Here is a 72089-nt window from a genome sequence, read left to right on the forward strand (position 1 = left end):
AGAGAAGAGATAAAAGCTAGCTACAAAGTTATATCTAGATTTTTAGAAGCTTAACTGTGCTGTTCAAAGAAGATCAAGTTATCCAAAGCCAAATCTTCTAGTTGGAGAACGAAGATCATTTTATCTTCAACCTTTGTAACTCTACTCGGTAGAAGTAGAAAGAGACGGAGTAAACTCTTGAAGTTGAAAAACCTACACACTCAAGTCCAGTTTTATGTTCAAGGATTGAGTGGTCTCTTTGTACTGAAGGATTAGTGCACAATTATTGTGTGCATGCCACTGCAGGATTTGCAGCATATATATATATATATATATATATATATATATATATATATATATATATATATATATATCCTATCTTCGAATTAGAGTTAATTTAGGATTTAATTGTTGACTGTAATAATAGTATTTTATTGAATAAACTTTGTGTAAAAATGTTGAAGCCTCTAATATGCTTAACCTAGCTAAAATGTAATACTTTATTAGATCTATAAAAAATTATTATTCCATATATTTTAGTTAAAAAGTATTATATATTTTCACATCTCACGTAAGATAGTCTCACAAAAGCTTTATTCTATTTTATTTAGTCATCAACAAATTAGTATCTAATCCACAACAAAATCGTTAAAATTAATATTTGTTAATCACTAATTTTTTTCTGACATTTAAATTCATGCACTACGTTTAAAACCCAAATCATTATCTTATTGTCTAAATGCGTTGAAAAGAATTTCAATGCAGTTTTTGTTTAAATCATTATCTTATTGTCTAAATGCGTTGAAAAGAATTTCAATGCAGTTTTTGTTAGTTAATTGTGTTGGTATGACCACGTTATGATATTTATAATCATTTATTTTCTTTTTCTTAGTATCCCAAAAAAAAAAAAAAAAATTCCTTATATATGCTAGACGCAAATAAATGTATCGATGTTATTATAAATTATTCTTCAATCATCATGACTAGAATATTTTTATTAAAATACTTGTCATCAAACTATGATTAACGTGTCTCAGGGGATGCAATAGGAATTACATTTGGTGCCATAGATGCCAATAAATAAATGGATGAGATGAGGCAATCAAGAAGGATGGTGACTCAAAACTATAGGATGAAGTTTTTTTTTTTTTTTTTTTTTTGGGTCCTCTATTATTAGCAATGGATAGGCATATAGGCTCTTAGTGTCGATTTCAAAGACTGAGTGCAAAAGGGAATCGAAAACCCAAAGAATTTTGTTGGAGAGTGGAAGCAAATAGCAACTATAATGGGTACAAATTTAAAAAAAGGCAGTGTTTTAGTGGACACGCCCATATATGCTCTTCTTCCATAATCTCTGGTCTCGTTTTTTCACTACAATTTTTTATGGGATATAAGGCCAAGATTGAGTGTAGCCTACGCAACAGTCACTTTCTGCAATTGTTATAAACATTGATACAAAAATTCTGTACCTTCAATTAATACATTCTGTATTTACCGTTAACAGTTTCTGTACATGTAAATAAATAACTTAGATAATTGCTGACACATAATATGATAGCTACAGATATAGAAACTATCAACTGCATGTACAGAATGTGTCAACTATAGATACAAAATCTGGCTTGATAATTGATGACACATAATATGATAGCGACAGCCTACAGGTACAGAAATTATCAACTGCAAATACAGAATGTGTTAATTATAAATACAGAATTTGAAAATTATTTTTGGACCAAGATCTACAATACAAAATAGACTCTGGTTGATGATATAATTTGTCACTTTCCTCCACCCGGTCAAAACTCCCAACCATCATTCAATAACCCTATTGCTAGAATATTCCATTCCAATACCAAGTCTCTCTCTCTCTCTCTCTCTCTCTCTATATATATATATATATATATATATATATATATATATATAACTTCAATCGATTTATTTAGGTAACCTCTGATTTTTAGTAACTATATTTTTCAATCGATTTTTAGTAAAGTCTTAAATCAATTAAACCGGTTGCAACTCAAAAAATATGAAGAGACAAAAATGTAATTACTAAAAATAGAAAAAGTCATAAGAATAACTAAAAGTGTCCAAAAAATAATAGTTTGAAATGTAAAATGACAAAAATGATAATTTGAGACTAAATTTATAATTAACACAAAAAACAAGGAACCTCTGGTGAAATTAACTCTAAACTATTCTATTGTGTAATGGAAACATTCATAACTAGCTTTTGCATTTAGGTGCGAATTGACAGCTAGTGGTTTGTTAGTTAGTGTCAAGTGAATGGGAAATAAATGATAGTCTTAATATTTGTGGGAGTTAATTCCTTTTTTTTTTCTAGATTTATATGTGTCAGTCTATTTTAATAATAATAATAATAATAATAATAATAATAATAATAATAATAATAATAATAATAATAATAACAATAATGAGGATTAAGCTAGGTTTAAATTGGTCACTGAATGAAACGTGAAAGTGTAATTTGGTCACTGAATGAAGAAAAAAAAAGTGCAATTAGGTCACTCAACATTCCTAATGTATGCAATTTCACCTGATAGCAGGTTAACACCCCATCTAGCATGTTGCATGTTGACATAGACGATGACTTGGCATTTTTCTTTAAAAAAATTCCTTTTCAATTAAAAATTCATTTAATGAATAATTCAAATCTCAAATTTTAAATTCAAAATAAAAAACATAACAATTATGAACATTTGTATTAAATATCTAAATAAAAAATTTTATATTAATAATTTTTCATATTTAAAATTTTATCAAATAAAAATAATAATTTATTCACATTTGTAATATAATAAGTATTTATTTTTATTATTTATTTTCATAAAAATAATTTAATTTGTAATACATTTTTTTAATAATTTTATTAAAATTTTATTTAAAAAGTTAATAAAAAATTTTAAATTGAAATACACTAAATACATATGTAACTTGACCTTTGACGAAATCTATTACATGAGGTAGCTATTAGGTTTGGTAGGTTTTATTTTTATTTATTTATTTTTTTAAGTGACATTGACTCACCTTTATAATTAAGAAATTAATTTTGATTATCTTAAGAACTAAAGTGTAATTAACCCGGAAAAAAAAATCAATTTTAAATTATTATTATTTTTTTCAGCAGACGTACATCCTCTTTTCTTGAAAAAAAAAAAAAACAAAAAGTAAGGAATATTTGCTTTCCAGCAAATTTTAAATTTTTTTAATTAATTGATTAATCAATTAATTATTCTTGATCCCGATAATTTTAATATAGAAAATTCATTAATCTACGTATAATAATGCGTTGACTTAAGCAGACAAAAGGGACAATCTCTTTAGTAGGAGAGACAATAGCTAGGCACAACCTTTATTAGGGTTTAATTTCTAATTAATTATTAATTAAGATAAATATTCTTTGGAGCTCCACCGCCCATTAAAAATGTATTCAAGTATATATATAAATCCAATTATTATTATTATTAAATTCAAAACGGAATTTTTTGAAGCCATGGAAAATACTATTTTAAATGGTAATTTATAGCTAGATCAAATGCGTCATATATAAGTAAAGGCAGAAAGACCAGACAAGGGCCTCATTAATTAATAGACTGCAACCTTCATTTTTAGAAATATAACTCCTATATTTATACGGAATCTTGATTTCAATTTCTCTATTATTATTATTATTATTATTATTATTATTATTATTATTATTATTATTATTATTTTATTATTATTATTATTATTATTATTATTATTATTATTATTATTATTATTATTATTATTATTATTATTATTATTATTATTATTTATTATTATTATTATTATTATTATTATTATTATTATTATTATTATTATTATTATTATTATTATTATTATTATTTATTATTATTATTATTATTATTATTATTATTATTATTATTATTATTATTTTTTTTTTTTATTATTATTATTATTATTATTATTATTATTATTATTTATTATTATTATTATTATTTTATTATTATTATTATTATTATTATTATTATTATTATTATTATTATTATTATTATTATTATTATTATTATTATTATTATTATTATTATTATTATTATTATTATTATTATTATTATTATTATTATTATATTATTATTATTATTATTATTATTATTATTATTATTATTATTATTATTATTATTATTATTATTATTATTATTATTTATTATTATTATTATTATTATTATTATTATTATTATTATTATTATTATTATTATTATTATTATTATTATTATTATTATTATTATTATTATTATTATTATTATTATTATTATTATTATTATTATTATTATTATTATTATTATTATTATTATTATTATTATTATTATTATTATTATTATTATTATTATTATTATTATTATTATATTATTATTATTATTATTATTATTATTATTATTATTATTATTATTATTATTATTATTATTATTATTATTATTATTATTATTATTATTATTATTATTATTATTATTATTATTATTATTATTATTATTATTATTATTATTATTATTATTATTATTATTATTATTTATTATTATTATTATTATTATTATTATTATTATTATTATTATTATTATTATTATTATTATTATTATTATTATTATTATTATTATTATTATTATTATTATTATTATTATTATTATTATTATTATTATTATTATTATTATTATTATTATTATTATTATTTATTATTATTATTATTATTATTATTATTATTATTATTATTATTATTATTATTATTATTATTATTATTATTATTATTATATTATTATTATTATTATTATTATTATTATTATTATTATTATTATTATTATTATTATTATTATTATTATTATTATTATTATTATTATTATTATTATTATTATTATTATTATTATTATTATTATTATTATTATTATTATTATTATTATTATTATTATTATTATTATTATTATTATTATTATTATTATTATTATTATTATTATTATTATTATTATTATTATTATTATTATTATTATTATTATTATTATTATTATTATTATTATTATTATTATTATTATTATTATTATTATTATTATTATTATTATTATTATTATTATTATTATTATTATTATTATTATTATTATTATTATTATTATTATTATTATTATTATTATTATTATTATTATTATTATTATTATTATTATTATTATTATTATTATTATTATTATTTATTATTATTATTATTATTATTATTATTATTAATTTTTTTTTTCAGTCTGGTCATATATATTTTATCAATTAAAGTAAATTAGGACTCTATACACTAATATTTTTAATGAATTTGAAAGACTTATCTCATCTATACTTTCATGAGTCGATTTCTCAATTGTTAATGGTAAGTAGTATTGACTTTTTAATTTTCAGAAATAGGTAAGTTAGGTCCCTTAGCCTATAAATGAAAACAATTAAAATTTGTTACATTTACATTGCATGGAGTCTATTAGTCATTATATGATAATATGAACAAAATTGTAATCTGTATTTTAAATTATTGAAATATCTGTTTACAATTCAAGAAATCAAAATCATCAAATCGTCATCTAGTGGGGAATTAGAAGGTCAATAATACTCACGTTAATATAGATTGTCTAAAATTCTTATTTAATATAAATATAAGGACACAAATATAATATAATATGTATTAAATTTCTATTCAAAAGATTAGTATCTGGTGTATCTTAACAATAATAATATTTAGAAAAAAAAAAAAAAGAAAAAAATGACCCAAATGATAGAAAAACGCTAAGCCTAATTAATACTCCGTATGAAATAGTAAACACAAAGTTACAAGTTTAACTCTCAATGAGAGCTGTCTATTGACTTTCTTTGTTTGAGCCGTTTAGCTATGGACAACCTAAGTTGGTTTACTTCCTTGTGGAGTTGTGGTCCATTGTTGGCTAGGGTCACAAGGCGATGTTCACCCAGTGCACACTCCGAAATAGGGGCAACAAACCCCAGCCAAGTTAGTTAAACTGTTGACTTGAACCACAAGGTTATAAGTTCGAGTCTTGGTAGGAGCAGTTTATTGACATTCTTGGTTTGAACCGAGACAACTTAGGCTGGTTTACCTTTTTGTGGTCATAATACAAAATTTAGGCTGATTTACCTTTTTGTGGTCATAATACAAAATTTACTCTATACACACTTCCAGACAGTGAATGCAGATTTTTCTCCTCACACCGGCATTATTGAAGATTGATCTCCATGGGAGATTATATATGAATGAAGCTGCTCTTGAAGTATTATGTGGCAACCCCATGGAAATAAAGATGACGGGTATAATTATAAATTTATAATTAAAAGTATTATTACATTTTACATAAAAGAAAAACTCAATTAATTTACATTTCTTTTTTAATAAGGTGTTGGTAATTCACCACCGATATATTACACTTATAGACTGATAGTGCTTTAACTATTTTTCTCAGTATATAATATAGTTATACAAAGAATGTTATAATAATGTAAAATTTTTAAATTTTTAAGATAATAACTTATTTATTGAGTGAGTGGTATTGCTTCATATAGGCATATAGGCAGACAATTCAAGGTGCACCCGTGGTTCCTTTTGCCACTGCGTTTGTGGCTATATATAAACGATACCCTTCAAGTGGCTTTGGCTCGTTCTTTGAACCCATGGATTTATTTACAGTAATTAAACTCAAGGGGCTTAGGAGATAAACCTAATTAATTTAAATTGTTCATAATTAATCGGTTCAAACTAAAAAGGTAAATAAATTATTCTTTTAAGACCAGTTAACATTATGTAGCAGGTGATATTTATTTGTGTTTAATTCAAAATAATTTACATGGAGGCAAAAGCTATTTTAACCAAAATTTACAAAATTCTCAAATTAAGTGAGGAAATCCCTAACCTAGTCTTCATCCTCAAATTAATTTCCTAAAACCAAGCTTCTTGATGATTGCTCGACATTAACGATTATTATAACTCGAAGTTTTAAATTTAATTTGACTAAGCTTAGCTTGTACATTTCATATTACTTAATAAAATATTTAATACAAATTTTAAATTTAAATAATTGTTTTCGTATAATATATTATGGTAATGGAGTGGTCTTTTGCCGCCCAAACCATAGTAGTGGTAGTCGACAGTTGATTCCTATGCTTCCTTCTTAAGCCATTTTTTAATCGAATCATCACTCGAGAGTCGATAATATCCATCTCTTTCTAGCTTTTACCAAATTTGTGATAATTCGTTTTCAGGACAAATATTATATTCATAGAAATTTTCTATTGGCTCTTTAATTTAGAAAACAAAAAATTATAATATAATAGAAAAATAGACAGAGTAATGCTGCATATCCTTTCTATATCTCATATGCAATTTTGACGTGCATTACCTTTTGGATTTTTAAATATTTTTTTAGAATTAATTCTATTTTTTTTCTTAAATTTATATGTGACATTTCAGAACATCCTCTATTGGTTCTAGCGTTTTTTTGTCCTCCATCAATAAATCTATTTAAAACATGTGGACATTTCAGACTATTCAATTCTAAGTGTTAATTTTTTTTTTGGTCATAGGTTTATATGTGTCATTCTACTACTGCGGGGACTCAGATTGTGGAGGCTTTGCTGCGGAGGTGTGGGTTACAATTGAAGAAGACATGGGACTCTAGTTGTGAATTAAGAATTTTTTCAAAATAAAAATAAAATTATATATATATATATATATATATATATATATATATATATATAGAGAGAGAGAGAGAGAGAGAGAGAGAGCAAGTCAACCCATTTTGTATATAAAACAGACAGAAATTTCTTCGTATTTAAAGTTATTTAAACATGATTGAATAGATGATCAAAAATGATCATGTCATAATAATACTAGGACCAATAGGAAATTAAAAAAAAAAAACTAAAATAAAATGGCACTTATAAATCTAAAAACCAAAATAGAAATTAATTTTGTTTAACATCTTTTTGAGTTGGCCTGACGCTTCCTCTTTGAATTTTTTTAATATTTGATTATTAACTAGTTTATTTTTTATTTTATTTTTTATTTTATTATGTGCACGGTTGGTCAATTCATGAGTACCTGATGAATGGGAGTCACGTTAATTCAAATAATATAATATGTTTAATTTGCTTTTTTCTTAAAAGAGAAAATATTTTAATTTTAAGAAAATATGAAAACAAATGAAAAATACCGGTAAATACTTTGTTTTACTGTTCTCAAATCTTTCTCTCTCTCTTTTCACAGAATCACTTTTTTCTTATCATCTTTTTCTTTTACTGCTTCCTTCTAACTTCTCCTTGTTCATGAAAAATTTTGGAAAATAGAAAACATAAAATGTTACTAAACAAGTTCTTTCCCAACCAATTCAAGATAAGTATAAATATTTATTATATAAGGATAGTTTCAAACTTCATTTTCAAAGGAATACTTTTGGTTGGAATAATGTTACTTTTAGGGGTGTTTGGTAAATAGTTGTTAGCTGATTGCGTTAGTAGGTTTGACTAGTTGATAGTATTATTTGATTGTAGAAAAATGTTTGGTAAATTAGTTGATAGCTGATTACATGTAAAATGACTTTATCAAAAAACTTATCGAAAATGTTACTTTGAGCAGCTTTTTGAATTTTAACATTTTAAGCAATAAATCGTTACCCAAAATAATAATAATAATAATAATAATTATTCAAACACTCATTGATTATTTGACCAAGTCAAACAGTTGGTCAAATAAGTTAAAATTATCTGATAAACTAACTATATTACAAAATATGATCTTTTCTCTTATGATTTTATGTTCACAACTTTTCACATCTTAACACAATAATAAAATTCTTTTTATTCATTAGCTAGCGTGATTTGACCAGCTCACCTAAAAAACAAGTTGTGTTCTTAATGAATTTGATTAATATTTATAAAATTATAAACTAATTCAAATAAAATGATTCAGATTACACCAATATTTCAAATTTCAGTATTACGTTATCAAACTTTAAAAAAATAATCATAATTATTACAACTTATTAAAAAAAAAAAAATCACCAATGAAGCAATTGTATTGTGAAAGATTGAAACCCAATTAAGGCAAGCACTTAACGAGTAAGAATTATGTATAACCATCGCTTTTTCCCATAACCTCTCACTTTCACGAATAATATGTCCATAGTGATAAGGGAATTGTTGCTATCTGTACTCCATACTTATTTGGTGCTTCACATGTTTTTTTTTTTTTGTTTTTTGTTTTTTTTTTTTTTTTTGGGTTAATCCATTGGTTGCCCATTAATTACGAATTCTAAATACTAAAATGAATCAATAAGGCAATAGAGTAATATTACATTCTCTTACAAAAATCTTTTCTTCGTATTCAATCCATCTATATAGTGATTAATTATTATATTACATGGCTGGTAATGGAGTCGACTCATTTACAGATAATCAATGAAAATAAATAGATATTTTTTTTAGAAAAAAAAAAAAAAGATAACTCCATGTCAAATAGTAATTTAAATAATACATAGCAATTATAGTATGGAAAAAATAGTAATGTAAACTTAAGAGGGGAATATGTTGTATGCATGTATGGATTGGTTACTTACAGATTAAAATAATATTTAGAATCTTTCAAAAGGCTAATGTAATTAAAATATCGATAGACCTATTTAACAATTACTATAGTTTACATATTTAGAATCTTTTTATAATATTATGGACATTTAGGGTCTGTATGTTTATAAATCTGAAAAATCTTTTTTTTTTTTTGAAAAATAATTTTTTTTAAAAATTACATATTTTTCAAAAAATATTTTAAATATTTGGTGTTTGACTCAAGATAAAAAAAAAAAAATATCTTTTTCCTATTTAGTTGAAAGTTAAGAGTTTACTTCTTCTTCTTCTTTTTTTTGTCTTTTTTTTTTTTTCCTGTTTAGTTTATTTTCTTGAAAATAAACATAAATATATTATAAAATTATTTGTTATGAAATATTTATTATTTTAGTAGTGATAGTAATAAAATAGAATCATCAATCAACAACATAGAATAGAATCCAAATAAATCAAAATCCATCACACCACATTCTTTGCATACATAAATTTATATACATATGCATGTACACTAAGTAACAATGAAATGAACATTCGACCCCAAATAAGTAAAATTGATCATGCTTTAGACTTATCACCAATATCCACTTTAACCCAAAATTTTACAAGAATATTGAAAGAAAGAATACTTCTTTTGATGTTATACAATGAAATTTATGAAAACTATTCAAAACTAATGTATCTGATCTAATGAACCAGATAGAGTTTTTCTTGTTTATAAGATTGAAACAATAAAAAATAGAGTTGGAGTAAACTCGATTATAAATTGAGCTAATTTCCTAAACCAAATTTTAATTTCGTAAATCAAATTTTGATTTCCAAAATCAAAATATTGGTTCCAGAAACAAAAACTTTTGGTTTCAGAAACTAATAATATGAGATAAACATGAGAGTGAAGTGAGACGGAAAAATAAAGAATTTGTAAAATGTCTTTCAACTAATAAGTAATAATATAGAAAGGCATTTTCCACAAAATTATGCTTTCTTCCATTGATCATAATGTGTATTTTCCTTTGATTTGATTTTCGTTACATACTCAAACACGAGAAAATCTGAAAAATAATTATTGAACATATAGTTTTGTGATTTATGAATACAAAGTTCAACAATTGAATATATGAACATAAAAAATTATGAACATATAGCTCTATAATTATGAACATATATTTATAAAATTAAGAACATATAGCTCTTTCACATGTTCACAAACCTAATACTGTAGATTCATAATTTATTATTGTAGATTCATAATTTCTATATTGTAGATTCATAATTTAAATACAGTATATTCATAATTTCTAAACTGTGTGATTGCAAAGAGAGATAATTATGAATCTATATGTTCATAATTTGATTGCAAAGAGAGAAAAACAAACTATATGTTCATAATTTGATAACTATACAGTTTAGAAATTATGAATCTACAGTACATTAATTATGAATCTACAATATAGATTTCATGAATCTACAGTATAGAAATTATGAATTTACAGCATAGAAATTATGAATCTACAATATAGAAATTATGAATCTACAACCGTTCCCACCTTGCAAGGTAGACACGTTTCTACAACATAATTTGCCTAACTAAGCAATCATTATACTATGGACCATGATCTACATTATAAGGTAATCCATTAACATACATGGCAATTTATATTGTGCACCACGACATACATAGCAATGTGCGCCCAAGCACAAAACGCGCGCGTTTCAATTGCTGACGTCACTCCATCTGTCCAAACAGCCAAAACCCCATTATGTGTAGGGTGGGTGGGGCGCACGATATAAGGATTGAACATACATATTCATTTTTAGTGTTTTTTTTTTTTACTTAGACTAATCCCCGTTCACACCGGGCCCGTCCAACTAAGGGGCAAAGTGCTGGCCAGATTGGTTTTTCCATACCAAAGGGGTTCGAACTCCCGACCTCTCTTAAGGGACAAGAGTGCACGCCAACCAAACTGGTTATTCATTTTTAGTGTACTAAATGTTCTTTTTTGCAAGTTCATTTTTAGTGTATTATCTAAAAATGAATATTTAATATAGTAAAAATGAACCTCGAGTATATTAAAAACAAACATACATTAGTGGTTTACCTTACAATGTTGATCATGGTCCACTTTATAATTTGCAGTAGTCAAGTTGGAGGAGCATGATTTTTGTACAAGATGATTAAGAGTTTGATTCTTATCAATATATTTTTTGGTCAAACTAATTTCACATGATCTTCCTAGTGAAATTTACCTCTGATCTCATGTTTTTATATAGCTAGTACCCACAAATTCCTATCCTCACAAAATAAAAAATAAATAAATAAATAAAACAAAAAAAAAATCAATAATTACGTTGCATGTATTAATGTTACTAATATTAATCTTGTCAGATGAAAAGCCATGTTTGGTCTGAGAGAGTGAGAGATGGAATTGCATGTTCTTAGGTCTATCCTTAATTGCAAGCTAGTGCCAGTGCATCAATATTCTCCCATCCCCATTGTTTAAATACATAAAAGAAGAATTTCTGCCTTACAACTAACTTTCATTTTGCTCCATAAAACAACTTCCTAATTCCTACATATCTTCTCAGAATCCTGCCATATTTGCGCCAAATTAAAACTATTATATATTCAGAGGAAATAATTGTTTCATCTCAATTAAAATTTTTATATACATACATAATAACCAAAAATATTGTTTCAAGTGAGAAGAGTATGGTTGTATGAATTATATTATTATTTTTTATTTTACTTTAGAGTGTTTATTTATTTTTTTTTTCTTTTGATTTCCTTTCCATTTTATTAAGTAGAAAATATTCAATAAAAGGTTTTTCATCTTTACTTTGCTTCTTATTCAAGCAAGGAAAAATGGAAAATTGAAGCTTTTTGCTCTGATCTATTTTCTTTTCTCTCATTTTTCATTCTTCACACGAACTATAGTGTTGTTTGACTTAACTAAAATTTATTAAAGGAAAAATTATGAGAAGTCAACTTTGAAAGTGCTTTTCACTCTTATTTAACTTTATAATAATAATTAAAAGGATTTTCCAAATGTGATTTCCAAGCTCCACATCTCAATCTCGAATAGGTTAGTGATGTCAAAATGGCAAATTATACCATGGACTGGATTCACCTTGTTTTGTGGACCTTGGTCTAAAATGACATTCAGATAATGTATCTACACTTAATATATTATATGTCTTTAGTTAACAAATTATATGCGTATAAATAAATTAAAGGCACATAAATTCTAACTACATGCACATAATAAATTAACTGCAGATTATCTATCTACGATTAAACATATTATGTGTCTTTAATTTATTTACATGCACATAATTTATTAACTGAAGACATATAATATGTTAATACATAACAATTTTTATATCAGAATTCAGAATATAAAGTATACCCTGGTCCGAGGTATATCAATTGTGCAGTGTCAAAATATGCACGGCATCATTATATCTAGCTAACAAACTAGCATACCATACTATCTAATCCGGTCAATAACCTCCCACGATGTTAGTTTGTTGTAGCAAGTTGTAAGGTTTGACTAACGACCTTTCTTTTACTATAAATAAATAAAAAGTCTCAAAACATTATAAATGGAGTTAATATCCAATATAGTCTTCAACTATAGTGGTTTTACTCAATTTAGTTTTAAATGACTTTTTGTGTTAAATTTAGTCTTCAACTTTGATGATTTTACACAATTTAGTCATTTGTTAAAAATTTTATTAGTTAACTGTTATAAATAGGGTCCTAATAGTAATTTATCATTCTTCATCCCATTTGGTATGATTCCTTCTTCTTCCCCTTATTAAGATCTACGCAAAAATGCAAATCTTCTACCCAAATCAACTTCAACCCTAAATAAATAAATATAGAGTAAATAAATATTTGGGTATGAAGATTTATATATTTGCGTGAATCTTAATAAGGGGAAGAAAAAGAATCATCTCAAATGGGATAAAGGATGAGAAATTACCATTAGGGTCCTATTTTTAAACGTCTACTAACAGAATTTTTAACAAAGGTTTAAATTGTGTAAAATCATCAAAGTCGATGACTAAATTAAGCACAAAAAGTCATTTAGGACTAAATTGAATAAAATTACAATAGTCGATGACTATATTAGGTATTAACTCTTATAAATGACTTTCACTCGTATAAGATATATATATAGGTAAATTAGTGTGAATCAACGACCATCTTTCAATCTTCACTCCTTAGTCTCTTCAACCATTTGTACATTTATTAAGACATCAATAATAATGTAATTACAACTTCACTTAATTAATTAAAAACAAAAAAGATTATTATATATCTCGTCATCATGTTGGTACATGATGGCTCTAGTCAATTTTACACCAACAACATTAATTGATATAGTTAAGAGATAAGAAATAGCATGCAGCTTTGGGAAAGAAACACACGTAAACTTGGTAACTTGCCAAAAAAAACAACGACAAAGAAATTTCTTAGAAAGCATATATTATATATAGCACTACAAATGTCATACTGCAAATTAAACCATCATTGAAAGAGAAAGTTCAGACACACAAAGCGGCAGGTGAAAACAAGTGTTGCATGCCCTCTTATCTATGTAACGCTTGTAATCTTCTACCCCATACCCCATTCCCTTTTCTTTTTGTAACATTACTCCAAAACAAGTGTTGCAGTAAATATAATGCTGGTTTTCGCCAGATACCAGACCTATGGTTTTCGCGGGAAACCAATATCAAAACAATATTTTTACCAAATTTTGATCTGTTGACTTGATTTTCCAGTCACATCTAATTGGTATGAACCATTTTACTATGCTTAAAAGAAGTAATACATTTGATTCTCATTGGAAGCATCTTCTCAATTGAAATTTTGTGTACCAAAAAAAAGGGCAAAAAATAAAACAATGAGAAATGAAAAAGGGGAAGAAAAAAAAAAAATGTCTTTTCATAGTGGCGTTTGAGGGGGTCCCTTGAGAAAGGTTCCATTGCAACAAGCATTCTTTGCTCCTACAAATACCCCAACACACACCCCCCGAACCTTCATACTTGCCATCAACCCATAGAGGCATTCCATTCCATACCATAAGCCTCCAACCAAACCAACATTTATTTCGTTTACCAGTAACCTCGACTCAATCTTAAATTCGTTTCGATCTCTCTTGGATGCTTTTCTTGGCTTGAGGTAACAATTTTTTTTTTTATTATTATTCTTATAAGTATAGATTTGAAGCATCACATCCATCCACTGTCACCTTTGTCACTACTTGCATGATCATCTTTGCAAGTGTTAGCATTTTGGCATCGTAACTTGAAACTTTGTTAGCTGTGTATGCAATCGGTCAGATCTATATATATATATATATATATATATATATATATATATATATATATATATATAATCTTTTTTCTCATTATTATCGATTAAACTTTTTGCAGAGGAACATTAAGATACAATACAGTTAGCAAATATTGTTTGGAATTTTGAAGAAGCTAAGATGTCTGGTGTGATCAAGAACTTCAACTTAGATGGGGCGGAGGGAGTGGCGGCGGCGGCGGCGCTGCCGCCGCCGCCGCCGCCGGCGAAGAAGGCTAAACAAGGCATAGGGTCGATTCTGGGGTCAGAAGCATCTGCGGCAGCCTCCATAAGAAGAACTCTCTCAGCTGATATGTCGTCGAAGAAATGGCTGTCGCAGAATGGGTTCTCGGGGTTCCCGGCGGCGGGCGTGAAGAAGGTGGGTTCCTCCGGCGAGTTCGCCGCCGACGGGCATGAAGAGGATGAGCTGAGCAGGCCCGGGCAAGATGAGGTTTGGAGAGCAATCCAAGCCGCTCAGAAGCAGCTTCCGATTCCTCTAAAGCCGGCATTAAGGTCATGCGAATCTTGGAGCTCGATTCTGGTGTCACAAAAAACTGATGAAGATTCTTCCAATCTTCCTCCCCCTTATGTTCATCCGCTCGTGAAGAGAAGAACGGCTAGCTCTTTGAGCGAGAAAAGCCTGGAGATTTGCACTGAAAGCCTCGGCTCTGAGACCGGCTCCGACGGCTTCTCCTCCTCCAACTCTCCGCCGGAATCCGGCGATGAAGAAGAAGAGGAGAAAGAAGACCAAGAAATAACCTCTCATCACTCTTTTGAAGCTGAATTAACTGTGAAGCATAGCTATAGCAAGCGATCGCCGCCCAGATCTTTCCCTCCTCCTCTGCCTTCTCTGGCTAAGAATAAGGCGTCCCTTCAAGTGCTCTCTCGCCGGCAGAATGGTCGCCTGATTCTTGAAGCCGTTTCTGTCCCCCCGCAAGACTATCTCCACGCCCAACGACACGACGGCCGCCTTCTCCTCACCCTTGTCAACGCCGGCTCCGCCTCAGAAGAGACAGGGGACAGAGATGAACCCACACAAGTGTTTGACAGTTTCGGAGAAACCGATGATTCTGTTCTTACTGACGATGATGATGAAGAAGAAGATGATGATGAGCAAGAATTGACTAAAGAAATGGGATTAAATTCAAATTTGCCAATTATGTCAGCTCCACCATTTATGAAGGAATTCAAGAAAAACACATTCTGGGTTAACAACAAGACAGTGGATTTGATGGAGGAGGAGAAGGAGGATCTCATCATTACTCCACTTCCACCACCGCCGCCGGCGGGAGTTGCAGGGCTAATCCCGGCCGCCGGCTTCGTCAACACCTACGACTACTTCTGGAGGAAGAAACCCACAGTTGCAAGCGTGATAATCGACACTGAACAATGCAAAGGCGGCGGCGGCGGTGGCGCAACAAACAACCTCAAGAACATCATCAACAGCAACAACAACGTTGTTGAAAGTCCAAAAGTTGCAGGATATGAGCAGAAACACAGAGGGGTGCTCTTGAGAGGAAGCATGGCGGCGAATAACATTTTGAGAGGATGCAAAGAATCCAGGAGGTCATTGCTACCATGGGAGCCTTACTGCATTGCCACAACTTGATGGATCATCATTTCTCCATTAATTAATAGCTTATTTAACATATATATATGTATTTTAATTTCCTCCAAAATTAAGGTCATTAGTTTTTTTCTCTCTTGGTCCACCAAGGGAGTTGTGTTTGCTTGTGTACCCAAAATAAACATAAGCTATACTATGATTCAGATCAGAGCACCATAAAATTCTATGGTCATATATCTCATATGATCCTCAAATGACCATTTTTTTTTTCTCTCATATTTGAAGTTATTAATAGTCAATGAGTTATTTGACTTTTGCTCTTTATATTACACATTTACACTTTAAACTATCATAGTTTTGACTCCAAGTACACAAGTAAATTCCTTATTAGATCTATTTCCTTATTCTCCATTTTTCACATGGCCATTCAACTCCTTTGGGCCAAATCTCCCCACCCTAGGCCAAGCCAACAATTCTGACAAATTATATTGTGCTCCGGTCATCAAATATGCAGTGCAGTTTCATTTCAACACAACTACAGTATCATTTTGATATAACTACAGTTTCGCTCAACAATATACACTCAAATATGTGAAATTGTTATTCAGTTTCATTTCAACACAACTACAGTTTCATTTCAATTCAATTGCAGTTTCATTTGATAATATAAAATAAAAATAATACGTGAGACAGTATCAGTTTAGATACACTATAGTGTCTGCCATTTTGGACCATAGTCCACAAAGCTTTGTGGACCGCGGTCCATAGTATAATTGTTGCACAATTCTTCGTAACCAATTGTTATATCATGTATCAAAGTTCACCTTGCATTGTAGACCCTTGATCAAAACGGCATTCAAATTATGTATTTGCTATTATGTACTTCCATTTAATAAACTATGTGTCTATTACAATTAACATATTATGTACCTGCAGTTACTATATTATGTGCATATAATTAATAAATTATGTACCTATAGTTAACATATTATATATCCTTAATTTATTTATAGATACATACTCCATAATTTGTTAACTGCAGACACATAATCTAAATGTCATTTTGAACTATAGTCCGTAATGCATAGTGAACCCTGGTGTATGGTATAATTTGCCCTTCGTACCACCACAACTTCATTAATCCACTCATCATGTCTTGGGCTGGTTTGTACTTTGCAGTCCTAAAATTAGTACATGATATTCAGAGGAATAGGTGGTGGTCTAGGGAATTATTTGTAGTAAATGGTGGTCAGCTAGACAAATTTTGAGGAGTCATCTTTGAGTTGATGGGGTTATCTCTTCCTGTCTTCAGCATTATAACATGAATGATAAATTGAAGCATGTATTCTATCTCAATTAAAAATCTAAGCTTATAGTTAAATTACACATTTATATTTTTATATTACATGCTCAACATTATATTCTACCTTTTTTTCTTTTTCTTTTTTCTTCGGCTTTTCTCATTCCAACCTATGGCGGGTTGGATGTTGTACTCGTGTCTGGTCCATTTGATGTTATTTATGGGAACACTATATCCCTGTTTGATACGCTGATGATTTCATATCCTGGTTCCATTTCCCAACTTTTTCTCTAAAGAACCCTTGGGACTGGAAAGAAAAACTCAAAAGCTAAGTAAAATCTCATTGTTCAATGACCCATATTCTCCTGTTACTAGGCTAGAGAATAATCGTTAAGGTTCAAATTATCGGTAACCTATGCTTCTGTTAGTAAAATATAAGTTTTATGGAAAATTTTACAATGCAGAATTACAAATGTCATATACTTCTAAAAAGGTGTTTGGTTCACGAAATCTTGGATTAATTGAATCACCACAAAAAAGGTAATGGCCATGTTTAGTAAAATGACTGTTAGCTGATAACTGTTTGATGTTAGCTGATTGTGTTAATTAGAAAGTATAAATAGTTGATAACATTGGCTGATTGTAAGTTGATAACATTGGCTGATTGTAGAAAAGTGATTGGTAAATTAGCTGTTAGCTGATAGCTGTTTGGTATAATTTCTTTTCTCAAAAAACTAATTAAAAAAGTTGTTTGGAGTAACTTTTTGAATTTTAGCCTTTTGAAGTGTTACAAAAAGCTAATTAACCAAACATTTATATTGATATTTTAACTAAATCAAACAATTAATAATGATCAAAAAGCCAAAATTGGCCTATAGGCCAATTTTTTACCAAACACGACCAATGTAAAATTTTGAGAATATATAAAATTATCATGTGTTTGGTTTGAGGTTTGAATTGTGAAATATAATATTACCTTATTTGATTAATAGTCATATTTCAGATTATATGGATATTATATCTTTGATAAGCGGATGACGACGACAGCGCCGGCATCGCGGCGGAGGGTGTCGGTGGTGCATAACGAAGGTGATGACGATGAAGAAGCTGGGGGCGGTCACGGTGGTTGCATGCATTCGCTGCATTTCCTTCAAGCCGGAACTACCCTCTACCCCCATGCCATTCACTTAACTCGACGGCGATCACCACGCCGGAATTCCAGTCAGAGAGCGTTTAGGGAGGGGTCCGAAACTGAGGTCACGAATTATGATGATGATGATGTCGAGATCGCATCTGATACAGAGGCTGAACTAGGTGTTTACATTGGATGCAATTACAGATGATAAAACCTATATACATCTACTACAAAATAAAAGAAATAACAAATTGCCCGCTGGACGTTTATCAACGGCGGAAAAGCCTGTAAGAAAGGCGATGATGCAGCTGAATGAAGATGACAACTCAGGCTGCATGTTGAGAGGAATCTGGAAGCCAAAAGACAAATATGAGTTCTACTAAATCTCAGACATGGCAAAAACAGAGTGAGTGATGGAGTGGTTGGGGCTCTTGTCTGGTAATCCGAGCGTCTGGGTTCGAACCCCACTCCATTTCCAAAATTTGTAGTAATTTGTAGTAATTTCTTGCAAATTCCAGATATTCCAGATTTTCTCCCAATTCCCAGAATTTTTTGTAGCTCTTGCTCTTTGCTTGTTGGTAAAAACGTAACTCTTTTTTTGTAGCTCTTGCTCTTTGCTTGTTGGTAAAAACGTAACTCTTTGTCACGGTCCCCACAGACGGCGCCAAAATGATACTGTTAATACCCGTGTACGTAGGATGTATGTATGTAAGTAATGTGTATGAACAAGGGAGATATAGCTCAAAGTGGTATTTTATTCATATGTGTTCTTCTTGCATGTTTAGAGAGAAGGGAGAGCCTTAGCTAGAGAGAGAGTGTGTAGTGGAAGTGAAAGGGAGGACCCCCCCCCCCCCCCCCCCCCCCCCCCCATAAATGAAGGGTTAAAAGCCCTTATATAGGTCAACCCAAGTCGGGTTTGACCTTGACCCGAACCACCTTGACCCGAACCGTTTGACCCGACCCAAATAGGAGTACGGAGCGTACGGGGAGCCTGAACCCGGGGTATATTCCCCATCATGAAGCCCCCCCAGTCCGTGCCCTGACGATGAGTTAGCGAGGAAGGATTCGGGCTGGAAAACTGATCACACGGTCCGTGACTTGCGCCGGTTGCCTCGTTAAAAACCTTAGGCTAATAAAAAACCCAATGGGAAAAACTTTAGCTAAGGAAAAAAGAGCACAACGCTAAACACAGTCTGGTGGACTAAAAAAGGGAGTTGCCCGACCTAGGGGTCGGTTTTGCAACATGATTCGAGAGGTCGAACCTTTACGGGACGAACGACCGGGAAGCTAGCTAAGATCTGGAGATCGGGTTAGCTGCGATCTAGAGGTCTACTTTACCGGTCTGCCGACCGGGAGGTCGGATTTATTTACGATTTGGGGATCAAACTTTCTATGACTTAACACTAGGAGACCGGGAAGGTCGATCTACGCGGGAGAGCGACGAGCTACTACCGATGTAGCCCTTCACTCCCTTAGTTGCGAGAATCGTCAACATAAGATAGTAGATATGATAGATTTCCGAGTTTGCTTTACAACTTTAATCGCAATCTGTAAATGAATCGACTGAACTCACGATGCCGATGCATCAAACTATACTTCGGCCGACTGGGCGTAGAGCGCCGGCGGTGGCTATGCCAACCTAACCGGGCGTAGAGCGCCGGCGGTGGCAATGACGCCGAACGGGCGTAGAGCGCCGGTGGTGGCTATGCCAACCAAACCGAGCATAGAGCGCCGGTGGTGGCTATGCCAACCTAACCAGGCGTAGAGCGCCGGTGGTGGCAATGATGCTGACCGGACCGCACTTAAAGCACCGGTGGCAGCTATGCCGACCTAACCGGGCGTAGAACGCTGGCGGTGGCAATGATACCAACCGGGCGTAGAGCGCCAGCTAACCGGGCGTAGAGCGCCGGTGGTGGCTATGCCTAGAGCGCCGATGGTGGCTATGCCAGCCTAACCGAGCGTAGAGCGCCGGCGGTGGCAATGATGCCGACCAGACGTAGAGCGACGGTGGTGGCTATACCTAGCCCCCCGAGTCCGAGCGGCTATGACGGTCGGTCAATTGCCGGTCGGACTAAAAGAGGAAAGGGGAACGCGAAAGAACGCGTATAACCCCCCGAGTCCGAGCGGCTATGACGGTCGGTCAATTGCCGGTCGGACTAAAAGAGAAAAGGGGAAACGCGAAAGGAACGCGTGTATAGCCCCCCGAGTCCGAGCGACTATGACGGTCGGTCGGACTACAAGAAGAAGGGGGGAACGCGAAAAGACGCGTGTAGCCCCCCGAGTCCGAGCGGCTATGACGGTCGTTCGATTGCCGGTCGGACTAAAAGAGAAGAGGGGAACGCGAAAGAACGCGTGTAGCCCCCCGAGTCCGAGCGGCTATGACGGTCGGTCAATTGCCGGTCGGACTAAAAGAGGAAAGGGGAACGCGAAAGAACGCGTATAACCCCCCGAGTCCGAGCGGCTATGACGGTCGGACTAAAAGAGGAAAGGGGAACGCGAAAGAACGCGTATAACCCCCCGAGTCCGAGCGGCTATGACGGTCGGTCAATTGCCGGTCGGACTAAAAGAGAAGAGGGGAAACGCGAAAGGAACGCCTGTAGCCCCCCGGGTCCGAGCGGCTATGACGGTCGGTCAATTGCCAGTCGGACTAAAAGAGGAAAGGGGAACGCGAAAGAATGCGTATAACCCCCCGAGTCCGAGCGGCTATGACGGTCGGTCAATTGCCGGTCGGACTAAAAGAGAAGAAGACGACATTGTGGTTGTTCGGGCAACAAGGCCGGAAGTTTAAACGACTTTGCGGTCGGTACAAGTTTAAGCGACTTTGCGGTCGGTAGACCAGAATTGCCTACTTAGTAGGACTTGAGGCCGGGACAATTTTCCTGACTTTACTATGCCGACGGTAGCGGGGCCGACCTGACCGGGCTCTAAGTGCCGGTGGTGGGAATACCGACCTAACCGGACTTATTACAATTATATTCTAATTATTACAAATTTCTAAATATAAAGCTATGGCCCTTACCACTTATAGTCTAATACAATTTTCTAAGGTTGGGCCTATAACTTGCACGAACTAAAACTTAGCCTATATAAATTCTGTAATTTGAAAATTACATTATAAAATTAGAGTACAAATTTATAAAATTCAACTCTTGCAGTCTTGCCTTTATTTCACCGATCCAAATTAGAATTGGGATGCGAATGGAACGGAGTCTCAGCCACAATCAGGATTTTGCTTACTATCTGCTCGGGGCACGGATTTCTCGACGATAGACGCGAACGGTGGCGGTCGGGAGAGATCGTGACGCCCGGATGTCGATCAATCTGCTCCGGGGTCGCTCAAGACACGGCGGTCGGGAGAAATTATGGTGCTCGAATGGCGATCGGTTCGGCGGTAGACGCGAGCGGGGCGATCGGGAAAGACCTTGACACGCGGGTGTCGATCAGCATGCTCCATGATCTCACTAATATTTCCCCTGCTGACCTGTAAACGACCGGAAGGGATTTGCGCTCGACAATGTTTCTTGGTGGTGCTCGGGAAATCTACGCTAGGATCAAGGACTTTCACGCTAATCGGGAACTCTACGGTAATCACTGCTTCTTGCAATCTGCAAAACCCACCCATCATCAACACTAGCAGATAAAACTAGGTACATGGCTACAGCTTGCGGAGGCCGGTCGGGATCAATGTCCGGCATATGGTGTGTTCGGGAAAGTCGACCGTATGACGGTTCGCCACTACGCTTGGTTGATAAGCCGTCCGGAGCTTGGTTTCGACCGCTGGCTCGGGAGGGACTGCAACACCAGAGCCCACGACGACCGGTCCATGAGAGCGATCAGTGCAAGTAATGAGAACCACAGCTTCCTACGGCACGAGCGCTCGAAGATCAAGCCCGAGCAAACTTGGGAACGACTACGGTGCACGACCGGGCATCAACGACCAGGCGCGGTCGGGAGGTACTATTTGTCTGATTTGAACGTCGTTAGGAAACGCCTCTAAGCTTCATCATGGCCTGAAATGTCTTTTTATTTCCGACTTGCTTAACCCAACAAGCTGATTAGCACGCTCGGGCGATCGGTAAGGAATCAGTAACCGGGGATGCGCACGGCACACTGGGAGACTCATTTAATAATTTGCATGCATTTTTCTTTCTCCTTTATATTTCTTCTCTCTCCTGCCACTATCTTGAACTTTGCATTTCACCGTCATCAACTACCAACGGGATTACATGCAAAATGCTCAACTTCAGCTTTTTCCAAATTCAAGACCACCATCTTGCCCCCTCTACCCCACCTTCTCCTTGTGTTTTCTGTATGAACAACAAGAAGAAAACACAGGAAAAAGCATAGGATTATTATGAATGGAGTTCTTCTGGATCATCGACATGCAGCCTGCGCTATTATAGCTTTATTGCAACGAGTTTCCTGGGCAGCAACGAACGGCGACAATGACAAGCTCTGCTGATCTCGGCTTCATCTCTGACTCTTGATTTGAGTTGATTCTTGTCATTTCGGGACGCGACTTCAACTTTTGCCTTTCCCTGCACGCTGATAAGCGGATGACGACGACAGCGCCGGCATCGCGGCGGAGGGTGTCGGTGGTGCATAATGAAGGTGATGACGATGAAGAAGCTGGGGGCGGTCACGGTGGTTGCATGCATTCGCTGCATTTCCTTCAAGCCGGAACTACCCTCTACCCCATGCCATTCACTTAACTCGACGGCGATCACCACGCCGGAATTCCAGTCAGAGAGCGTTTAGGGAGGGGTCCGAAACTGAGGTCACGAATTATGATGATGATGATGTCGAGTTCGCATCTGATACAGAGGCTGAACTAGGTGTTTACATTGGATGCAATTACAGATGATAAAACCTATATACATCTACTACAAAATAAAAGAAATAACAAATTGCCCGCTGGACGTTTATCAACGGCGGAAAAGCCTGTAAGAAAGGCGATGATGCAGCTGAATGAAGATGACAACTCAGGCTGCATGTTGAGAGGAATCTGGAAGCCAAAAGACAAATATGAGTTCTACTAAATCTCAGACATGGTAAAAACAGAGTGAGTGATGGAGTGGTTGGGGCTCCTGTCTGGTAATTCGAGCACCTGGGTTCGAACCCCACTCCATTTCCAAAATTTGTAGTAATTTCTAGTAATTTCTTGCAAATTCTAGATATTCCAGATTTTCTCCCAATTCCCAGAATTTTGGAGTAATTTCTTGCAAATTCCAGATATTCCAGATTTTCTCCCAATTCCCAGAATTTTTTGTAGCTCTTGCTCTTTGCTTGTTGGTAAAAACGTAACTCTTTGTCACGGTCCCCACAGACGGCGCCAAAATGATACTGTTAATACCCGTGTACGTAGGATGTATGTATGTAAGTAATGTGTATGAACAAGGGAGATATAGCTCAAAGTGGTATTTTATTCATATGTGTTCTTCTTGCATGTTTAGAGAGAAGGGAGAGCCTTAGCTAGAGAGAGAGTGTGTAGTGGAAGTGAAAGGGAGGACCCCCCCCCCCCCCCCCCCCCCCATAAATGAAGGGTTAAAAGCCCTTATATAGGTCAACCCAAGTCGGGTTTGACCTTGACCCGAACCACCTTGACCCAAACCGTTTGACCCGACCCAAATAGGAGTACGGAGCGTACGGGGAGCCTGAACCCGGGGTATATTCCCCATCAACAGTAGATGAACATTCAACCCTAATAGAGATTAATTCTTCTCAACAGTCTACCGGCTACCCATCTCAGGTAAAAGTAAAGCTACAACCAAAATAAGTTTACCGAAAGTAAAGGGATTCTACAAGACCCAACATAAGTTAACCTTACAATCTTCTCAAAATTAAAAGTCTAAAAGAAAAGAAAGTTAAAGTATTTAAAGGGTTCATCAACAACCCAACAAAACACCTAACTACAAGCATAACAAGTCAAATCTACACCGAGGAAAGTATGAAACCTATCACAACTACGGCGCGCTCTCAAAAGCAATCAAAATTCTGGACCTGAAAAAAAGGTAAGTTCAAAACATATAGAAAACAGAAAATTAGCATAGAAAACATATAGAAAACAAACATTCACATAGGTAATAAAACACTAACTCACACACATAAGCATTAGCATAAGCTAAAGAAGAAGAAGACTTAGTAAGGTTATACATATACATATCCTCATGAGAGTAAGGAACTCACATTGTAAAGGACTATACATATCTTTGTCCATATAGATATCTATATATACAATCATTAACAACTAAAATCTTTTCATAATGGTATTCATACATATACATAACGAAGTATAAGATATTACCCACAATATTGTTTAAAACGTAAATATAGTTATAGATATGGAGGATCTTATAAACAATTCTCATCACAATTCCAAGTATCACAATCACAATCATAGAAGAACTCAATATTACAATAGTGGGGCAGGGACATCATCTCAATGAATCCTTAGTGAATAGTAATCCTCCACTGAACACACACCAAAACCCCCATTTTTCCAAATGGAAACAGGACTCGCTACCTTAAGTGTGCCCACCCCCAATTTGGGATTCCAAGCCCAAACGAGTAGTAAACTAGTGCTAGCAACCCAGGATGTTTTCAACCAGGTTACCCATCAAATAAGTATCCGGGATATTTTCTACCGGATACACCTCCAAAATAGGGTCAGAGCCCAAACTAGGACCGGAGTCCATAATCCACATATCCTCCAAAAATACGTATATTTGTATAATTTATCCTTTCAAATAGTATACAAATATAATACTCAATATTGTTTGCCTTTAGACTATCCAAAATGAATTTCAAAAAATCATAGGGTACATATCCCATTATCATACATACTCTCAAAATATGATTCACAACTCCATAGTTATAACATAGGCTGTATATATAATCTAAAAGTGTAAGTGTACATATACACAATTCAATCTCAAGTAGAACATTCCTTAACCAAATATAATATAAACCTCATAACACACCTTATGTAAGTTTTAATATAGAAGAAAAACATTTACATATATATATATATATATATATATATATATATATATATATATATATATATATATATATATATATATATATATATATGTATGTATATATATATATGTATGTATATATATATATGTATGTATAGGAAAAAGTTCCCGTGCGGCGGTGTTACAGAATACACCAACAGTGTTATCAACATGCACCAACAGTGTAAGGGAGACGCATCACAATGAAATGCAAAATATCACAGAATACACAACAGACCCAAAAAATACACCACATAACTCACCATACTCCAATGGTGTATTTTCGAACACTTTTATTGTGTTTTTACTCACGCCTAATGGTGTGTTTTTGGTGATGCGTACTTCACTTGTGTGCATTTTTATGGTGTATCTTCCTAACGTTGATGGTGTATATTTGTTGAACTATTGGTGACGCCGCACCGTCGCACCTAAGGACACCACCGCACCTGAACCTAACTTTATATATATATATATATATATATATATATATATATATATATATATATATACTATTTAAAAAAAAAAAAAAAAAAAAAAAAAAAAAAAAGGTCACGGGTCCCCGAATTCTGCCAAAACCAAAAACAGTGAGCATTTGGGCACACATTTCCCTTGCGCCACAACAATTCACATACTCCAAAGCCACAAACCCAACTTAAAAAACAACAATTCCTCCAACATTTTAAGCATAGATAGAGACTCATTTTAAAAGCTAAATAGCACAATATTTGATATCAACCCATAAATTTTTAGTAATAAAACAGTATATTTATCACAATAAACACAATAATCAAAACTATGGCAAAATAGATTTAGACATCTATGAAACTTTACCTCCAAGGATATTATCCTCAAGCAAGAATCCCCTCCTAACACTTAGGCTTGGCCTCTAGTATCTCCTCCACCTTACACCCAAATAGAACCACATACACAATATATTAACACAGACACAAACAACATATGTAAACAAAAATGGAGAAGAAGTTAAGAAATTTGGGGATGAAGAGTAAAGAATGAAAGGAGAGAGAAGACAGTAAAGAATGAAAGGAAAGAGAAGACTTACAATTTTGAAGGTTGAAGCTAAAGAGATTTTGGTCTTCCACCTCTCTAAGAGGGAAGTGTGGGGAGAAGACAACAAGAGGGGATTGAGACAAAAGGTTGTGAATAGGGGATATGAATACTTAGGGGGCATTTGGTTCAGGTTATATAAGATAACCAAGGTTATATTTACTTGGTAATATAAGATTCTTGTGTTTGGTTCGGGTTATATAACTTTCCCAATGAATGTCAGATAACCTCGGCATTAAGTTTTTAGCTATTGGAAGGGAATGTGAGATACCCTCCAATTTCTTAGGTAATCTCACATTCCCTTGTCTTATTACTAATGTTGGGCTTTGTATTTTTTAATCAATTTATCTTATTATCGTTGTCTTATTTACATATCTTAGTTTTAAACCAAACACATGAATCTAACATTCCCAGTAATCTAACATTCCCAGCAATCTGACATTCCCTAAGGTAATCTAACATTCCGTGAACCAAACGCCCCCTTAGGGTTTAGATCTCTAGGTTAAAATGAATGATAGAGATTAACTCTAGGTTAAAATGAATGATAGGGATTTAATCTCTAGATTGTAGGGAATATTCTAGATGAATAGGAAGAACATAGGTTAGAAAGGTTGGGTTGAAAACATTGGATTAAATATTGAATCTTATGTTGAACCAATATAAGGCTTATGATTTAAAAATGATATGGGTTTGAGTTTAAATAATAACAAAAATAGTATTATCATTAATAAATTGTTGGGCACAAATCCTCCTATACTTATATTTGTGAGTTTGCCAATTATCCCTCAAAAATGACACCCCTATCAGCCATTGATCTGAAATCATGTGGCTTAGATTTTTTGATATAACATTTTGATTAATTTTTTTTTTTTCAATTGCCATCAATTTGTAATCAAATTACAAGTTTGCTATATAATATTATATTTGTCCACTTTTAGTGGTAGAGCACGTTTTCCCAAACTAAGTTTTTGACTTTTTTAGAACAATTTCGTCAACTCATCTCTCTCTTTCTTCTCTACACTCTCTGCCTGGTTTTCCATCATCTTCATTCCATACGCATTTTCTTGGAACACAAAGCCATTGAAGAGCACGGGAGGAAAAAGCGTGATGTACAGGTTGGTTCTCTTGCTCTCCCCTGTTTTCTTGATTTCCCATCCCGTGTCAGATGTGTGCGTGTGGGCATTTGGTTCTCTTTGACAAAAGTTGTTGAATTGGAGGAGTGTAAGACTGGGTAATTCTCTGTTGAAGTCATACTGTGAAGGAAAAGTATAAGGGTGAGGACTTTGAAGGTTGAAAAAAGACTAGGATGGTGAGTGCCATTGATTGTTCGGAGTGCCCGGATCTATGTGGATTCTTAGTTGTTGAAGCTTATCCAAAGGGGTACTCTTCCAAGATCCCCTCTGATTTTGTCCTTTTCCTGGGGCTTGACTTCATAGATTGGTAATATATCCTGTGTTGCTCTTATACCTATATCTATATTTATTATTTTAGATATACACCCAAAAAGTATTTAGAGATCTAGATATATTTGTTTTTATTGGACTTCAATAGAAAGGGACCATGGACCCATACTCACACAAGTATGGGAGTAGCCTACTGGACCCAATCTTTCACAACAAAGGGGATCGAAAATTCATTTGCTTAATATGTTTCGTTATAAGAGCCCTTTCCGGTTTAGCTCCCCCATTTCCTTTCAGCCATCTTTTTGGTCTTCTCGCGATTCCTCTCAAGGTAAAGTTTTCTTTTGCCATCTATCGGTGAAGAGCATGAACCCGTTAGGCAGGAGTAAAGGAGACGGCCTTGAGTATTATTATAATATGATATGGTCTACTCGTGTTACGGATTGAGATCCTTTTGAGTGAATTTTAGCTGTTTCTAAAGATTAATTAATGCTATGTTATATTTATTTGAGTTATGCTATATTTATTTGAGTTATTTTTATATGTTAGTTTCAATTTCGGTATATTGTATTTAATGGATGTTTGGATATTCAATGAAGTATTGCTGACATATACTTAATTTTTGAACTTGTGACTTCTCATTTGGGAGTGTCACACCGTTTAACAAGGTAGCTGGTCCAGTGAACTTAATTTGTGTTAATTAATCAACTAATAAATAGAATATCAGTCCAGATGTTAATCTAAAATAATTTTTAATTATTTTTTGTAGGTATGGTCGTTGGTGAAGAGGTTTGATTAATCACAAATGTATAAATCTCATATCATTATATTTATTAGTAATGAAATTGCAAGTGTTAGAAAAGTTAATGTTAGGTTAGGACTTCCAACAATCACAAGTAAGCAATGAGTAAAAATTTTGATTTGGACTTTTGATATTCAAACAGACTAAGACAACAAAATAAAAGTCATTAGAAATTGCTTCTTTATAGGATGTCATTTGAGAACTTGGGACGGTAGAATCACTTTATTTCATTACTTTGACGTGTATAACGCCGCATAGCTATAATATGAACCTAACATGGCTCATAGGAGTTTCTTTGAAGTGGTGGCAGGCTCGATCGGTGTACTAGAGAACAATGAAATGATAAAATCTAAACTTATAACTTGTATCATGTTGCTTACTAAATAATAATGTAGTTATGTATGTTTTAGTTTTTCATATAACAATTATTAAATTTATATATTTATCATTTAAAAATTAGAACATATTAATTGATCGTTGGGCATGGCGTTTCGCGCAAAGCGCATGTCCATGACTAGTAATAATATAAAGTAGAGTTAGTAAAATCCTAAAAATAGTTTTGGTTTGGATTTTGGTGGTAGAATAATTCATTTTGAAATCATAAATATTTGGATATTAGGTGTCAAAAAATTTTTCATTTGTATGGATATTTTTATGAAGGTAATACTAGTAGAAATTTCAGTGTATTACATGTATCGTTAATATTTGGAGAACTAGTGTCAAATATTGTACAATTAATTTTTGGACACAATTCATTATTGCTTAGCAAAATATATTTCCAGTGCACTGAAAATCAAAATTAAAATGATGTCAAAGCACATTAATTTCATAGAAATATAAAACTAAGGAAAATACTGAATATTGTAAGAATAACTCAAGTTAGAGATAATTGTGAGGCAAATAATAATTGCGGCAATGAGTTAATTCTATTTTTTTTGTCTTAGATTTATCGGTGGCAATCTACTCTAAGTCTTTTTTTTTTTATTATAACATCTACTTTTGGTCATAGTATTATTGTGGCATGAGCATTTTTGGTCCTTTATCAACAAAACAGTTTAAATATTGTTAAATACAAGGACACTTTGGTATTCAATTATAGATTTAAAAAAAAAAAAGAAAACAAGCATAAAAAATATAATGGTTCAACTTACTTTGTATATATATAAAAAAAAAAAAAAAGATTAACATGTCTTTGTATTTAATGACATTTCAACGATTTTTTTGAAGGACGACTAAAAATAGTCATGCCACAATAATACTATGACTAAATGAGGATGTTCTAATAAAAAAGAATTAAAAGTGGACTGTCACATATAAATATAGGACCAAAAATAGAATTAACTCTTGCGGCAAAAAAAAATGCAAAGTAGAGAACAAGTCATAAAGAAATCAAATAAAAAATTAAGACAAATACAATGAGAGTATGAGCTGAACGGCGAAGCATGCAGCAAATGACTTGGAGTTACTTTTTTTATTATTATTATTATTATTATTATTATTATTATTAAAAAACAAACGATATTTCGTTCAATTTTTTACCAAATTGTTCGATATACAATAATCTATTACCGTTCAGTTGTTTGATATATTACCGAACCGTATAGTTCAGTTCGATTCGATAAAATCAAACTGAATTGTCCACCCATACTCTAGATGTTTTTTAAATTAATATTCAATATTTTAGTATTAACTATTAAAATATTAAGTAGTTTATAATTATCAAGTCTTAAAAAATAAAAAAATTCCAAACAAATTAAAAAAAAATACACGGGGGCCTAGGCGCCGATTAATCGACACCTAGGCGGCCCCAGCGCGCCCAAGTAACGCTTAGCGATTTTTTCAACCATGCTTATAATTAAAAAAAAAAAAAAGTAATACTTTTAAATCAAAATGCATGTAAAAGTATTACAATTTCCTTATAAGTAACAAACACTTTATTCTTGATTAGTATTACATTTTCTAATATAAGTATTACATTATCATTTTGACCTGACCCATCAACTATCTAATCCTTCTAAATCTAGCTCCTCTTGCATCTGCCTGGATGGTTTAGCTCATCCCTTCAAGATGTATTTCAAAATCTTAGTCCCCCAAGTAGCCGTTTACCCAAGAATGACTAAATAATTAGCACACTTGTTCCCTTCTCTCAACACATGAGTGAATACCGTACCTCACGGTCAAAGTTTTTGCCTATTAAAAAATATATCTCTTAAGTATAATAAGTATAGAGTTAATACTCAAAATAGTCCCTCGACTATGTCGTAATTACCAATTTAGTCCTCGACTATCATTCTTACCCAATTAAGTCCTCAACTATACAATTTTTACCCAATTTAGTCCTTTGTCAATTTGACTGTTTGTTGACTGTCAAAAGTGGAAATAAAGTTGTAATTTTACAAGTTTTCTCCTTCCTCCTCATTTAGCAGCGCCAAACCATGCAGCAATAAGCTCCGGTTGGGTTCTAAACCTGTCAGTATCGAAGTAGTGGTTATGCATCGGATAGCCCATGAATTTGATTTCCAACGATTTTTTGACGATCGAAATCTGATCGGAGTGTATTGCTGTATGGTTTGGCGCTGCTAAATGGAGAGGAAGGAGAAATCTTGTAAAATTATAATTTTATCCCGACGTTTGACAGTCAACAAACAGTCAAATTAATACAGAGGACTAAATTGGGTAAGAATTGTATAGTTGAGGACTAAATTGGGTAATAATTGTATAGTTGAGGACTAAATTGGGTAAGAATTGTATAGTTGAAGACTTAATTGAGTAAAAGTTACATAGTTGAGGACTTAATTGAGTAAGAATGGTAGTTGAGGACCAAATTAGTAATTATGGCATAGTTGAGGGACCATTTTGGGTATTAACTCATAAGTATATTACAATAAGGTTAATTAGAAATATTTGAGTTTAGTTAGGAATATACTATTTACACTAAACATTTTGGTACACAATAAGTATTAATTCCTAAAATATTTATAAACAACGTAATGTCCCTATAGAAAAGCATACTCATAGGACACAACATAACAACAACAACAACAAACCAGTTTTTCAAAAAAAAAAAAAAAAAAAAAAAAAAAAAAAAAAAAAAGAAGAAGAAGAAGAAGCTAATGTGACAATGCTAAGTGCCAACACTTAAAATGCCATCAAAATGCCATTTAAAATGCTTATTAGCTAGAAGAGGAAGTTTCATTTACGAAATTACCTAATTATCTTGGGGTTTGACATTCAATAAATGGAAAGTGTAACATAAAATCTAATGTGACAATGTCACTAAAATCATAGTAATATATGTGATTAAATTAAAAGTTGAAGAGTAAAGATGACAATTTTACAACAATCATTTCATTAAAAGTAAATTAATTTACTCCAGAGTTAATACTTAATATAGTGCTCGACTATAGTGGGTTTACTCAATTTAGTCCTAAATGACTTTTTGTGTTCAATTTAGTTATCGACTTTGATGGTTTTACACAATTTAGTCCTTTGTTAAAAATTATGTTAGTTGACTGTTAGAAATAAGATCCTAAAGGTAATTTCTCATCCTTCATCCATTTGGGATGATTCCTTCTTCTCCCCTTTATTAAGATCCACACACAAATATAAATGATTCCTTCTTCTTCCCCTTATTTATTTATTTAGGGTTGAAGTTGGTTTAGAGATGGAGATCTCCATTTATCTCTGTGTGGGTCTTAATAAGAGAAAGGAGAAGGAATCATCCCAAATGGGATGAAGGATGAGAAATTACCATTATGACCCTATTTATATCAGTCAATTAACATAATTTTTAACAAAAGACTAAATTGTGTAAAACCATCAAAGTTGATGACTAAATTGAGCACAAAAAATAATTTAGGACGAAATTAAATAAAATCACTATAGTCGATGACTATATTGTGCATTAACTGATTTATTCCTTAAACCAAACGGTTTTGCACCATATAGTAATAAGGTTGCTTAATTCATGAACAAACAATAAGCTTAAGGGGGGAGGGGGTAATACTTGTAAAATAAAATAAAATCCTAATCAAATGGTGCAAGTTTTAAAATATAGACACTACATTAGAAAATTGTGATACTCATAGAAAATGTGCTAATTTTGACCTCAGAATATTTTGATGTTGTTGGGAGCTTATGAGAAAGTATTTAATGATAGAAAGTTAATGAAGGTGTTTGGTAAATTAAATATTGTTAGTTGATTGGGTTAGTACGCTTATTAGTTGATAACATTAGTTAATTGTAAAAAAGGTATTTGGTAAATTAGTCATTAACTAATAGCTGATTACATGAAAAATGACATTTTCAAAAGGCTGATTGAATACGTTACTTTGAACAATTTTTTAAATTTTAGTATTTTAGAGCAATAAACTGTTACGAAAAATTAATTAATCAAATACTCATATTGATTGTTTAACCAAATCAAACAATTAATAATGATCAAATAAGTCAAAATTGACTACTAAACTAATTATGTTACTAAACCTGGCCAATATAAAAAAAATCCAATCTCTTTGCTTGCCTTAATACAGCCAACACTTGGAAACAAAACTAAACCGGCCGGCTTTGGACACTAACGCTGTCTCTACATCGTTACACCAAACAAACTCTGTCCCTTTGCTACCAAACCATACATTTGTGCCCACAAAAACACCAAAATAAGACACTCACCCCTTACATCACCCCGGCCGGCCTTTGACTATTATCCCAAACCAAGTCCTCTAAGCACACCATTATCCCAGCAAAGCAAAGTTGAAGAAGAACCAACAGGCATTGCATTTTTTTTTTTTACCAGGATGCGCGAAACCTGAATTCGCGAACGAACCATGATGTTTGGATGGCTGTTAGTTTGGATGTTCAGCGTGTACTCAAGCTATGCCCAGCAATACTATGATTCAACACTATGTTCTGACACCTCAGTCTATCCAGGTACGAGGTATACCTGCAATTCTAGCCGGGGGTTTTCGTGCCCGACATTCTTGGTTTACAGAGCTAGCCATGATGTTCGAACCATATCCACTATCTCTTCCTTGTTTAATATCCCCCCTGCAGAGCTCCTGTCTCCCAGGAACAACGTCACGTCAGGTTCCGAGATCCTTGAACCGGGCAGAGAAGTCCTTATCCCGGTTCAGTGTTCTTGCTCGGGCGGATTCTTTAGTGCAAATTTTAGCTACACACCCCTGGAAAACACTACATTCGGGAGCATTGCTTGCGAGGTTTTTGAAGGTTTAGTGAAACCCGTGACGCTTGCTGAGGAAAACCCGTCCAAGGTTTCTTGGGACAAAGATTCACTAGGGTCGGGGACTAAGGTTGTCGTGCCATTAAAATGTGCATGTCCTTATAAGTCTTGGGGGCTTAAGTATCTTGTCACGTACCCTATAGTTTCAGGGGACGATGCAGATTTATTGAGCAAAAAGTTCAGAATTCCTATCAAAGAAATATGGGACATTAACAGTTTAAGTTTCAAGGATACAATCTATCCAAACACAACCATTCTCCTACCTCTCAAATCTGAACCGTCCATTAATTTCAGCGTTTCCAATTCTGAACCTCCCTCTCCAGGGTTTCTCCAGACATCACCAGTGGAAAAACCAGGCAGAAACCTGAGACTTAAGAAACTATACATTTCAGGGTCAGTCATAGGTTTTTGTCTCCTCGTCGCCACGCTAGTTTCGTGTTCTTTATACCTGAGGACTTTAAGGAAATTCAGGGCTGCCAGGGCTCAATCTTCAATCCGGAGAACTACATCATTTTCGACCCCGAGAAGCTCCCCGAAATCGGGGCCAATGGCGAGAAGCTCGACGAATTCATGCCTGTCGCCTGATCTTCTAGCGGGGCTGAAATACTCTCTGTGCAACTACACAGCAGAAGAGCTGAAGAACGCCACGAGAGGCTTCGACGAAGATGCTAAGGTGAGCGAGAGCGTGTATAGAGGGTGGGTTGATAACTCACAAGTGCTAATAAAGCAGATGAGATTTGAGGGCACAAGGCAAATCATTGATGTCCATTCAAGGATCAACCATGTTAACATTGTGAGGCTGCAGGGGGTGTGCTATGGCGAAAACGATTTCTCCTCGTGTTTCCTCGTGTTTGAATTCCCTGCAAATGGGAGCCTGAGAGAGTGCTTGTCGAACCCCCCGGCTTCCCTCAGGTGGCACGGGAGGACTCAGATCGCCTTCGATATAGCCACCGGGCTTCATTACCTGCACTTCTGCACAATCCCTCCTTATACTCACATGAATGTTAACACCAAGAACATTTTCTTGACTCAGAACTGGAGGGCTAAGCTGACCGTTTTTGCAGCCGTGCCATCACCTTCATCAGGGGGGAGTATGGGGAGCCTAGGGGGGTGGGTTTTGCCGGAACATCTTGTTTATGGGTCTGAGGAGTTGGATAAGGGTGATATTTTCGCCTTCGGGGTGGTTTTGCTTGAGCTTTTGTCAGGCAAAGATGATGGGGATGGGAGGTTGGTGAGAGATTCCATTATGTTTGTGGGAGGAGGAGGAGGTAGTGAAGGGGGGTGTTTTGAGCAGCTTAGGAATTTCATGGATCCAAACTTGAAGGAAGATTATCCTCTTGCAGAGGCTTTGTGTTTAGCTGTTTTAGCTAAAGCTTGTATTGAGGATGACCCCAGGCATAGGCCTTCCATGGATGATATTATCAAAATTCTTGCCAGAATGGTCTGAGGTACAACAAGAATAACAAAACTCAGATCCAGTTTTCAGGTTCAAATGCCATTGGCTGAGTACTAGTAGTTATTCAGAAGTGATGTTCTAAGACTTGAATAGCATTTATTTTCAGCCACTTTATTTATCAATCAAACATTTTCAATACAATTTGATTTATTTGTTATTGAAATGTTTTACACCAAACTAATACTCTGCACTACACTAATCCTAACTCCACAAGACCTTTCACCTAGAGAGGTAAATTGCAAGTCAATTGAGCATTTTCTCCATATACATGTTCTCAGTGGAATTCGAATCGAACCTCCACATTGCTGCCTCCCGTCATGACCTTTAAGTCAAACTATGAACCAACTACATTAAGGCCCGAGCTCCTCTTTCATTTTATATTTTGCTGAAGTTGTGTGAAACTAATCCGAATTTTTTTTTTTAAACATGGTCAATTAGCAATTGCTTATTAATTGTCTCTATATATTGAGTTTTAAGTTTTTGAAAATGAAAGATAATTACATAAATTTTGGTCACATCGAGTCAACAAAATGAGAAAAGAAAAATTGCCAAGCCCTTTATAAGTTACTTGAGGCTCTGTTTGGCGTAATTTATTTTAGAGTTTATAATTTATTTTAAGTTACATTTATTTAGAATTATCCAAATCATTTTCCTTGACAACATAACTAAGAAAAATTATACCGTGATTCCGTGAACTATGATTTACATTACATGGTGAATCACTAATATATATATATATATATATATATATATATATATATATATTCATTTTTAGTATACTACATACTTTCAAGTAGTGCACTAAAAATACTAACTAAAAATAAGCTTACAATATACTAAAAATAACATGTATGGAAATATAATGAATTATTAATAATATAATAAAAAATCTATAATACATTTACATAACTAAATCACCTTTTAAATAACGCAAATTATTCTGTGAACTTGGATTCACCTTGCAATGTGGACTTGGATCTAAATGTTCACAATTTACATACTAAATGTTTATAATTTTGCTTTTAAAAATTTAAAATTTGTGTACTACGAACACACAATGTTAACATATATGTAATTGATTACCTTGTTTTGTATTCACAAGTTCCTTTCAAATACTGCAGTTACACAATATTAACAGATCAGGATTTGATGACCATGTATTGTATTCATACATTCTCTTCTACAGTTATTATGTGTTTTGAATTAGAAACACAATTTATATTTTACAATTGCATAATTCCAATATTGAAAATACACAATTTATACGTCGTCAGGGTCCACCTTGCAAGGTGGACATGGTCCATGTATAACAACTCTCTAAATAATATGAAGGCCTTCTATTGGACAGATTTTGGTCCAGTTAATTGGGCCTTGCCTGTTACTTATACCTTCCTGAAGGCCCAGAAATTGGGCCTATACAAAATACTTTTCGTTTTCGGGGTGGTTTGCCAGACAGCTGACGTACAGGGGCTAGAGAGCTGAACCCAAAATCCCGACGGGATGGGAGACAACGGCGCTGCCACCACCGCAACTCCACGGCCAACCACCTCCACCGACGAAGATGCGCTTCTCAAGCAATTCTTCGCCGAAGTCAGTGAGGTTGAGCGCGACAACGAAGTCAATAGGTTCCTTTCTTCTTTTCACGTACATATCGTATTAATTTCTTGCTCGCGTCTCTGCAAATTATTGCTTCTACCTCTGTTTGGTAAGCTCATGTTCGGATATGTATTGGAGTGTGTTACAATTGTACGCCAATGAAATGAATTGATAAACACACATGTTTAGAGCCTGAAACAGATTTCTTCTAGATGCTGAAAAAGAAAACAGTGTTTTACGGAGTAATTAATTTATGAAATTGAAGAGGAAAAGGTTGATAAATTGATATTAGGTTAGTGAAAATTGCGTTATTCTGTAATTTCACTACTCTTGTTTAAGTAGTTTCTACAAATTTATGGATGCTTTTGTCTGATGAATGAAGTTTTAACTACAGCCATAATAGGGTTAGAGAGGTATCTTACCCTGCTGCTGGCTGGCAATCAAATAAACATAACCAATGTTCAAAAAAAAAAAAAAAACCATATTCTCCCATAATTTAAATAATGCTAAATGTATATTTTCATATTGAGTAATTCAAAATCATTGTTCATTTTCCTAAATAATAATAATAATAATAATAATAATAATAATAATAATGATGTTAGATATAAACATAGTCTAACATTCAATTGAATATAAAGTCTACGAGAAACCTGACCTTGTAGCGGAAGTAGTATTAGAGATCACAATACTCCAGCCATAGTTGATGTCTTCTTGTTGTGTTACCTCTTGAACGGTATAACGTTAGCCGTTTTGTCTCATACTTGACTCAGAACCTTATATATAAGATATACTGGAAAATCCAACAAATAATAGTAATAATTAATGCTTATCCTAATTTTATAGTCAATGTACTTTTTTTTTTTTTTTCTTCTAAATTTTAACAAATTAGATATATCTCTGGTATAAAATTCTATGTCATTAACTATACTAAGCAAAGTTATCAAGGCGGACTTTCTAGGCGAGATACAACCAACTTGCCTAGTCAACTAGGCGACCGCCTAGGCGATGAGTATTAAATAAATAAAATATATACATATATATTGAAAATATCTTGTCTTGGGCAACCTATTTACTTCAAGTTGCCTTTAGTAGATGAATAGTTTTTCCTAGAATAATGAGAAGTTTAGTATTTATTGTATATTGGAAATATCTTGTCTTGGGAAGCCTTTTTGAACCCTATTTACTTCAAGTCATCTTTGAGAAGATGAATAGTTTTTCCTAGAGTAGTGAGAAGTCTAGTATTTATTGATAACATGTCAGGGTGAGGTAGTGGGCTTTGCTCGGAACAGGAGGACGACGCCGGAGCTCGAACCGTGCCGCCATCGGAGCCTCCATGCGCCGCTGCTCCGACGCCACGCGCCGGCGTGTGAGGCAGATTCCGGCGTCTTCTCCGGCTAAAAATTACACCGGTCAACTCGCCTTAGTGTGTAGGTTCTGCCCATGTATGTCTTGTGGGGTTTTGGGTTGTATTTTGCACTTAGGCGAGGCGAGCGGACTAGGCGCAAGGCCGTGACCGCCCAGACGCCTAGGCGACGCCTTGATAACCCTGATACCAAGTCATTGTTTGTACCTTGATAATTGTGCCAAAGTTAAAGAACACATTCTCTCTACTCTAGAAATGGAAAACTACTTGGGACTTTCAAAATCTTGGCTCTGTTAATTGTCAGTCGCCCAATTTTAGATCAGGCATATTAAAATATTAAGGGTGCTGTACCCAAAAACAATTACCATTAATACATAATACTTTGAAGTTAATGAGTTCTCTTCAAAAGTTATGTTCTCATAGTCATGGTTATTTGCTGCCTGCTTGTTTCTTTCAGTAGAATGATCTACATGAATTTCATCTTTCTTTTCCATTTACCTATTTCAATTAGAATAAGGGCAGGGTTTTGCTTATCCATTTATACAGAATACCAACTCCTTTGACCATTCATGCATATATATCTCTTTTTTGTCTGTTGATTTTAAAATACAATTCTGCATTGAATCATTGACTATCTATGTTACTATCATTTTGCAGGATACTTTCATGCTTTAAATTAAATCCATTTGAATATCTTAACCTATCATTTGATTCATCCCTAGAAGAAGTAAAAAGACAATACCGCAAGGTTTGTACCTTGAGGAACTCAAAGTAATATTTGTCTAATTCATTTATAATTGACCTAATGTACTTATGTAACTTATATGTGTAGTTATCTTTGCTTGTTCACCCGGATAAATGCAAGCATCCACAAGCAAAGGAAGCTTTTGGTGGTAAGAAATGTGTTTTTTCCCACTCATTTCATAAAATTGTAATTGTGAGTCTTTTTTTAGTGCAAGGAGCTCTTCAATTTACTCACCTTGTGATCATGTGATTTCATTCTATTTTTTTGATGGGTAATGAGCATATTGACATTTTGGAACTTGTGTTTCCTTGTATGTCATTCATAGACTTCCTTACCTCCATAAAAATATTCAATTTGGATCATGTATCTTCAGCTACTGTCATGTTAGTTATTGCATGAAATGTGAAAGCCTTGTCCACAGTTTTTTCTTTTGCAACCTCTTGAGTTATAACAGGGGTAACTTACATCTAAAGGATTAAATTCCTTGACTTGTAGTACATAATATTATTGAGGCATATTTATTAAATCTGTGCTAATGAACCAAAATGGAAGTGGAGAAATGGTTGACTTTCCGGGTGTCATCATTTGATGTTTGTGGAAGGTTATGGTCCTATGGATTATAAGTATTTCATTACGGAGTATAACACTTCTAGTATCATATAGCATGCAAACTTGCTATATTCTGAGTACCATTTTTAATGTGATATAGTCTGAGAAATTAGAACTCGTCAAAATAAATAAAAGGAGCCTGAGGAATTAGTAAAAAGCACAGGTGATCTTTTGTTTAATATTTGGCTCACTACTATGGTGCTTAAGTGGACTAGCACAAGTCCTCAATTGTTCTTTTGTTGTGTACTTTGCAGCTTTAGCAAAAGCCCAACAATTATTACTTGATCCACAAGAGAGGGATTATGTTCTGAACCAGGTTAATGCTGCAAAAGGTTTGTTGCACCCCATGTTCCTTACATGTTGATTGCAATACTTATTTTTCTTTCATCTTTATTTCTTTTAGCCTTCTTTTTTGCCTCATTTAAGATGGGTGTCAAAGAAACTGATGTATTTTCTACTTATTGTATTTTCTGTGATGAGGAGAGGAGAGGGGTGTTGGGTGTCCTACTTGGTTTTCTTATAAATCTTCCTACTTCTATTTTGTGCCAAATCTTCTTACTGAAAATACTGCCTTTCGTATGAGTGCAGAGGAACTAAAATCAAAGTGGAAGAAGCAGGTTAAGAAAGATACAGCTTCTAAGTTGAAGTCATTAGTTTCTGAGGTAACAGTTATATTTAATCACCCCCCTGCCTGCTGTTGGCTATTTGGTATATCCTTCTTTTTTATTTGTTATGAAGTATTAACTGAGTTGGAACAGTGGTCTATGAAGCGGTTGGGTGCCCTTGGTGACTTTCCTCTGTTTTACTTGTTACTGCTCAAATTCTCTCCATGGCTGGCAAGCTTTTTAGGAGTTTAGAGAATTTTTTTTTTTTTTTAAATAAATATAAAAAACATAATCATTCTAGTTTCTTGGAAATTTTTTGGCTATACCATTCTAGTCTTGTATGAGTAAATTAGTGGGTTATTCAGGCTGTTTGTGGCTCAAATTAGAGCTTGAAAATGGTTTAAGTTAAGCTTGGTATCTGGCAGAGCTTCAGGATGGTTGATGTAGCTACTCTCCTGAGTGAATCACTAGAATTCATATTCTGTGGAAAAGGTCATGTTATTACAAATTCCAGTAGCATTGTATTAATTCTCTAATAAACTGTAGGTAATAGGATTATATAGCTCTTATTGTAGCTACTTGTGTTCTTGCTCCTCTGGCAAACACAAAGTGAGGATGGAGCTATTGGGAACTTAAATTACTAAGAACATCATTGAAACACAACTCCAAGGCAATTTGTATATATTGTATTCCATTTATATTTTCCTTTTCCTATAATGAGCATGTGGTACCACAACTTGAGATGCTTTGCATGCTTGTATGTATTATTTAATCATCATATGCTCTCTTAATGCTTACAGATTGCTCTTCTATCTGCTACTTATAATTATCCTATGAAAGACCCCTGTAAAGAAATTGGGTTTAAGACCATGATGTAATTTGGAATGCTTATATGGATATTCAGCTCTGAATATAAGTTCAATTACTTGTCAAACATGCTAGGGAAAGTTTGAACAAGAATATGAACAATCAGAAGAATTCCAGCAACAGCTAAAGTTGAAGGTTCGAGAAATATTAACCGAACAAGAATGGCGGAGAAGGAAAATGCAGATGAGGGTATATTACTAATCTGCTATCTAGCTGTTCATATTTGATCTTTATACTTTCACCTGAATATTCTTTCTTGTGACTACTTTGTAGATTTCTGAGGAGGAAGGTCGTTTGAAGAAGGATGAGGAAGAACAGAAAGAGATGTGGAAAAGGAAGCGTGAGCATGAGGAACAGTGGGAAGGGACAAGGGAGAAGAGGGTTAGTCTGCCATATATTATTTATTAATTTTATTGTTTTAGTTATTGACAAATTTATTAAGGGAATAATGGATTATTGTCTTTCCACCTAATATTATTAGCCTTTAAAGGAAATTTCTTTTATGTTCTGATTTAACATGGAGATACTGACATATCAAATAGAAAATAGAAAACAAGTTTCATGACTCTTCACTTGCTGTTGGAAGCCCAAGGGGTGGATACCTTTCCAAGAAACTTTTCAAATTTATCCCATATTTCTGCACAAAAACTAGGAATTAGTAGGGTAATATGAATTATAGAATCTTAATTCAAGGATTTGGGAAAGTTTTGAAGGAAGTGTGTCTTGTAAATGTTTTAAATCACTTAGGTGTCTTCGTTTAAGTTTAATTTTAGAATCTTTCGAGGACAAGAAGTTTGTGGTCTTTCTTTCTATCGAACAGGGCAACTCTCTAGGTGCTTGTCAATGAGCTTAAATCTGCTAAGGCTTTGAAGGTTTGGATCTTCAGCTTTGCAAAGGGGTTGAAAGGCTCATCTAAGCTAAAATTTGTTTCCTTTCTTCACTGTCTTTCCAGTTTCCAGAGGACACTATTTGTTTCCTTTCTTCACTGTCTTTCTAGTTTCCAGAGGACACTTTGTCCTCACGAAATAGCACCTTCACCTTTATTTCTCTTGTAATTATTGTTTTCCATAATCTGATTTCTGATTTTTTTTTTTTTAAACCCAAAGGTTCATCTTAGGTAAGACAACATAATATAGTATGTATCCCAAGTATTTCAAGACTGGAGGAGACCTTTGAAGAACATTAGTGAGACACAGTAAATCATCTCAGGAATTAGATGCCATGTAGATTCGATGTTATGGTTTTCAGTTCACTGCCTGTGGCTTTTTATATTCTGAGCACATTTGTGCTGCATCCATATTTCCATTCCCAAAGGTTGTGGTTGATATTGCATTTACATCTTAGGTTAGGTATAAAGATCATACAATTTGAAAAGACTCTTACTAGGTTTATTTTATTTGCATATTGGCTCTGATGAACTCTTGACAGCAGTATATATTATTATTATTATTATTATTATTATTATTATTATTATTTTAAAATAATAGTCCAGTGAAAGATGGGTTGTCCTCTGACTGTTTCTTTGTCACCAGGTGTCCAGTTGGAGAGATTTTATGAAAGGTGGGAAGAAGGTAAGATGAATTTGATAGATAGCGGTGTTGTATCATTTGAGTTATATGGGATGTGTGTAGGTTTGTTGCACCCATGTTTTACTAAGCAAGATGATGAAAATGTCTATATTTGAGTTGTTTGTTTTTGTATTTGGCAGGTGAAGAAAGGGGAGATCCGGCCTCCAAAGCTCAAAACTGAAGATCCCAACAAATCCTACGTTCAACGACCAGTGAAGCGAGGTTAAAGGTTCATGTACCAATTAATTGGATGTACTATGATGATTATAACTGAGAAAACTCTTTCATCCGAGTTTGAGAAAGCTCTAGCTAGAGTTGATGACTTTGATATATTTGTGTCAGTATACGAATATGTACACTGCTTGCTTTTGGCCTTTAATTACACTTAAAAAAGTATTAACCAATCACAATCATAATCATAATCTCACCCTCGGTGATTGCCAATTTTCCACGTGTTGTACTTGAATTTATAGCAAATGAAATTAATCGCGGGCAACAAACACAAATAAACTCATCATTCATCCTTTCTCGCATTATCTTAAAAAAGAAAGAAAGCTATTGTTATCTTCACACTGATGTTTGTACAAAAGGTAAAAAACAAATTACACTAAGGAACCCCCTCTATGATACAAATGATGCCCACCGAGACTCGCTCTACATTGTATGTAAGGACCTTAAATTCTCCTTTCAGCAGAAACAAAAATAATACACCTAAACTGGGAATATGAAAATTTTGAGACTAGAGGGCCAAAACCAAAACCAAAAGAGAAAAAAATAACAAAAAAAAAAACAAAACTCAAAAACTGGCACTAAGCACCAAATTAGAGAATGACCACACTTTTAACACTTCTAATCTGCCTGTGACAAATGTACAAGGGGAAACCGTCCCCGAGAACCCTCAATTGCTTCCATCATGATGAATACACAATCTGGCTAATCGTTGTGACCAGAATATTTCTGGTTGGAACTCGGAAGGCCTGTCTAATCCACGAATGACATCAAGTGCCTCAAAGCCTTTAGAATCTCATAGAAGGTGCACATCCCCAAGGCATTCTCCCAATGACATCATGCTAAGTACAGATCGCTAGAAATCCCCAGTGTTAGCATCAGCATCGGCCTGGAAGAAGTATAGCAAAACAATCTGGGACTAAATAATCTAAATCCAAGCAAGAGAACCTCGATCATTAGTGACTTGAGGACGACCTCTAGTTGGTGTAGGTGGCCGGTTAGCATTAAGCTCCTATTCCCATAGCAAAATGACAAAAAAACAAGATAAGCTATACATTGAGAAGAGATGCAACTTAAAGATCAATTAAATTTTAGGCCCATAATGACACCTGCATCCATGTGTCTTCAATATGCCGCTCAGGTGATGTTTCTGGAGATGAAATGGCGGGAGGCAGTGGATGAATTAGTTTTGGAACAACAACAAGATCTCTACCCAATACCAAGATTGCACCGGCATTATTAGCAGTACCTGCAGTAAGATGATTTTACTCATAAAAAATAAGAGTTCTGCGCCAGGTAAAGACCAAGTCAAAACAGCATTGAGCCCACCAACAACCTAAGTGTGGGGAGAGGACATACCACAATAATTGGTGGCCGAGAATAGAGTAATTAAATGCCCCTGTGCAAATCGTTCAAAGCCATCCATCACGCATTCATGCGCTCTAACTATCAATTGAAGATCATTGTTGTTGCAAAATTCCATCACACGATCAGGCTGCAAATGAAAAAATAATAGTTAAAATGAGTTATAACATGACTGCTAGAGAAAAAGACACCAAATGCAGCAGATATGTTCCATTATTTAACAAACAAACAAACCAGATCCACAAAGTATACTTTGGTGCCTGTCAAACACCAGCAGCAAGCCTGTCTCATAATGAGGCTACAAATGTGCAAATAGTGATATTCTTGGTCAAAATTTGTCAAAAAGTCAATTGCCTGAACTTTATCCATGAACAGGTCTAAAATACAGAAAAGACAAACTGACAGACAACATAATCCACAATTGACCAACTTACTGTAAGGTAGATATTGGTGCCCAAGTGCTCTACAACACACTTTGAAGAGAGAAAATATAGAAATTTAGGAAAAAGGTCAAAGTAGCCATCAAACTACACACAGAAATCACTGGAATTAAAAAAGTGCAATTATCCCCCGAACAAGCTAAACTTGTGCAATTATACCTAGATGACCTGTTCTCTCGATTAAATAGAAGGTCACCTGCTTATGTGGATTTTTTTTTTAACAATTTTATATTAGTTTTTAACAAATTAATGGTCCATGTCAACTCTTCTCTATTTTCTATTAACAAAAGTGGTGTTTAAAACAATATTTTTAATTTGAAATAGAATCCAAAAAAAAATTCTTTCTAACCAACTAATATGAAAATCAAACGAAAATGAAATTTAAAGAAAAAAAATACAGTGGTTTGCCCAAGCTCCATCTCCCAGATCTGGGAGACGAGCTTCATCTCCAACCAAATTTGGGAGACGAGCTTTTTTCTCCAATCTGGGCAACATGCTCCGTCTCCAAGTCCATCTCAAAGATCTGGGAGACGAGCACAATTTCTACTCTCAAGTTGACAGTGCTGATGTTGCTGACATGGACAGTTGCTAAACAAATTACTAAAACAAATTGCAAGTGTAGAGTTAATGAATCTTTAGCAATTAGAGAGAGAAAAAAAAACATAGTGGCATTTTTGTAAATAACTCAATTTACAATGCAACTATCAACACAATAGAGTGCAACTAAGCAAAGTTACAGATTGTATTTGTTCAATGCACTTAAATATATGACGGGTTCCCTCTATGGTGTTGTTAGTTGCACTCTATAGTGTTATTAATTGCACTTTAAAGTTCAAGTTATTTGCAAAAATGCCACCGCATTTTTTTCCTTCCCCCTTACTTTAAAGCCATTAGATCTTCCCAAATTGATGGCTAATCGTTCCTAGTTCTCTCCTACGGCAGTGTTTTTATTTGATCCAAATCCTCTCTCTCTCTATATATATATATATATATATATATATATACACACACACACACACTCCCTATGTCCCGAAATATCTGTCTCACTTGCTTTTAGAATGCATTTTAAGATAGTTAAAAAAAGTTAACTCACTTTCCATTTATGCCCTTGTACTTTCTGACAATTTTGCTACGTTTCTTCATCTTTCTTCATCTCATCTGTAGGCATTTCTTCAACAAATACTCCATAACTTCTTTGTCTTCTATTCTTTATACACTCAGTAATTATACAAAAATAAAGAACTTAATACTTCTAAAAATCATCTCTACATTTTCCTTGGTTATAAGAAGAGATAGAAAAACAGAGACTAATGATGTTTACAAATCTGAAGGATGGAGAGGATTGCTGCTGTTGAGCTGCAAATGTCGACAGCAACGAGGGTTACCGCCACAATCATGGGAGCATATGTAGGCGGCGGCGGCGTTACATTGGAAGCCACTAGTTGCAGAATAGATGGATGGGTATTTCAGAGAGATATAAAATTATGACGTGTCACGAAATTGATTGGAGATTGGGATGGTGGCAAACAGATTTAAGAGATGTGAAAGGAAGAGTAGGAATGGTTGTTGAGGCCCCATGTTGCCCATAGTTGTTTCTTAGATTTGGAAATGAAGAGCCAGAGGGAAGAAAAATGTACACCATATTTGTTCTTCCAACTAGACACGGTTCTTGAGGATATTAGTAGCAAATTTGGTTTGAGTGGATGACAACTATTAGGTATTAATGAGTATGGAGCAATTGTGGTAATTGAAAGGGTGAAGTGGTGAAATAAAAATATAATGATGTTTATTCTTGGAAAGTGGACAATATTTTGGGACGGACAAAAAAGGAAAGTAAGATAGGTAAAATGAGAGGGAGGAATACACACACACACACTTTAAAGTTTTTAATATTTATGAAACTCGCTACATGTTTTTTCTTCATTTTTCAACTATTACATCTACTAGATGGACAACCTAGATTTGTCAACACTTCTCACCCAGTGAGTGGTTCTCATAAGAGCCAAGACCAATATATATATATATATATATATATATATATATATATATATATATATATATATATATATATATATATATAGATTATTTATTTTTAAAATGTCACATAGAGTAACTGGCAAAACAGGTCATTTAGGTGCAATTGAATAATTTTAGTTTGTTCGGGGGTTAATGGTACTTTTTTTCAATTTTGTGGCCTAATTGCATTTCTATATGTAGTTCAATAGCTAATTGACTCTTCTTCCTAGAAATTTATGCACCACATTTGTAAAATTCCATGGAGTGCTTGCTAGGGGTGAGCAAGGATATGCTCCAATCTGCCTAAGGCGCACCCATCCACTCAAAGTGGATGGGATACGGATCCATTTAATGAAAGTCTACCACTAGTGGATTGGATGTGGATGTGACTTTTCAAAATCCACTATATCAAATCTGCTCCACTTAGGCTTCAGGTGCAGAGATGGGGTTTAATCTTAGCTATTGATCTAATCAAAATCAACAGCCCATATTGAACACAGATAACGCGGTGGCAATTTGGTCATTTTGCATCAAGGTCAGATTTAAGGTGCGTGGTTTTCCTTCTTAAGATGCGTGGTTTGTGTGCTTAAGGTGCATGATTTGTGTTCTGTGCTTAAGGTGCGTCGGTCTAAAGCTTTAGGTGCATGGTTTTCCTTCTTAAGGTGCGTGGTTTGTGTGCTTAAGGTGTGCCAGTTACTGAAACTCAAGGTGCGTCAGCCTAAAGCTTTAGGTGCTTTGTTTTCCTTCTTAAGGTGCTTTGTTTTCCTTCTTAAGGTGCTTTGTTTCTTCTTTAACTAAGGACGCACGTTTTTTTTTCTTTTCAAATTTTCGTTAATTTGAGCCGTTGATCTAGATTAGATCAACGGTTCATATCTCACCCCATTTTTTACCTGGGAGTATCTCCGCACTTGAACCGCTCCCTATATATATACCTAAAGCCCAGCGGGTAGTCCATTGTTGAGTATCCTATGACAGGTGTAGCCCAAATCTAAAATTATAATTCAATTTTAATTTTTTAACTTTTCTACACTTAGCATAAGGTTTTACGTCTCTCTTTCTCAATTGTCATTTTCGACTTTCCGCCTCTTCATTCTTCAGGTTAGATTTGTCTTTCTTCACGGCATTACAATCACAAGTTCAACACTACGTCAAAGATGAATGAAGATTAGTAATATAGACTTTTTTGTATTTTAAATAAATTATTTGTATTTTAAAATTCGATATTTAATTTTAAATTTTGAATGCTTGAAATCTTGTATTGTAATTTATTTTATTGTTTAAGCTTAAAAAATGCCCTCCTATCCGCATCCAATCCGTCAAATCCGCTATATTAGCTGATCGGATTGGATCGGAATAGCACCCCTAGCGGATGTGGATGCGGATGGAATTTTTCAAATCCACCCCAATATGTTCCAGGCTCACCCCTAGATGCAAATCCATTTAATGGAAATCTGCTACTAGTGGATTGGATGTGGATGTGACTTCTCAAAATCCAGTATATCCAATCCGCTCCACTAATCTGCCATATACTCCGTGTATATATATATGTACCTAAGCCTAGTAGTCCACTATTGAGTATCCCTATTGCAGGTGTATTTCAAATATAAAAGTATAATTATAATTCAATTATAAATTTTAACTTTTCTATGCTTAGCATGGGGTTTTAGGTTTCTCTTTCTCAACTGTAACTTCCGACGTTCCACCTTCATTCTTCAAGTCAAATTGTTATTCTTCATGGAGTCACAATCACAAATTAAGCACTGCGTTGAAGATGAATGAAGATTTGGAAATGAAGGAGATTTGCAATTTATATATATTTTTTTTATTTTAAATTAATTATTTATATTTTAAAATTGGATATTTGTTTTTTTTTTTTTTTCAAATGGGATGCTTGAAAGTTTGTGATTTTGATTTTTTAATGCTAGAAATCTTGTATTATAATTTATTTTTTATAAACTTAAAATTCGCCAACCCATCCGTCAAATCCACTATTAACGGATCAAATTGGATTGGATCTGCACCCCTAGTGGATGTGGATGCGGATGGAATTTTTAAAATCCACCTTTAGCGGATTGGATGTGAATTCACTCCAATCCACTATAAACGGATCATATTGAACTAGATCCACACCCCTAGCGGATGTGGATGCGGATGGAATTTTTAAAATCCGCCTTTAGCGGATTGGATATGAATTCAGCCCAAATCCGCTCCAACCCACTCCGCGCTCATTTTCTCATCACTGATTCACTATTCATCATTTTTGTATAATGCATTCAACCATCAACACATTCCCTCCTCTCCATTTTCCTTTGATCTTCTCTCACATGACAATCATCAAATTAATATCTTTTTTAAAAAAATTAAAAGGAAGAAGAAGCGAGCAGATTCAATAACTCCATCACAGGCATTTTCAGTTTTCTATTTAACCCAATCATGTCTGAAGGTACTGAGGATGAATAAAAGGAACACTCACCCCAAAAGTAACCAATCCAGGACCTCTAGCATTAGGACGCAAACCTTCAACACTATCATTTTCTGTTGGGTCAGACCTGAAAGCATAGATTTACATATGTAGATATCATTTTCTTTTGGATAAGAGACCTGAATGCATGTATTTACATATGGGTTTTATAGGAAAAAAAAAATAGAATGATAATTGGACAAAGACAAACACACTAACCACAACAGGTCCATGAGCACAATTGAACCTGCTTCCATGGTAATAGGGCGCTGAATATTCTCAATTTGTTCAAGATGATTGATTGATCTTCCAATACCGCCATGCATACAGATAATTTTATTCTCAATCAATGCCGCCAACGGAAGCCAGTTAAACAGTCTGTTAATACGATGCCAAGCCCAGATTCCATCTCTCTCACCCTGTTTCATAGTCCTAATCACAATCAGTGTCTTGGACAGCAGAAAATACAAGTCTAAACTCAAAATGATAGCATACCATTCGTTCAATGCACTCAATTCGAAAGCCAAAAAGTGCATTAATATCTGCAGCTTCATGGTTCCCACGAATTAAGTGAACATTGTGCGGATACTCCACCTAAAAAAGAAATGAAGTTTTTGAATTAGAATCAATTAGTGATGGGGGTGAAACATAGGAATTGCACACAAGGACAGGTACCTTCAAAGCCATTAGAAGAGTTATGGTCTCCAAACTATGCTGGCCACGATCAACATAATCTCCTAGGAAGAGATAATCGATATATCTGATGGTAATTTTATAAAAATTAGCTCCAGAAATTTTCCCTTGGTTAACCTCCTTGCATAGAGAGAGATTAAGAGGCTACTACACAGTTGTATTAAACCAGTATAAAACAGAAACACAGTATAATGAATCTGAAACTTTGCAAACTAATATACTAAATTCATACAATTGCAATACATGAAATTGAAAACTAAAGCTCACTGATGCTATAAAAGACTAATTAACAACAATAATAAAGAATTGTGAAATCATCAAACTGAGCAGTTCAAGAACCTTCTCAGCATTATAGTACATAAAAATAGAAAAATAGAAAAAAAAAAAAGGGCACATACGATATATCTCCAGCAGTTGAAGGGGATCCATACTCATCAAAGAGACGCATGAGATCCCCAAATTGCCCATGCAAGTCACCAAATATCTTAATAGGAGCCTTGAGTTGAAGAACAGTAGGTTCACTTGAAAATATTCTTTCTGCAGTGTCACAAAGATCAGCTATCTCGTTGCAGTCCAAGAAAAATTGCCGTCGCACAGGTGGCTTCCATCCACGAGGTTTTAGAAGATGGGCAATGACCTGAGACAATGTAAGCAAGTAAATAAGCAACTGTTTAACATTTAAAGCATCATTTATAAAGAGGGAACATGACCACTGCATACAGGAGCAAAAGATAATCCATTTATGAAATTACCAATTAAGCAAAGAAACATCTCAAAACAATCTTTCAAAGGTAAACATTAAACTAAATACTCCATCCGTCCCATTTTGTAAAGGGCAGTTATGCTTGACACAGTTTTTAAAGAAACAAATAAGATGTGATATTATTTCCAAATTTACCCTTCAAAATATAACCACCTAGTCAAAACAATTTAAAAAGTTAAAAGGTGCTAAGGGTAAAATGGAAAAAGAAAAAAGTTAGTGGTGTTTAAATTGAAAGTGGCCATTGTTTTGGGATGATATAATAAGGAAAGTAGGACAAATAAAATTGACAGAGCTAGTACATTTAACAGCAAGGATAATTCATGAGAAGAAATACAAAATAAGCAAAGAAATGTTGAATTGAAACAAACTGTGGAAATGAAATAAGAAAACACAATAAAAAGCCGCAAACACAATTGTATATATCCAAAATTGTAACTTTTTGGTATATCAAAAATATTCAAAATCCTAATAGAAACTAGTTATTTTCATCCGAACTAGGCATTCTTAGATAAATCATGTACGTCACAAGCAACAACTACATAATAGCATCTAATAAGCCAACCACCTACAAGATAAAAAGGAAAACTTTTCAATTAACCCAGCTCAAGCTCAACCTCATCAGCCACACCTGAAGAATCTACAACCTAAACCACATTCATTTACCATCCTGCACGCATGAAGGCAATTGTCATACCTTTTTGGGAATACTGTTGATAGACATTTGTCTATCTAAAAGTTTTCTTGCTGCTGTTGCATTTTCTGGAGTACCATAACTGACTCGTCTGCCTTCATTTTCGAATTGATCAATAGAGAGCTGTCTAACCATACCTCCTAGAGCTCCACCGGTCTCTGCAGCAATAACTACCTGTTGCATTGAAGGTATAACACCTGTCAATATGATGTCAGAACTGAGTCATGAAACCAACAAAACTAAATAATAGTTTCAGGAAACTGGCAAACACACAGCACGGTGATGTAGTCGAACTCCAGGTGGAGCAGAATTGCTTGCCAAGGAAGGTTCAAGCTTGACTAAACTTGATGCCTGTTTTCCACTAGGAGTTGCATCTGCTCCACGATCCCTATCAGGCAGTTCAACTTCTCCATTAACTTGTCGAGCTTTTGCTGCAGCTAATGTGGCACTAATAGCCTCTGCTTCTGCGGCAGAGGCTTCAACTAAATACTCAACACCTTTGCTCAATCTCCTGTGCAGAAATACAAATTTAGGTTTAAGAGGAACCAAAAAACAAATTCAGAATAAACTCAAGGAAAACCACACATTTAGCTTAGCTCACCGATTTCCTTGAAGCATAGCATTTTCAGTGCTTATATCAGTATACATATCACCATTTACTGGGGGAGCAACAGGATTTCCAAGAACAACTGCCCCATCATTAACTGTTTCAGAAACTGCTTGTCTCATTCTTTCATCAACAAATCCATACCTCCCTTGCATTCTCCCTTGTGGTACATTTGCAGCTGCAGCAGCTGCATGAGAAGCAGCACTTGTTGTTTCAGCAGCAGCCAAATCTTCAGCAACAAGCAAGTCATCCAGCAATACACCTGAAAGATATTCACTGGGTCAGATTATTGTCTTAGTTAACATCAGAATGCAATTAAGTAATTTCACAACTCTTGAGAAAATTGCATCACTTCACACAGGGAAAAAAAAAAAAAAAAAAAAAAAAAAAAAAAAAAAAAAAAAAAAAAAAAAAACCATCTTAAGAAATATGTTTACCATATCAATGACAAAATTTCAAATTTGCAGGCATAAATCACTACCAAATTACATGTGTGCAAAGCCTAACAAGAACTAACTGAACTTCAGAACAAAATTGATTTCTTTCATCTACAAATATCATAAAAGCTTCCTCAAAACTAACAACTTCCCACAAATATCCATGCAGAACATTTTGTTCCAACTTCATATGGCTATATGAGAAGCCTAAAATATTGCCACTAACACACCTGTCAAACTGATGGTTTCATGAATTTAACAAATCATTCAGGATATTTAAAAAGTGCTCCCTTGTTATTTCATTTTTTAAGTACAGCCTATTTTTGGGACAATTCTGAAGCATCTGCCCCAAAACCTATATCAATCAATCTAGGGTAGACGGCTTTTCCGGACTCTATTACAAACTGAAGTCGGTACTTTTAATCAATTTCAATTGATTTCTTTAATTTAAGATTCTTAATGAATAGATCCACTGTTCTTCTGCATAGATAGAAGTTATCAGTCTAAGAGAGTGGTCCCCCCACAAATGAGATACGGAGTATATATTAAAATAAGTCTGTTTGACTATGCACCCATTATTCTTACCACCACGTAGACCACCATAAATAAAGATCAAATCACCCACAGCAGCAGCAGCATGCCTACAACGCCTTGTCAACTCAACAGCTGCATCTCCACCTGCTGCATCAGCGCTGAATTTACCAGTTCTTGGGCTTGTAACAACAGACTTTGTATCACACCACACCCCAGCTGCAGTATCCAAAACTGGAAAAAGGAAATACATATGTTTTCAATAGGTAACATTAATCTGGTTAAAACTTAAAAGAAGTCTTTCTTAAAGAAATCTGTGGTAGAAAGTAAGTAGAGACAATACCAGCCACACTGGAGGAGTCTTCCACCATACGTCCACCGCCCAGTGCTCCTCCAGATACATGGAGCCTTGCATTAACAAAGACCTACAATTCAAACATATAACTTAAACTTCCAGACGGAATAAAAAATCACACATATAGTACAGATTTAACACTCAAATAACTTACTGCAGCATGTTGATATCTAGGAGATGGTGACACACCCGGAGCAATAGCCCACTCCCACCGACCATCTCTATGTTTAGCAAGTCCATATGCACTTGCTAGTGGCTGCAAACCATCAATATGATCACATAGAAGAGAAACACACAAAGCATTGCCCGTGAAATTATTAGCATGCATATGGGGAAGGAAAGTAAGAAAAAAATACTTACCACACTATTAGCATCCCTCCCTCCACAAAGTAGTAGAAGACCATCAGAGCGTGCACTTGCAGTTGCATACCTGGGCAGAGATCAATGGATAGATGAGGGAAGAAATAAACAAAGCCTGCTCAGTTTTCATTAAAGCTTTGCACAACCAGGCAACCAGCAGAATATTTTGAAGGGAGATATTAAAATTGATGTGGATATCAAAACTTGCATAACTCAGTTTGACTATGGAAACGAACATTTTTATGAAATCATGTGAATTATTTTTAAAATCAGAGGCATAAGGTGTGGCATATTATGTATGGTGGTGCTAAAAACAAGAATTTCAGCGCCGGAACTATTATACTCAGTCATCCATAGTCAAAGGAAACTATGTTAAAAAGGAAAGAATTAGAAAGAGATACCACCTTATATGGCCAAAAGGATTAGAAGAGATTTTTTTCTGGCATGGAACTATTATACTCAGTCATCCATAGTCAGATCTAAGGCTGAATTTCATCTCTCTTTTTCATGTTCATTTCGGTTTTGTTAAATTCAAATGCAATTTTTAATTGTGAAGATTGAGAGAAAAAAAAAAAGAAAAAAAAAAAAAAGCCCTTCTTTCCTTATATGCTACTAAAGCTGAAATTGCATTATTTAACACATATTGCACACAAAATATGCATACAAATCCCATTAAGCACGTTATTAATGACTAAGAAAATTACACAATGTACAAAGAGAAGTATGCTTAGAATTACAAATCTGAATGGTGAAAATGAAGAGAATTACATGCATGGAGGTGGACCTTCACCCTCAGGTTCCAATTTACGCCACTCATATGGCTTGGCTGCTGTATCCAAGGCCCAAACATCTGCTAAAGGTCGTTTCCCTGAAAAGTTGCATGCACCATACTATCAGATCACAAAGTTATGTGTAAGTTCAAGGCAACAGAGAAACATTTTAATAAACCTACCATCATTTCCACCAATTGCCATTAGATATCTTTGCCCTACCAAAGCCATGACATGTCCATAACGAGGGCCTGGCCCAGGGCCTTGGACAACAACTCTAAAAAATGATGTCACAATTTTAGTGAGTTAAAACACAACTTGTCTGCACATGTGTGTCAATCTTGACACAGACTTGTGCATGTTTATGAGAGTAATAGGCACAGGTATTTGTATGAGATTAACATGCACATTAAAAAATCAAACCTATGCCATCGTGGCCGTTGTTGTGTAAGGTCTAGGACATGAAGATCCTCAGCGGACAAACCAGCAGGACCAATTCCACCCTGTAATAATAAGGAAAGACCATCACCACTATCCAAAACACATTTCAGATATCATGCCACCTCTATGCTAACAGTAAATACCAACCTGAATAACCACCATTGTACCAACAGCAGTAGCTACATGGGCTGCCCTTGGCGTGGGTGGCTCTCCGATTGGAGCAATTCTAAGGAGATAATTAGTGGGGGAAAAAAAAAACATTCTCAGCTATGAGAAAAAACAATCACATGGGAAGCCACAGAATTGATTTGACATAGAAGTACTACTATCAATCAAAAGGGTTACCTAGTCCATTTATTAGTCAATACATCGTAACAGTGGATATCAGCCGTAGCCCCAGCCAACCCTGTAAACAGATAGAGCCTTCAAGATCAACTAAACAGGAAAATAAAATAAATTCATCACCCTGTTAATGTATCAAGCATGCATTACATGGACTACAGGGTTAGTACAAGGAGAAAAATGTGCCTCATTAAAGATGGACAAATTTCTTATTTAGAGACTGATGAATTCCACATGAACTAAAGTTCATCATTTACCATGTTCAGACAACAAAATGGTATTTTCCCAGCCCCTACAATGTTCACTCTACACCCCAGAGGATGATTTATTGATATTTGAGGGTGTCCAATAAATGCTACTGAAGTTAGTTGAATTCCAAGTGGAAATGCTACCTTTATTTACTTATAAAATGGTGTACTCCATGACAGGTGCAGAATGCGTGTTTAAACATGTATACAGGTACCACTACTCTGATAAGAAACTTATATGAAGTATCCAATTCAAGTTTTACATTACCATATGCCAAGAGGGGGAAAAAAAAAAAGTGATCCCAATTTCAAATTAAAAAAGGAAAACAATAAGGAGGCATACGAATTCCAGCACTTCCGGCAGATGAAGGAGTCCCTGTGGCTGCAGAATTTCCCTCAAGTGCAGTGGCACCACCAAATAGAATTAGCCGAGGACCAATGTATCCAGGAGTGCCTTCCTCTCCGACAGCCGGGACAGCCGTTAGTGTGTGGCCACACCTTGGTCCTGGGCCATCGTCCTTCTTCTCCAGAATAGGGTGCACCACCGAGTACGTTGGAGCGCACCTTGGCCCCACAACCGGACCAATACTGTTCTGCTGCTGAGGCTGAGTCGAAGGTGGCGACTGCTGCTGCTGTAGAGCCGGAGAACTCTGCTCCGGAGATTCTCCAGCCGATGGCTCGACGCTTGACTGCTCGGAACTCGGCCCGTTATTCTTCTGATCCTGATCGGACTCCGACGTCATGGTCGAATCAACGTCCATCTTTCTCAACCTGAACCCGTAATATCCAAAACTTCCTTATAAGATCGGTGCTCCAATTCTTATCAATTCGCATTTCCGAACAACATTTCCAATCCAATTCAAGCTCCAACAGCGCACAAATTTAAAATTCCCAAACCCTAGCTCAGATCCTCTGATTCCAAACACAGGAAAGAGTACATACATAAATATACGCCAATAATAATAATTAATTTCTCCCTGAATTCTCCAAGAAAATTAAAACCCTAGAAGAGAGAAAACAAAATCTTTTTTTTCTTTTCGTTAGTCGTTTCTCTCTCCGAAAAGCTTTTCAATTCTAAAGGCGGTCGAAGGTATACACACAGGGACAAGGAGGCCAAAAACACCACCAGCACCAGTGTTTCCAATCTCCTCTTTCTCTCTCCGCCAATCCAAAACTTTCTCTCTCTCTAAAAACATTTCATATCCATCTCTTTCCACGGGCCCATTCCCTCTCTCTCTCTCTCTCTACACCTATACACGAATGTACGTACTCTTCTTTCTATGTACAAATAATACTCCGTAGCATATCTATCTATCTCTCTCTATACTAGATTGAAGGGTCGGGTCGGAGGACTGTCCGAAGCTCCCGACTTTTTATTGATTATTCCTCCGAAAACTACGGAGAATATTGGTATGGTTAATTTCCCAAAAAGACTTACCATCAGGGACGGAGCCAAAATTGCTTAGTGCGGGGCCAATTATGATTAAAATACTAAATCTAATACATTGATATCCAGTTAACATATTTTAAAATAATCATTATTATATTACAAATTTAATAAAGTTTAGAATAAATCATTTATAATTGAATCTATATTAAATTATTTTGTAATGTGTTTTTCAATGCACATTGCTTTGTACGGTTGAAAGAATGAAAACATTCACGCGTGTTTTAAAAGACTATTGATTATTTCTTGAAAACTACCATCTTCGCAACATAACATAATAGCAATTGTTTTCTCAAATACATATACTACACAATTTTTACATTATTATGTATGTTAAATTAAATACAAAATTTATCACATAACCACAAATTTGCATAATTAACCAAACAAATGCACCTTGATATCTAATATTTAGAATCAAACAAAATCACTATTTAAAATAAACAATAGAATATGAAACAAAAATGAACCAAACATGTAGTTATAAACAAAAAGAAAAAACAAAAATTAACTTGAAAAATATGCATAGATTTTAATGACGAATTGTCTTGTTATAGCGTATATACCGCATATAAGTATGGTTCTAGAGAGAAAAACTAGTAGATAGGTTAAATGAGGTTTAATTTGAATGTGAGTCAATAATATAGGGAATACATAATTTGAAATGGGAGAGAATTGGAGAAGATGAAGAAGTTTATAACTTAGCTTGTAGCATTAATTTAAGTAGGAGGGGGGCCAAATATTTTGAAGGAACAACAAAATTTTGATATTCTATATAATATTATATATAATACTAAAAAAAAAAAAAATTGGAGGGGGGCCAAGGCCCCCCATAGCATGCCTTTGCTCCGTCACTGGTTACCATGCATCACTGCACAATTATTTTTTATGTTTAAAAATTGGAAAATACTACATGTACTTCCATTTCTTACTCCCAATTTTTACTTCCTCTCACAAATTCTTGATGTAGACATATTCTCTGGAACCCACATGATGAAAATATCAAATCTTTGTTTGTCATGTCATGGAGTACAAGTGAGGGAGTAGAGTTTGGGGGTACATGTAGTAGAACTCTTAAAAATTACTCCGTATAAAATTCTTTAATACGGACTATTATCTTTATCATCATATTATTAAACAAGTATTTTCACTTACACGAAATTGATTTATTAGAGCATCCCCATTAGAAATTTGTTCTCAGATTTTAGAATAGTAAAATTTCTCATGTTGAATTTTTCACAAATGAGGGTGTTGATTTTTGGAGAACTCTTTCTCCTGTAACACCTCCAATTTTTGTCAATTTTTTTTTAAATATACATATATATAATAGGTGAGACACGCAAGTGCGTCTTACCCTGCGGTCTAGTGGGCGCATGTGTTACACGTGCGTTAGGGCGTTTCAGAGTGGCCGCCAGCTGGCGGCTACTCTGATTCATATAGAGTTGTTATTATTATTTTTTTTTTTGCTAAAGTGTCATCCCGCATCATGAATCATAAGCGATTCTTTATGCCGCACTCTTACCTTTCATAAGTGCTGATTCGATGCACAAACTATTTTTTTTTTTTGTCGCCTAGCCTTTTTAGAAGGTTTCCCAGTTGAAGTGCTAACATAGAGCCGGTTAAAATCTTATGTGGAGCCATTTTTAAAAAAAAAAAATTCCTCATTTAAATTGTTAAAACTTAGTCGACAATTCCCCTGTTCATTTTCTCTTGTATTTGTCGACAACTCCTCACTGCTCTCCGGCGATGATGCATAATCAGACCACTTTGTCCGATGTTCTCCGACGATTCACTGGTCTCGGACGAAGCACTGGTCTTCGACTATAGTCAGGGTACAAGATGTCATCTTCCTCGACATCATCACGGGTGAAGTAAACATGGACTATGAGCCTAGTGTTTTTTTGTAATTGTGGGTTGAAAGCTCCTATTTGCACAAGTAGAGAATCGGGAAAGCAATTCTTTGGCAGCCAAAGATGGAAGGTAGGGATTTATTGAATTTTGGAATCAATTTTGTGTTTTCAATTGTTTTCAATTAAAGGTAGGGTTTTGCCCCGTTTTGAATAGGATGGAAATAGTTGTGGCTTCTTCCTTTGGAAGGATTAGAGTGCTAGGAGGGGTGAAGGTGAGCATGAAGACCTCAAGAAGCTTGTGTTATCTTTGAGATGTGAACTAGAGGGTGTGAGAGAACTAATTATTAATGAGTGTAGTGTTATGAAGAAAAAAAAAAAAAATCAAGTGTTGAGGAAAAATTGTTTTCTTCTCTTAATTGTAATTGGGGTGCTTATAGCCAAACTTTGTAGTTGGGAATTGTAATTGTTTTACATTGTAATGAAATTGCCATTGATTTTGTATTTTGAGTTTGGGATTTGTTATACAATTGCCATTTTGCCTTAATCATGGAAGGATTATAGTATGCCAAAATGCCAAAATGGTCAGAGTATGTTCACTATCAATAGTTTGCCAAAATGGTCACAGTTTGCCATGTTCACATTTTGCCTTAATCATGTAGTGTATGCTCATTGCCTAAAGCGTAAATGATTTGCAATACATTGAATGCCAACTGTGAAAATGGTCACTGCCAATCCAATACTTTCAATACTAACATCAAATACATTCATTTGCCTAAAAACCAGTTGCAATACATTCAATACCTACATGACTTAATCACACAGTGCAAACTAATCAGTCACTTAATATCACTATGCAAACTAATCAGCCAAAATCATTCACTGCATGCATACATTAGACATGCATTAGCCATAATTAGTCACTGCAAACTACATTCAATACATTTACAATTTGTTCACTACAAAACTATCATCATTGTTGTGTACAGTGCTGCAAAAAAATACCCAAAAGTCCAAGAAGCTTCCTAATCTTCAATGTTGTGTGCAATCTACAAACATAAACACAAATTATTATCATATTCCAACAATCACAGAACATATATAAATTGTAGTTTAAGTGAAGTACCTGACATTCCAATAGTGCTTTCTTGAGATAAAATTAGACCCTTCATCTTCCTCTAACAGCAAGACCAACCCTTCCTCTTCTTGTTTCATAAGTACCAGCTCTTCCCCTTCCTCTCCCTCTTCATGTAACAACAGTAGAAGTACCACATTTTACTTAGCTTGTCAAAGTAGGGTAAAATCTTTTGTTGTGCCATTTTCCCTTGTATATTTGACATGTCATTATCCTCTCTTTCCTTGACAACTTACTGACCTATGAACTCAATTTGGTTTTGTCCTTGATCTTCTCATTATCTTCAAGTTTTTTTTTCTTGGGCCTGCCAGTCATCTTCCTTGGAACTGGAGCCTGTATTTCTTCATCTTCAGTTCTTGGCCAAAATTGCTCTCCATTCATTGGCTGTATTACTTCATCATAGGTCTTCAAGTACATCTCCTTACTGTACCATTCATGGATGTACTGATCTGGCTGATAACCCTTGTGAAGTATGGCACAAATGGAATGAGAACAGGGCATACCACTCAGCTGCCAAAGTCTACAAGAACAAGTTTTCAACTCTAAATTCACCTTGAATTGAAATCTTATATTTTTCACCTCATATCCTTCAGTTCCATTGTACACAACTTCCCAATCTGCATAGCCAAGTATGTTCTCATTCAGCTTATTCAGCACACATCACCCATAATTGCCACTCCATCTTTGACTTATAGTTGAATGACCTATTTGAGTAATTTGACCCTTATCCCTAAACTGTTTGACTATTAGTGATCGAAAAATTAGAATTTATGTTTGTACATTGTGCAACCAGGCCACAAATTTTGATATTACCCTTAACATGGCGTTTGGTTGGGAGGAATGAATTATGGAGGAACTGAATTATTTGGTAGGAGGAATATAATTATTGAGGATGAGAAAGGAAGAAGTGAGATAAAGACTAAAATGTCATTGTGTAATAATAATAACAACAACAACAACAAAGGATAATAGTGTTATTTCCTCCCTCTTTTCTTTCCCACACCACCAAATTGCAATTCAACCATGGGAGGGAATTGCAACTCGCTCAAACCAAACACTGTAATTGAAGTGGCCAAAGAATTGTGGTGGAATTGCAATGTAATTCATGTCAACCAAATAGGTTGTAAGGCAAGGTATTTTCCTAAATCATCTTTGGTGGTTTGGGTTTCAAGGACCTACATGCTTTCAATTTGACTATGTTAGGTAAACAAGTCTAGGTGTTTCCTAACAAAGCCTCAAGGTAGCAAGAGTTTATAAGGCAAGGTATTTCCCTAAATCCTCTTTTATTGATGCTTATGTGGGTAACTTCTAAGTTGGTGTAGTATTATGGTTGCTCATGATCTGGTCTGTAGGGGGTGAGGCGAAGAATTGGAAACCGTAAGAATATTGTGTACGAAACAATAATGTTCCTCTTTTATTGATGCTTATCAGTTGGTAAGTCTACTTTAATTTGGGGACATCCTTGGTTTCCTGATGATCCTAGTCCTATGATTCAAACCACTATGCTCTATGAGTTGAGTGGTTCTATGGTTTCTGGTTTAATTGACCAGGAGACTAATACGTGAGACCTTTTTATCTTGGTTGATATTTTCATCCTTGATGATGTGAATCGTATCTCTAGGATCCCCATTAGCCCTAACTATGAGGATTCTTGGTATTGGCAGGGAGACCCGATGGGTTGCTGTAAAGAGTGTTATAGACACATTATTGGTGATTTTGATGATCGACCCGAAAACTTTGATAAATGGATTCCCTTTGGAAAATTAAAGTTACCCCCAAGTGGAGGACTTTCTTATGGAGAGCGCTCAAATGATATCTTTCCCACTACTACGAACTTGCTTTTAAAGAGGGTTGAAGTGGACCCATCATGTCCAATGTGTGGCCTTGATCATCAATCACTCCTCTTGTGTGACTATTATCAACTTGTTTTGAATGAATCCACCATACCTATCTCTAGTATAACTGGCAACACTTTTCCTATGTGGTTTAGAAATGTAATGGATTGTTTGTATGAAGAAAATATTGGTTTGATTGTGGCAGTGTTGTATCACGTTTGGAGAGCAAGAAATTCAACGGTGTGAGAGGGCTGCTTACTGTTGCCAAGAAGGGTTTGGTCGGCAACAAGTTATACCTTACATGCATGGAAACAGGTTCATCACTGTCATGCGCTGACTGCTCCTGCTCAGTCGATCCCTCTTCTGCCCAAATGCTACTTCGAGGCCGCTTATCACCATTCAACGAAGAGGCCCTCATTTGGTACAGTCTTGTTCTCGTTGGACGGAGGCTTCACGGCAGCATATAGTGGGCTGCTCCCGGGTTGCTTCTCGTCGCTTATGGCGGAGTCTTTGACTTGCAAGGAGGTGTTGTCTTGGCTTAAAGATCGAGGTGTGTAATCTGTAGAGCTTCTCACTGACTGTTCCGAGCTCCGAAGCTGTTTATCATTCGCTCAAGTTGCTATCTTTTCTTATGTTGGTTTAACCATTGACGATTGCAGGGCTTTTATGTCTATGTTTAATCAATGCTTTGTTAGTTTAGTGCCTAGATCGACTAATTTAATTGCTCATACTCTTGCATTTGCAACATTCGCTTAGACTTGCACTTTATACTGGGACTCTGTTTCTTTTGACTCTATATCTGCTTTATTATACTAATCCATGCTGGGTTTTTTGCTTTCAAAAAAAAAGGTTGTAAGGGATTTTGCGCCACTCTGAAGTGCTTGGAATAGCTGTTTGTGACCAAAAGTCAAAAATTCTGAACATGTTTGGGTGAACAAGAAATTTTCCGGCAGTATTTTTTTTAATTAGTTGGAGTGTATAAGCAGAATTCAAACAATATTTCTGCCTTTACTAAAAAAAATTGTCTTTCAAATTGGACACGTGGCCTGACGGCAGGATCAAAATATCAGAGAATGTTCCCGGCCCAAACATTATGAACAAGTCGGGAAATGTTTCTGAAAAAAAAAAATAAATAAAGCGTTACATCACACAAAAGTGACACAACTCAGATCATTTTTTTTTTTAAACAAAAAACATCAGTTGGTGCGTACCCAGTAGGCCAGTAGGGTTAAAGCAGTACATTAGGATAAGGTATCTACCTGCTTTACCACATAAGCTATCAAATACTATTAATACACTATCATATTATGTAATTAGTAATTTTGATTTGTGAATTTATCAAACTCACAAATTAATCACTCATATTAGATCACAAAAAATAATTTAACATTTGGTACAAGTAGCACTTTATGCTTGGAAAAATAATACCCGATCCTGTCTTGCCACTTCAGGATAACTAATTTCTCATCTTTGGCAACTGGCAAGCAAACTCACAGATATTATATATATATATATATATATATATATATATATATATATATATATATATATATATATATATATATATATCTTTAACTATTTAAGGCTTCAAAATCCCTCCCTCCAGGAGTCCAGGGGGAAAGAGAGAACTAACAGACTTCCATACCAAATGTAAAGATTGCTCTGAAAAGCATTGTATTATCTATTCATTTCACTTAACAAATCATAAATATGATGACAAACAAACGACCTACAACAAAACTGTCAACTACCAGGTGAAGTCAACTGCTACAGGCGGCAGCAGGTCTACGTGGTTTTTCTTTTGTTTCGATTCAATCAACAAGAAATATCTCTTGATAATAGGTTCAGATGTTTAACGGGCCTGTATTAACTGGCTTTTGGAGAACCCTTACAGCTGGCATGCCATCACCGCCGTCGTTCTGGACTCTCCAGCTGCGGTCTTTCTTCTTCTGTGGCTTCTTATGCTGTTTATGGGGTGCCCTTGTTGGCTTCTTTTTAACAGTTGCTTTACTAGAAGCAGCTAGCCCATTAGTGATGTCGAATGTGTTTAGATCATTCAGAATGTGGTCAAGGCTTGGTGCATCTTCTAGTTCACTTACTGAAGGGTCTTCAACATCAGAGGAATCATGGTCTGACAGGCTGGGTCCAGCATCATCAACGTCGTCATCTGTATCAGCAGCGTCCTCTTCACCATCTTCTTCCTCGTTCGGCATTCCAGGTGGCATTTCAAAGTGGGGAAGCTTCCCGTCAACATAGTCCTTCAAAATTTGGCGGGCGGCTCTAGTTTCATCAGGCAGTCCACTTGCAGCAACATATCCCCGGGATGCACAATAGGCTCTCAAAAGTTCTGATGCCAAAGGTGGACGTGATTGTGGTTCATATGGCTTTGGCTTGGGCAAAGAAATTTTATAGACATCCTCTATAACTTTTCTAGGAACTCGGTTTGCCACAACCTGAATAGCCTCCCGGTGCTCAGTCATGCGATCAATTGGCAAAACCCCAGAAGCAATCATCTCAAATCTTGAGCTTGTGAAGGATGGAAACACTAGACCAGGGCAATCACACAGTGTAAGTCTGTCAGATATTATCAATGTCTGGAAATGCTTTGTCTTTCCAGGAGTGGAAGTTACACCAGCCCGCTTCTCCCCTACCAAAGCATTAATGGTTGAACTTTTACCAACATTGGGATACCCTACAAATCCAACCATTACACTCTTAGGTTGTGCATTTCCTGCCAAGTTCTCATCAGCAAGGTGACCATCCAAGGGGACAGGAAGACTGGACCTTAAACCATTCCTAGTAAGGACTATATTCTCTGCTTCAGAAAGTAATCGAGCCAATAGCTCCTCTCTGCCATATATTCTTGTCTCGGCATCATCTGACTCTTGCAAATCATCTTGAATCTTCAAGACACTAATTTTTTTTCCTTCAAGAGCTGCAGTAGCAGCCTTTGCAGACCAAAATACAAAGAGAATGCCATGAAGGCGAAAGTATTCAGCCCATTTCTTTCTGCAAGAGGGGGAGGGGGGTAATTAAAGCAAACCATACACATAAAAACGAGAAAACTAGCTGGCTGCTAATAGTATAGATATCGATGTGAAAATTACCTGATGGATAAAGGTAAAAGATCTGCTTTATTTACTAGAAGCATTGTTTTTTTGTGTTCATCCACTTCTTGTGCATATGCCTGCAAATTGATGAAGTAAACATCAAATCCACACAGCAGTCAGCTTCAATAACAAAACAATAAAGCAAGGAACTTGCCATTAAAGTAAACAATCCTTTTTAAAATATTAACTCTTTTGTTTTTCTCCCTTATAGATATCATGCTCTCAAGTGGCAAAGAATTTGGTGGAATAAGTGAAAAGACAAAACGCAGTAAAGCTAATTCCACCTGATACTTGGTCAGAAACATTAAACATAAAAACTCAAAAAGCTTTTCTAGACAGAAAACTTAGAAATTACCTCAAGGTCGGGACAGCGGTAAAAGAGGGGGTCCCGAGCATCAACCACCATCACAAGCTGGGGCAAGGAAAAGAAAGTTAATGGGTGATCTCAACATTATGAACCAATAAACATACTGCTTAAGACTATCTACTGAGTTCTCATATATATGTGTCAAAATGAGATTTCCACATATTCAAGATAAATACCCTGAGTAGTCAAATGTTTTGTCTGAGGCAAATTATATCCTTGAAAACAAAATTTAAAATGAAGTTGTGCCATGAAGTCCTTTTATTGACCACCAGAGCTTTTTCATCCAACCAAAGAAGGATGAACCTGGTGGACAAGACACCTATTCAGCAGGATAAGGGAATGAAGATATATGTGCGCACTTTAAATGTAATCTAACACTCACCCCCTCCCCAAACAACTACTTCCAATGTCAAACAAGGGATCAATAAAGCATACAACAATATCGAATAGTAAGCAGATAATATTAGGTGATTTCAAGATCCAACAGATAAAATGCAACATCTTAATTACTTAAATGCCCAACAACAACAATCACACCAGTATGCAGAGTAGGCAAATCAGCAAATGTATGAAGAGAGATAGAGAGAAACACAAAAGAGAAAGGAAAAACCATTATCTCACCAAATCACAACGTTCAACCACTCTCCAAAGCTGTCTCCAAATATCAAGGTTTTTCTCAAATGGAGTTAGGACAAGATTCTCATTCTCCTCAAGTCTGCAGAAATAAAAATATCATGGTTTTAAATACCTTTTAATATGGTAATACACCAAAGATCTAATAGGTGACATTGAATGTTAATCATAGACAGAGGATAATGTGAGCTTTCTTGTGCCTAGAATCATCAGCAAAAAAGGGTATAGCAAATCCTTTCACTAATACACATGTAAAATAATACATTGCTTGGAATATTGCTTCAAGGTGCATCCCTTGAAGCATATCTATAAGGTAGGCATGACTAAAAATGCAAAATAAATGTCATTAGATTTGGCACGGCAATAGAAAATAGATAATGGAAATCTAGTTTGGCCTATGGTATCCCAAAAAAAAAAAGAATAATTATACGGCATTGGATTCATTGCGGGAAGAGACTGCAAAAACCCAGGAAAAATTAACCATACAAGTATTGGCATACTGGTGGAGTTGGCAGCAGAGTAACAAGCATTGTAGAATAAATCATCTCTAAGCACACACATACACCATAGAAATGTAGTGATATTACATGAAGTAAAGATAGATCCAGAAATGTGCCAGTACGCATTTAATATCTGCAAACTAACCTCGCAAGGCTCCTCCGCCAAATTAGAAAAGCTTGCCTTTCATTGGTATCAAGCTCTTCAACAGACATTCTAGAATTCCATGGTGGCCTGTAAAAAAAGTAATACGATCAAAACCAATACCAAACGACATATAACTCAGTAGATTCAGAGAGATGAAAATACTTGCCTCCGTGGAACATGAAGACTGCTAGCATGCAATTCCTCCTCTCTCTTTTGCATCTCCCTCCTTTGCTCAGGTGTAACCTCACTATTGCTGGAGCCAGAGTCCCTATCATGACAATGCCAAGACAAGTCCATTAAATGATTTGTGTGGGTGTGTGTTCCTTCATTCCATTCTATTTCTGTAGCAGTTTAAAGCAAAAATAGCTATGTCTATTCCTCTAGCTCTCCTATCAATACCATAAAAGTAAATTGAATAGAAACCTCATCCTACATTAACATCAACACTAAGCACCTTTCAGTAAAATAATAGAATTGGCTGACAATAAACTAAAATAATATATGTTCAATTGTTTACTCCTTTCTGACTTTATAGTACTCAGAAGGAGGGTTGAGCTCATGAGCTGATAAAGACTAAATCCTTACTTTGCAAACACAATGTTTAGTTAAAGTTAGCTAAGGTGAGCTGAAAATGAACTTCTATTCAGCTTAAAGCAACAACAAGAATTTTAATATGATACATTTACTCGTTTCTATCATCTCAGTGCAATAAACTTTGTTCAGACTTCACAACCAGAATTAACAGAGGTACTGAAAATAACAAAAATAAATAAATAAATAAAAGATAGTGAAAATTGTTTACAAATTGATGAGAAGGTTAACGGGAGGATGGCGGTCGGAGAAGAGGCGCTGTGCCTCATCGGCCTGATCGATGACGGCGTCGATGTCGTTGACCTCGGTGACGGACTCGAGAACCTTTTTGTGCTGGTTCCGGTAAAACCGACCTTTCTCTTTGGTCTGCTGGATCATCTGGTTGTGGTGCTTCACCAGAGCCCGCCCTAACCCCGTCTTCTCCCCCTTCCCCATTATCCTATACCAGAAATGCCTCTATAGAGCTCTCTGTCTATCTCTATACCTCTCTCAATGTGTTTGTGTTTTTTCTGATTTTCAATCTTTCCGAGTAGTGGCGGTAGAGAAATTGGGAACGCCTTCGAGACGAGGGGAAACAACGGCTGACCGGGACAAGGAAGAAAGAAAAAGATGAAAACCGGTCCGAGTCGGCGAGACGGGCTGCGGAACAGAAAACAATTTTGCTTTCTATACTGGGCTGGGCCTCATCAATAATTTTCAGTATTTTCAACTTTTATGGCCCAATTTTATTTTTTTTTAAAGAAAGATTATAAATTAAATAACATTCAAAAGATTATATATTTTGAAATTAAATAACTCAAAAGATGATACGAATTAATTTCACACTGAATTATAAAACTAATTTTCTCCTAGACATGAATACCTATCTAATTGTTGTGAGTAATTACTTATCAATGATATTGATGTTATATTATGTGTAGTATTGAAGTGTCTAGTTCAACTGAATTACGTGTTAACATACAACTATTGCACGTCATTTTTGCTTAGAGTGGAATAATTTGGATGTTAACCTTAGAATATTTTTTGTCTGTAACAATAAATTTTCTCTCAAAAATATTGGACTGACATTATTGCAATTTGCCCACTTTGCATCCTCATCTCTAACTCACTCTCTCCAATCAGTTTTGCTCCACACTAGCTGCGTTTGGAAGGAAAATGATTAGTAATATGTGATGTGACTATTATCGCTTGAAGTTATATATTTTAGGTCTGTTTGGTTCATAGGCATGGACGGAGCCAAAGGGGCTGGGGCAGCTGCCCTCACCCCACTCCCACCCCATCACATATATAACTTTTGTATGTATATATGTATATATAATACAATTTTTAGTATTAGTATAAAAAACAGATTAATGTTACCAAGAAGTGAGTTATATTAGTTAGCAAAACATATGTTTGGTTATAATGAAGATTATGGATTCAAATCTTGGCTTCAACACAATCATGTTTTTAATAGTTTTTTTTAATATTTAATACACACACATAACATTCTTTTATATTAATAATGAGATGTGTAATTTATAATGTGTTTTTTATTCAAATTATTTTATCAAATTAATTATGTTTCATATTTTGTTATGAATATTTTTATAAAGTTTCGATAAGCTTTATTTTTTGCTCATATCCAACAATATTTATATCTATATTTCTTAGATATTTTTTTTTCAAACTATCTCTTTTGTTTTAACGTTTCGCCTTCACTGGAAAAAATTTCTGGATTCGTCGTTGCTATTTCGCGCCCCCTCAATGGAATTCCTAGCTCCGTCCCTGTTCATAGGTTTACATATTAAGAATGAGAATAAAAATCATAGTTAGTATTTGGTTGACAACTTTTTAAAACATAATTATGAGATTTGATTACCTCTTCAATTAAAAACGAGTATGAGAGTATCATTCCATCTTATTGGTAATCTGATTTTTAATAAGTTTGGATTAGTGCTTTTAGATTTTTGTTTTTGATTTTTTTTTTCAATATCGGTGTTTTGGATGTCATTATATTAAGATCAATTGCCTTGATTTTCAATTTTTGTATTTTTAAAACCTTTATTCTCAGTCATACATAACCCAACATCAATATTGATAATCATTTCAGTTCCACCCTACTACCAAACAAGCAAAATACTTTCATCAAATTAAAATTCATTACTATTATTAAGTATTTGATTCCTATTCTGATTTCGACACTCATGTGCGAACGAAACACACTCTTAATTAGCTTTTCCCCCAATTAAGTAAGTGTTATAATTGTCATTTGATGTTATATATTCTGGGATGAGATCTGGTGCGAAAACTTGTTTAGGTGCGAACATTAGATTTAATCTTAACCGTTGATCCAATTTAGATCAACGGGTCAAATCAATGAAATTTTTTAAAAAAAAAAAACGCGCGTCTGAAAGGAAACCACGCACCTTAACCTTAAGCATTAAAATGTTGTACCTTAAATACACAAACCGCGCACCTTAAGCACACAAATCACGCACCTTAAGAACACAAACAACGCACCTAAAGTTTTAAAATGACGCACCTTAAGTATTATAACTAACGCACCTTAAGAAGGAAAACCACACACATAAAGCTTTGGACCAACGCACCTTAAGTTTCAACAATTGACACACCTTAAACACACAAACCACACACCTTAAGAAGGAAAATTACGCACCTTAAGAAGTAAAACCACGCACCTAAAGCTTTAGACAGACGCACCTTAAGTTTTAACAAAAACGCACCTTAAGTTCTCAACTGAAGAACCGACGCACCTTAAGAAGGAAAACCACGCACCTTAAGTTTTGTTGGATATTTCGTTGGTAAAGCCCAATGATAATCCTACAAAATAAGGATTATTATTTACAGAAAATTTGGGAAGGAAAGGGTGAAGAGATATGGTTCGGGTTGGTGTATAGTAGGGGGTTAGCACAAGTTGAGCGAATCACTCTTTCCTTAAAACCTTATTTGCTACCTCCCACAAGTGCTAGGAGCGTTGTAGCCTAGGTTTCCCAGGATAAAATGTGCTACGATTTAATGTTTGAGCACCCAAACAAAGAACCCGGCGAACTAGAGCAACGGGATGAACACAATTAGGCTAAGAAAATAGTAGAAGCAGAGAGTTTAGGAGCTGAAAATAATATGATTTCCTTGTGTAAAAAATCAGCTGCCCAACTCTTTCTTATATAGGGTTGAAGGAGTAAATAGCTCCATTATGGCATTTAAAAATGACATAAAGCCACTTTTTGTAACCCCTGAAACAACATGACCATTATCTATAACTTAAATTCAAATATCTATAACTTAAATTCAAATATTAAAATTTGAAATTAACTATTGAATTTAGTCTCCCAACGGTGTGTATGCAGAAGGAAGGCACAATAACCCCCTGTTTCGGCCCTAAAACAGTCCGCGTACACAAGTTCAAGCTTGAATCAAACCTTTTCAATCTTAGTTTAAGATTTTATTTGCACTCTCTCCCCTTGCACATAGGAAAGAGGCTCTATACTATACAATTTAATAATTTTTAAAAGAGCTCTTATATAAATAATGGTGCAAATCAACTTCCCAAATCAATGTGGGACAAAAGCTTCACTTTTTCCCTTCATTTTCCAACTCAAATGGGTTTACTTTGAGAATCAATATCTCATTCACTCATTATCCATTTTGAGCGTACAATATATCAATCTCTTCGTCTCACTACGAAGAACCCGAATCCACTTTGACCTGACCCAAATCGGAAATGAACCCCACTAATATTTGTGCCATGAAATAGCCACTTAACATGCCATTTTAAGCTATTTTTTTCCAACAAGTTTGACCTAAACACAAAAATATCAAATTGCCACCGCATTTTTTTAATCTGTGTTCAATCTGGACGGTCCTTTTTAGTGAGATCAATGACTATTATTCAACCACATCTTTCACATGGGCACAATATCCACATATGATCCTATTTATATATATTCTTATTAGTTATTCCATCCATGAACTACTTTTACTCATATTTTAAATATAATTAAGAGACAATTTATTATTATGAAAATTTTAAAATGTTCCAAGTTACAATATTGTATGTGTTAGTATGATAATTTGTAAATTAATGCATTATTTTAATTTTTTTTGAGTAATGGGGGAAACTCACAATCACTATGCGAGATTGTACACTAGGTAAACTCTATATTGTAATTCTAACCAACAAACGACCACAATGAAATAACTAGTATAGGTTACTCATAACTAATCAATTGGTAAACTATTTTAATTTGTATATTGGCATATGTTGGATCATATCATTTTGGTATAAATAAAATTCTTAGAATTGGGGAACAGAGTTATAGAGAGGTTGAATATAATCCTTCTCAAATAAGGTGTCAAAGTCAGCTGTAACCTCATAACAAACTTGTGGCTAATATTGAAGCAAAATGTTA

The 72089-nt window shown here is 34.6% G+C and overlaps 5 protein-coding genes and 1 long non-coding RNA gene across 6 annotated transcripts; 3 read left to right on the top strand and 3 right to left on the bottom strand.

The window, feature by feature from the left end:
* Nucleotides 1-14678: 14678 nt before the first annotated feature.
* On the top strand, nucleotides 14679-16870 carry LOC109192757 (protein FAF-like, chloroplastic). Its single transcript, XM_019343459.1, has 2 exons — nucleotides 14679-14809; nucleotides 15064-16870. The coding sequence occupies exon 2, from the start codon at nucleotides 15123-15125 to the stop codon at nucleotides 16587-16589; it is 1467 nt and encodes a 488-aa protein (XP_019199004.1). The 5' UTR covers nucleotides 14679-14809; nucleotides 15064-15122; the 3' UTR covers nucleotides 16590-16870.
* A 7929-nt stretch (nucleotides 16871-24799) lies between these two features.
* On the bottom strand, nucleotides 24800-27134 carry LOC109192758. Its single transcript, XR_002056150.1, has 3 exons — nucleotides 27062-27134; nucleotides 26833-26903; nucleotides 24800-24982 (listed from the first exon to the last, which is right to left on the bottom strand). It is a non-coding gene; the product is annotated as an uncharacterized LOC109192758 (long non-coding RNA).
* A 6921-nt stretch (nucleotides 27135-34055) lies between these two features.
* On the top strand, nucleotides 34056-35999 carry LOC109192756 (lysM domain receptor-like kinase 4). Its single transcript, XM_019343458.1, has one exon. The coding sequence runs from the start codon at nucleotides 34095-34097 to the stop codon at nucleotides 35952-35954; it is 1860 nt and encodes a 619-aa protein (XP_019199003.1). The 5' UTR covers nucleotides 34056-34094; the 3' UTR covers nucleotides 35955-35999.
* A 1401-nt stretch (nucleotides 36000-37400) lies between these two features.
* LOC109192966 (dnaJ homolog subfamily C member 8) lies at nucleotides 37401-43693 on the top strand. Its single transcript, XM_019343694.1, has 9 exons — nucleotides 37401-37588; nucleotides 39583-39673; nucleotides 39758-39818; nucleotides 40534-40611; nucleotides 40868-40941; nucleotides 41827-41940; nucleotides 42025-42132; nucleotides 43284-43322; nucleotides 43460-43693. Exons 1-9 carry the CDS (start codon nucleotides 37464-37466, stop codon nucleotides 43544-43546), a joined length of 777 nt encoding a protein of 258 aa, XP_019199239.1. The 5' UTR covers nucleotides 37401-37463; the 3' UTR covers nucleotides 43547-43693.
* A 164-nt stretch (nucleotides 43694-43857) lies between these two features.
* Nucleotides 43858-57302, bottom strand: LOC109192964 (serine/threonine-protein phosphatase BSL3-like). Its single transcript, XM_019343692.1, has 21 exons — nucleotides 56411-57302; nucleotides 55823-55883; nucleotides 55625-55703; nucleotides 55460-55539; nucleotides 55219-55313; nucleotides 55035-55134; nucleotides 54267-54336; nucleotides 54061-54162; nucleotides 53895-53976; nucleotides 53606-53785; nucleotides 52578-52845; nucleotides 52250-52487; nucleotides 51980-52150; nucleotides 50921-51159; nucleotides 50505-50589; nucleotides 50325-50423; nucleotides 50049-50248; nucleotides 49842-49917; nucleotides 44907-45042; nucleotides 44657-44796; nucleotides 43858-44559 (listed from the first exon to the last, which is right to left on the bottom strand). Exons 1-21 carry the CDS (start codon nucleotides 56826-56828, stop codon nucleotides 44476-44478), a joined length of 3003 nt encoding a protein of 1000 aa, XP_019199237.1. The 5' UTR covers nucleotides 56829-57302; the 3' UTR covers nucleotides 43858-44475.
* Nucleotides 57303-63951: 6649 nt separating this feature from the next.
* On the bottom strand, nucleotides 63952-68300 carry LOC109192965 (GTPase LSG1-2). The gene is made up of 7 exons (XM_019343693.1): nucleotides 67889-68300; nucleotides 67253-67354; nucleotides 67087-67173; nucleotides 66430-66523; nucleotides 65797-65853; nucleotides 65439-65518; nucleotides 63952-65340 (listed from the first exon to the last, which is right to left on the bottom strand). Exons 1-7 carry the CDS (start codon nucleotides 68110-68112, stop codon nucleotides 64176-64178), a joined length of 1809 nt encoding a protein of 602 aa, XP_019199238.1. The 5' UTR covers nucleotides 68113-68300; the 3' UTR covers nucleotides 63952-64175.
* Between the last annotated feature and the right edge of the window lie 3789 nt (nucleotides 68301-72089).

Source organism: Ipomoea nil, unplaced genomic scaffold, assembly GCF_001879475.1.
Source record: "Ipomoea nil cultivar Tokyo-kokei standard unplaced genomic scaffold, Asagao_1.1 scaffold1834, whole genome shotgun sequence".
Lineage (NCBI taxonomy): Eukaryota > Viridiplantae > Streptophyta > Magnoliopsida > Solanales > Convolvulaceae > Ipomoea > Ipomoea nil.

Excerpts from the sequence above, each read along its gene's own strand:
- LOC109192757 (XM_019343459.1), top strand. The coding sequence starts at position 15,123 with ATGTCTGGTGTGATCAAGAACTTCAACTTAGATGGGGCGGAGGGAGTG.
- LOC109192756 (XM_019343458.1), top strand. The coding sequence starts at position 34,095 with ATGATGTTTGGATGGCTGTTAGTTTGGATGTTCAGCGTGTACTCAAGC.
- LOC109192966 (XM_019343694.1), top strand. The coding sequence starts at position 37,464 with ATGGGAGACAACGGCGCTGCCACCACCGCAACTCCACGGCCAACCACC. Across the intron at positions 39,819-40,533 it reads AGCAAAGGAAGCTTTTGGTG|CTTTAGCAAAAGCCCAACAA; the intron begins GTAAGAAATGTG and ends TGTACTTTGCAG. Across the intron at positions 42,133-43,283 it reads AAGGGACAAGGGAGAAGAGG|GTGTCCAGTTGGAGAGATTT; the intron begins GTTAGTCTGCCA and ends CTTTGTCACCAG.
- LOC109192964 (XM_019343692.1), bottom strand. The coding sequence starts at position 56,828 with ATGGACGTTGATTCGACCATGACGTCGGAGTCCGATCAGGATCAGAAG. Across the intron at positions 53,977-54,060 it reads CTAGATATCAACATGCTGCA|GTCTTTGTTAATGCAAGGCT; the intron begins GTAAGTTATTTG and ends TTTGAATTGTAG. Across the intron at positions 49,918-50,048 it reads GTGCTCATGGACCTGTTGTG|GTCTGACCCAACAGAAAATG; the intron begins GTTAGTGTGTTT and ends CTATGCTTTCAG.
- LOC109192965 (XM_019343693.1), bottom strand. The coding sequence starts at position 68,112 with ATGGGGAAGGGGGAGAAGACGGGGTTAGGGCGGGCTCTGGTGAAGCAC. Across the intron at positions 66,524-67,086 it reads TGGCGGAGGAGCCTTGCGAG|ACTTGAGGAGAATGAGAATC; the intron begins GTTAGTTTGCAG and ends TTATTTCTGCAG. Across the intron at positions 65,341-65,438 it reads CTTTTACCTTTATCCATCAG|AAAGAAATGGGCTGAATACT; the intron begins GTAATTTTCACA and ends CCCCTCTTGCAG.